Below are 72,089 nucleotides of genomic sequence, written 5' to 3'. Positions count from 1 at the left end.
GTGAAGCAGGCAGCAGGAAATGGGATTAATGGGTCATGTTATCAAGAACAAAGGAATTGAGCGTCCTGCAAGATTGCGCTCCAATGAATATGTCATTCACCCGCCATTGTTGTCTCAACCTGAATGTAATTTAAAATGTAGTGGGACTGCCATTCACGATGAAAGCTAGCATTTAACTCACTCAGCCCTGCCCTGAGTGCTCTGTCTGAGCCCTCATTTATTCCTCATCCCTCTCCTATTAGACTTTATTCTTCTTTGCAGGGAAAAAACTCGAGAACACACTGTTAACACGTGGTGGGGCTAAAATTTGCACCCAATCATTCTGATTCCGGATTATAGGGCTCTTAATGACTGAATTATACTGGCTCTATCAAAATAAAGTAGGATAATTAAAAATAAATGAAGAGATAGGGGAATAAAAAAGAAAGAAATACATGAGGCAATGTTATCCACATTCTTTTAAAAAGGAAAATTTCATTCCCATGTGGAATGTGCTGATGATGTTTCCCGTCACACACACAAGATGCTGCCGTAAATGACCGCAATGAAACATTTTCTACACTACATGCATACACACCCCAGCAGCTGGGTGAATGTGGTGTCCAACTGGGACCACTGCCGCAGATGCTTGGGAGGACATGAAGACTCTTTTGTGCTCTCCTCTGACTTGATTCCCACTGGAAAACAAATATCTGCTTTCTCACTGTGAATTGCAATGTTTTCATCTTCCTGATTTAGTAGCAAGAGTCAAAATATGTAACACATTCCCAAGCTGAAAAGTGCTGCTTTTTGAAGAACATTTATGGGGCATGCAAATCTTCCTTGACCAGGATAGTTTGATTTGATGGTAGAGATGGTCAGAAGACTTTATTGTCTGCCAAAGCAAAGATTGCTTTGTTTCTATTCTTTAGTTTAACCACGACTGTTGGGTAAGTAGGTACTTCTAAACTGATAGCTAAAGCTCGTTTGATCAACTGGAAAAGTGTTGGAAATAAAACCACAGATGGCTAAATTTGTTTGGATAATTCTAAATCATGAAATGCTAATGGCTTTAAGAGTTGAGCTTCTTGAACGTACCTGATGCCAAAATAGTAGAGGTAGCCTTAATAAGCATTTTAGGTGGTTAAGAGAGATACAAAGTTATTTGCTGTGTCGTTTTGTTTTGTTTTTGGTGAGGAAGATTGGCCCTGAGCTAACATCTGTGCCACTCTTCCTCTGTTTTGTATGTGGGATGCTACTACAGCATGGCTTGACGAGTGGTGAGTAGGTCCATACCCAGGATCCGAACCTGCAAACCCTGGGCCACCGAAGCAGAGCATGTGAACCCAACCACTATACCACTGGGTCAGCCCATGTTGTGTTGTTTTTTAAATTTAATGTTTGTTGACTATTTTCGGACAATACTCAAGCCTATTTCAAAATGCTTTACTTCGTTACATTTACTGGAAGAGCCTTTTTTTTTTTTTTAGGAAGATCAGCCCTGAGCTAACCTCTGCTGCCAATCCTCCTCTTTTTGCTGAGGAAGACCGGCCCTGAGCTAACATCGGTGCCCGTCTTCCTCTACTTTATATGTGGGACTCCCGCCACAGCATGTTTGATGAGTGGTGCCATGTCCGCACCCAGGATCCGAACCAGCGGAGCCCAGGCCGCCAAAGCAGAACGTGTGAAGTTAACCACTGTGCCACTGGGCTGGTCCCTGGAACAGCCTTTTAAAAGATAAATTATAGATCTATATGTTTAAGTACAACCCATGAAAACACTGAAAAAGTAATAAAGGCATCAATATGAAAACACTTTGTAAGCTGGATCTTGGGCTGATATGAAACTTCAACATTCCCCAGGGTAACGAGTTGCCAGGGGAGGTTAAAAAAAAAAACCTCCGGGGCCAGCCAGTGGCCCAGCAGTTAACTTGGCACATTCCACTTCGGCAGCCATGGGTTCGCCAGTTCAGATCCCAGGTGCAGACATGGCACTGCTTGGCAAGCACTGCTGTGGTGGCCTCCCACATATAAAGTAGAGGAAGATGGGCATGGATGTTAGCTCAGGGCTGATCTTCCTCAAAAAAAAAAAAACTTCCCTTCTGCATAAAGGTCTTGAATACGCCTCCTCTCTGTCCCCTAAGATAATAGAAATAATATTGGCTCTTTTTCTTCTTGCATCTCTAGAGATCTATATTATTCTTAAAAAATGATAAGCACTCTATAATTTTAAAATTCTCTAAGTTACAAATTAACTTTTCACATGTAAATTCCAAAGAGGGAAATGGTTGGGAAGAGTGATGGTCAAAGAAGGAGTCCTGCCATTCAGTTAAGTCTGAATTTGTCCCTCCCGTACTCATCCACACACACACACACACATCCACACACACACATCCACACACACTCATCCACACACACACACTGCCTAAGTGCTCTTGACTTATCCATCATCGCCACATAGTCAACATATTCTGATAAGATAAAGGTAAAAGTTTTTCTTTTAATTAGGATGAAACTAACACCAACTATACTGAAAGGCACTTACATTTATTTAGAGTATGCTAGGACAAAGGAAAACAGAAACAGCTTTGCAATTGAGCAATGTCTATGGAGTTAAATAAAACCAGTCTGGTAGACTTCTGTTCTGTGATTTAAGGTTTGATTCACAACTTTATTTTTTATCCACAACTGAAAACTAGTGAGAAGTTGAAAGCTGGTCTTCTATGAGTCTGAGCATGAATTTTAATTAGCTGGAAGTTATTGACAGTCTTTTCCTAATTCCTTCACTGTATATTTTACTCAAAACCTGGATTCCTTCCCAAAGAACTCCATCAATTGGGGGGGAATCTTTCCTAAGTTTGTGTTTCTCTCTCTAGAAATGAATATCACATATTCCCCTAATTTGGAATAATGCAGTTTATAGCTGAATATTTATTTTCTCTACAAATTCTTTTTTATTTATTTATAAATTATTCTGAGCTATCATTTTTAAAAAAGGAAAACATCTAAAAACTAGATGCAATATTTTTTAAGGCTATTCATTACAGGACAAAATTTAGCCAGGCTAGCACTTTCGTGCTGAAGGACAAAATGATAGAACAAGTCCATCATCGAATGTGTACAGTGACATTTTCATTAGAGTTTAGGGCAACATGAGAATGAGAGAATAAGGGGGAAATATTTTTAAAGAAAGGAAGGAATACTCCAAAATATTAATAGCAACTGCCTCTAAGTGGCAGGATTATGAGTCATTTTCTCTTCTTCCTCACACTTTTTTTTACACCCTACAAGCCTCGTTAAATTTGGAGTGACTGCAGAAAGATTTATGGTTCAAAATTCCAAAATCGAAAAGAAGGCTCAGATGTCATTGGTAGGGAGTCGTAGTGCCAAACTAGTAAGGTAAGTCCTGTCGTACATCCCATATTCGACTCTTCTGTTGGTGCAGGCAACTTTCATGCAGAAGAAGACAGTTTTGCCAACACGATTTAAAAAAAATTGAATTAAAATACTTCTTCGTGCTTAAACCTTAAGATTTCAGAGGACGTAAAAGTAATATGTAAGCGTCTTTTGAATACCCCTTATGTAGTTTATTATCTGAAAATCTGGACACAATTTTTAAGCCAATGTAATTGATTTCTTCAGTCCAAAGTGTTTCAGTTTCTCAGTGTTTACAAAATCCCTGAAATGGGTACTATTAATCTAATTTGTAAAGCATAGAGATTAAAGCTTTATACTTTTGCATAAATTAAACCTACCAGTTATTATTCCAGAGGTGACCTTTGTCAGTTGACAGTTGTTTTCCAATTCTCAGGACATAAAGGCAGTAGACCAGTATATTTGAATGGCTCCCTCTGTGTGGCATTTTGTGACTCATCAGACAGGTCTTGAACATACATGAGTCAGCCCTGGGTTGTGTGGACAGTGACAGAGTACTCTTGTGGGGTTTAACCCTTACCTTTGTCTGGAGGCCGTGCAAATCAGATGCTTTCACAAAGTAAGAAAAATAACTTCCCAACTACCTTACAATATAAACATTTTCCCCTGAACTTAATGTGGTTGAGTCATAAATGTGGTTTGTAGCATGGGTGGTCAGAATACAGAAGCATACACAAGGAAGATGGAATTCATTCTGGAAAATATCATTGCCCGGTATGGTAAAAGCCCTCAAAAGTTAGCTGTTTATTGCAGAAATGTTAAGTTATATTCTGTTTATTCTTTGCCCTTTAATCTTTTTTTTTTTTTGCCTTTGATACTTGAAATAAATTAGTTCCCTCATTTGTCTATATAACTTTTTTATATTTTGTTACTTGGAGGTAGGCTTTTGGGACTAACAAGGGTTAGTATTTATGAACACAAGTTAAGGTATTATTATAGCAAAAGTTGAGGGGTTTCCTGCAGTGACAACACAGTCTTCAAATCCCTCTTCCCCATACCCAGGATGCCCTCTGGAGTTCTTGAGGCAAAGCTTGGGTGTTCAAGGCTGAGTGAAAGTGTGACTAAAGAGCAGCAGATGGCAGAGCTCATGCAGAGACTGTCTTTGCATTCATTCATCAAGGATTTACTGAGCGCCTGCTATGTATCAGGCACTGTTCTAGGGTCCCTGGGTAGAATGAGGAGCACAAGAGATGAGACTCCCACTTTCAAAGAGTTTATATCCTGGTGGGGAGAGACTCACTAAACAAATATATTTAAAAAATTGGGGGCTAGCCCCGTGGCAGAGTGGTTAAGTTCGAGCGCTCTACTTCGGCGGCCCAGGGATCGCTGGTTCAGATCCTGGGCGCAGACATGGCACCTCTCATCAGGCCATGCTGAGGTGGCATCCCACATGCCACAACTAGAGGGACCCACAACTAAAACTATACAACTATGTACCAGTGGGCTTTGGGAAGAAAAAGGAAAAAATAAAATCTTTAAAAAAAAAAAATTTAAGATTGCATTAAATGACACAAAGATAAGAAAACAGGACAATGTGGGAGAATATAACTGGATGGAGTGGCTGAGACCAGGAGGAAAAGGTATTGTAGGAAAGGAAAAATTTTTCCTCAACTCTATTAGGACCCCTGGCTGGGTATGAAAATTATACTGACAGAGTAACTGGAGAAAAGCACAGAAATTTATTTAATATAAGTTGAACATGACATGGAGCCTTCTGAAAGAAATGCAGACACATGGAGCTGGCCCGGTGGCGCAGCAGTTAAGTTCGCATGTTCTGCTTCTTGGAGGCCCCAGGTTCACAAGTTCGGATCCCGGGTCCAGACATGGCACTGCTTAGCAATAAGCCATGCTGTGGCAGGCGTCCCACGTATAAAGTAGAGGAAGATGGGCATAGATGTTAGCTCAGGGCCAGTCTTCCTCAGCAAAAAGAGGATGATTGGCAGTAGTTAGCTCAGGGCTAATCTTCCTCCAAAAAAAAAAAAAGAAAGAAAGAAAGAAAGAAAGACACAAACAGGCCTGAGCACTTTTATGCTAGGTTTGATGAAGAGTTGGCAGTCGTGTAGGAATATGAGAGGTTAGAGAGTGTGAGCTAAGTGTAGTAAACTGGGAGAAACTTAGCAAGGGTTGTTTGTTAGACATCTTCTTGGTGTCCCTTTGTCTTTGGAGATAAGGATGCTCTTGTCCCCCTGGTATAGGGAGGTCACCTCTCACATGAAGACACTATGACCTGTTTCATGGGAGAAGGAAGGAAGGAAGATCGGAGTGAACTTCCTGCTTCCACCATTTTCTCAAACTCCTTTAGCTTAAAATGTTCAATAACCAAGGTGCTCTATTTTGGGGTAGCATGTCCTGAACCTCATGGCTATCCATGTGAAGTTTTCAGGAAAAGAATTCCATGGAGGGGTAACAGAAGGTGCAAAGACCCTGTGGCAGGAAACTGTGAGGGTTTTATAAGCAATGGAACACAGTAAAGGAAGAGGAGTAAGGAAGTGAGGTGAGGTAAGTATAAGGACAGTGAGGAAGAGGTAAGGACAGACAGGCCACTCTACAAAGGACTTGGAAGTAATTGGTTCCATATTTTCCATATTTTATTTTCTTGGGAAATCTACCCAAAATTCCTCTTAACCATTTATGACTTTTCTTCTGAGACTAATGTAATCTTTGCTCAAGAAGAACATCTTTTTTAAAGCATATTACAGGCTATTCCTTTGGTCACACTTATTCTCAACAAGCCCCAGCAGCCATTTGGAGTTTTAGTCTGTGTTTCAAGTTATTTTTATTTTCTAAAATTATTTCTAAACTCTCTATTACAGAAATTTTAGACATAAACAAAAGAAAGAGTAGTATAACAAACCCCAAGTTTCAACAATGATTAACTAATTATTTTTAATTGTACGAGCAATACATGCCTTCAGTAAATAATACAAAAAAACTCAAAGAAGAAAAGGCACTTACAATCCCACTGTGTATAGATAACCAGTGGCAAGTATAATAAAGTGCTACATCTCCTTCCATTTTATTTTTTTTTTATGTAACCATACATAGAGTGGGGGGTTTTTGGTATTTTGTTTCTTGTTTTTGTTGTCAAGATGAGCTCATGCTGTAAATGCTACTTTGGAAGCTTAGGCAACATTTAAGCCATTTCTTCTACTCTCTCCTCACCTTTTCCACGGAATTCTTCATTTTACTAGAGCTCATGACACATTTATTTTGACATTCCTAATGTTAATTCATCCTTTGTACACGTCCAGCATCGCAGGAGCATGTCACATTGAGAATAATTTCCGTACGGGTGAACAATCTGCATGGTTGGACACTGCAGGTTAGCGCAGTGGTTAGGAATACAGGCTCCGGATTCTAATCCTAACTCTGCCTCTCAGCCATCCGGAGACAGGCAAGTTATTAACCTCTGTGCTCAATTTCACTGCTAGCAAAATGGAGAAATAATTGTTTCTACTGCTTAGTGTTGTTACAGATAATGTAGAATAGCATATGCATTCGCGGTGCTTGTCACATGACATGAGCTCAGTAAATGGTTGCTATTTTTATTACTGAAACATTTGTTACTGGCAAACTAAACATCTCACCAAATGATAAAATATCAAAGATATTGATTTAACTTCCCAAACAGCTGTATGTAGTACCTGTGGTAAGTCACTGTCTTATAACTATGCATCTCAGAAAACACACTTGCTTGTTAAGTCGTTAGTTGAAGTTAAATCGTGATATGTTGTCATTCTTTTCTTTCTTTTTTTTGGTGAGGAAGATTGGCCCTGAGCTAACATCTGTTGCTAATCTTCCTCTTTTTGCCTGAGGAAGATGGTCCCTGAGCCAACATCCATGCCAATCTTCCTCTACTTTTTATAAGGGATGCCACCACAGCATGGCTTGATGAGCAATGTGTAGGTCTGCACTCAGGATCTGAACCTACGAACCCCAGGCCGCCAAAGCAGAGCACACGAACTTAACTGATACACCACCAGGCCAGCCCCAACATTCTTATTTATCCATCAGTATTTCCTATGTAAAATGTATGCTACTTGAATAGCGGTGTTTAATAATGCTATATTTATGTTGAAAATATTAGGTCTTACTCTCTGTTCAAGAGGGGCTGGCTCGTATTTGGTCAACTCTCACTCCCAGGTGGGAGAAGGAAAAACCATTGTTGAGGGAATAAAAAACATACTACCATTCATTAATCAACAGTAGTGGGCATATGAAAGCAAGGTGAATCTTGCTAACACTGACCTTTGTGACAATTTGAGGGATAGTTGATCTGGGCTACACCTCACAATTATCTGTGCTTCATTCCTAACCTGTAGGTAGAATTGAAAAATCATTATAAGTAAAGCAATATGGTCTCCAAAAGGCTAGAGGAGAAAGCCATCACCTCAGTAATTCTGCCTTGAGACTTTCCTTCCACCCCAAATAGCAAAATAGCTGGTTAAATCCTCCTGCATTAGATGTGAAAAAAAAGAAAGAGACTGAAAAGGAATCAGAACAACAGAGCAGAGATTCAGAAGAAAACTTAAAGTGAAGAGGTCGATCGCCTTTGTCAATTTTATTTTTAAGGTGAGATTTTAAGGAAAATAGCATTCCGTTGTCCTCTGCTACAATCACGAGGAAACATTGATATGTTAACTACTCTCTTTGCCTCTCAGGCTGAGGTGTGATTAGACAACTAGCAAAGTAGTTTCAAAATTTAAAGTTGCTTCCGTGAGATTGTAATTCCAGCTCTGGAACTTCTTTAAATTCACTTAACTTGCCATGGCTTTAATGTTACATTTTACCAGGAGCAATCATGTTGTGTGGTAATTAAATTTGCAAGACAGATTTTCCTAAAAGTAAACAAAGAAAGATTCCATTGAAATTCCTTAACACCCAAGCTCTCTTTTTTTAGCTTTCCCTTTGTCTTGCTCCCTCCACTTCTTTCTCTCATCTGCCTATTTTCTCCTTTTACTTTGCACTTTATTCTTTTCCTTCTCAAATGATTAGATTACCATAAACATGTTTTCCTTCAAATACAGTCCGTGCATCACTCACCCAACTGCATCTGCTACTGATTCGCTTCTTCCAAAAAGGACAAAGGGTCAGACAGACAAGCCACCCTTCAGTTTGCATGCAGATATCTGGCAGACTGGCTGAAATTGGTAGAAGTTAACTGTCATTGCAACTCTGCAGACAATTAAGTAATTGGATCCATATGTGCTGTAGGATTTTAAAAAGAAGTTAACTTCAATGTGGAATTCTGATTTTCGTGAGAAAGCGTGCAGAAAGGACACACCCATAATTATTCATCTAGCTTACTTCTTGACAAGTTAGTATACCAATCTTTTATGGAGACTTTTGGGCTTGTGTTATAGAGTAATTGGGTGTTTTAAAGCTATTCACAAGAAAGTAGCAGCCTAACCTAAATAAGCAAGTTTCTTTAAGTACATATGCATACACCTACATATTCTATAACTCTATAACCATTGTATTTCTGAAAAATAACATTCGACCAGGAGTCCAGCAGAGTCAGAAATCCAACACAATTTGTTCATTTGAAGACAAGAGCATGAATAAAACTTAAAATTCAAATAAAGCTTCATTAAAAATACAAATCATTTTCCTTGTAAGTATTAAAGGGAGACTTCGGAGAGCTTGCCATACGGTAAGCACTGTTTTATTCCTGCAGCTGTGGAGACGTGGCTAGCAACTCAGAATAGGAACTCTGGGGTCTCACTGGGTTCACGTGCCAGATCTGTTGTTTCCTAGCTATGTAACCTGGGAAACTATTTCTCTATACTACCTAAATTGCCTAATTTGTAAAGCAGGCATAAGAGGGTTGTTATGAGGATTAAATTAGTCAATTCAGGGGCCAGCCTCGTGGCGCAGCAGTTAAGTGCGCACATTCCACTTTGGTGGCCTGGGCTTCGCCGGTTCCTCTTTTTGCTTGAGGAAGACTGTCACTGAGCTAACATCTGTGCCGATCCTCCTCCACTGTATGTGGGATGCCGCCACAGCGAGGCTTGATGAGTGGTGCTAGATCCACGCCCCGGATCCCAGCCTGCGATCAGGCGGCTGAAGCAGAGTGCATGAACTTAACCACTAAGCCACCAGACTGGCCCCTGGATTTTATTTCTAACATTCCTCCTAGATATGTGTATTTCTAGGACCTTTACTGGAATTCAAAAGCACACAAACTACTTTAAATATTGTTCTGTGTGATATGGGCTCAGTAAATTTTAAAAGGTCATAGTAATTGAATAATTGATCACAAACATTTCTAGTTCAGGTGCCAATTTGGGGGAATGCACAGGTAGCAATATAATAATAAATAATAATAAAATACCCCTTCCAGCCAGGTCAAAAGATGTGACAGAGAACTGTATCCAACATTCTTATCAAATAGCCCGTGTGGGCACTCCCTGTAGAAGGGAGAAAGTTGGAAATTGTTCTTGACTAGTCATCAGGAAGAAAATCAGGCAAAGTGTGGCAGTGGTAGGCAACTGGGCAGAGCATCCTGGGATAACATTAATTGGACTGGATTCTCTGGGAAAGAGAAATGATATTTTGCAGGATATTACTAGGGAGTGAGATAAGGGTCAGGGTTGAAAGGATAAAACGCTTCGAAATTGAAAGTTTTCTGTGCTTTGTCAACTGCACTCATCAATTAGTATGTTACCACCCTAATGTTCTACTTGAGACCTGGATGCTTTGGGCTTATACTTTTTTTTCTCATAAAATGCAACAAAGTCCTCGCATATACTAAGTGCTCATTTTGTGTTTATTAAATGAGTTAATGAACCCTCTTAAATTTTCAGCCAAAGAAAATTAAAGTAGAGCCAAAATTTTGGCTTTCAGAGAACTTAAGAATCTATACATTTAAAGACTAAATACCTCACATTTTAAATGAAAGATCTGATACAATAACTTGACTAAAGCTATATGACTTAGTGGCAAGAGTCAGGACTAAAAATTCAAGTTGCCTGACTCCTAATGTCATGCCATTTCCATTCCACCAAACTGCCTTCACTTTTGGTAATGAACAAAATAATCACAAACCAAAATTCTGTTCTAATAAGTTTAACGTTAAACTCTAAATGATTCAACCTCTGTGGTTCAAAAAAGATGCAACATTTCATGAATCTCGAAGTCTTAAATATGCCCTTAAAGAATTCCAACACGAGGTTTATTAGCAGTTTTATATCATATATAATCCATCCAATAAACAATAATTGTTGCTTAGAAGTCACTTGGATTTATTATGAAAATTCCTGAGACTGTTTTTGAAAAAAAATAAGCATATAAACAAGGTTAAAAGTAGAGGAAGAGAAGATAAACTCAAAATGTCTCGCTTCTTTTTTTTTTAAAGAGAGAAATATTAAGTGAGATCTCTTCTATGTCAATTGAATGATTTTTACCCAATGAGTTCTTCGATAGAAGAATATATAAAGATTACCAATATCCCTTTTAATATATTACAATAACAAAAGTCTTCCTGATGCTGTTTAGTCAATCACTTTAACGCAGTAGCTTGAATAAGAATTGCCATAACACAGGGGGCGTCTGAATGTTCCACGTATGTTGCCACCCCTATTATTTTTGCGCGTGATATAATTGAGTTTACTACCCCCATGACCAAGTTACTTTTTTTCAGGTTTGCCAGGCATATGAGGGCTTAGAAGATATCCATACTCTCAAAAGTGTGTGCCTTTTTTAGAGTTATGGTTTCTTGTGAAAATATATATTTTGGCTCAGGTATTAGCTTGATGCAGCATTTATGATCAGTAATGTTTTTTCAACCAGCACATGTGCCCAAGAAGATCCTGGGAAAATTTTGAAGTGAGCATTATACTGAATAAATATTTACCACACTCGGTATTCTAATTTTATACATTTGATATCTCCAACATGTCTAATTCACCATTTCCTCAAAGCAAGGAAAATGCCAATTTTGGTCACACATGTTTTCAAAACCAATGATTTTTTTATTTACTGTGATCCTATTTTCTATAACTTTGGTTTTTAGTCTCCTCTTGAGTGTTAACTTGGGACCCAAGAATGACAGTAGATAATTAAGGGAGGCCTACGAGAGCTAATGTGGGTAATAAAAACTAAAATACACGGGATTGCTCTCGAGCCAGAAGTGGTCTAAATGGAACAAAGGATCAAAAGAAAATGTATACCATAACCAGAGGTCAATTAACATATTGGCATAAGATCCAGAGAGAGTCAAGAAGCAAAGAAATGGAAGAAAGGAAAGTCAGAGGAAATAAGTCCTCAGGCAGACAACTGAAGCCAAAGCAAGGTATTGGGAAGAGGTACTCCACACCACCCAAGGATCAGGTATCAAATAGGAAACACTCTTGGGAAGATAGACTCTAAGTAAAGGCACGGTCTGTCTCCACCAGGATTAGTTTTAAATGTTTCCATCTGTGGGCAGGAGCTAATCCCACTACAAAGAGAGACAGGTGGTTAACCAAGGCTCAAGAGCAGATCCTGATAACATTAAGATCTACTTTACCATACTAGGATACTTCGAGTGGGATTTTACTAATTTATTTATTCAACAGTGAGACAATGAGTCTAATAGCAATGACGAAAACAGATCATATTCCTACCCTCATGGAGTTTACATGCTATAGAGGCAGTTATATCACAGATTACAGAACATAGCTTTTCAGCCTTTAAAGGCAACAGTTTCTATCCTTATCTAGATCCAGCTCCACAAACTGCCCACCTAGTATTTGCTCTAATTAATTCCTAAACTTGTGTCATTTTTTTTCTTTTTCAACTTTTCTAGGTAAATATTTTTCACATATTGCCTTTCTTTAAGATTTAAGCTCTCAATACTCACTTTTTAATATTTTATGATTTCCATATTCAATTCAGTTGAACATGAATTCAATATTTCTAGGCTCTGGAGAATACATCAAAAGGTGAAAGAACAAGCCTCTCCATTCAAGGCGTTTTTCTTTCTCCAGGAGTCCGTATGTCCTCAAGAATCTGTCAGACCAGAATGAATGAACTATGGCCCCCAAGGGAGGCATGAAGTGCTGCAGTGGGGGAAAGGCTATGATAACAGGAAATTTTCCAGATCCCCAGAACAGAATTAAAATCACTTTCAGTTGGCAGGAATCAGGAAATGCCTATGGAGGATACCTAATGAATTTATTCTACAAACTAATTAAATTACATAAAATTTATTTAAATTAGATAAAATTTAATGAGTCAACATTAATTCAAGAATAGGGACTATGTCTGATTCCTCATTTCATCCCTAGCACCTAGAATCAGAGCCTGGAACATAGTAGTAATTTAAGCACTCAACAAATATTTGCTGACCTGACCTTAAATAATTGAATTAGACCCTAAGAACTAGAAAGACTTCAATGAAGTAAAATTGGGATAAACAGAGGAGATCGTTCCGAAGAAAAGAAACAGACGGTATGAGCAAAGACAAGAAAAGAGGAAAATGTGAGCAAAGAGTAGCCTAACTGGATGGATTGAAGATTTCACAGAAAAGGCCCTATTTGGAAGTTTACTGATTGTATGTGAGACGCACCATTATCAGTAACATGGTAAAAGCTGCAGTCCAAAATCAAGGAGATGTACCCTAAGAAGGCGGTGAGCGAGTAGAACAATCAAGGTGGACCCTATTTCAGACTTCTGGCTGAACGGAGGCTGAATGAAAATGGGCAAAGGGTGAGAATTTTTACATCAGAGAAAGTACATTCACAGGGAGAGAGAGAGAGAAGGAAAGATAAATATATGAGTGGCACTTGGGGCCAGCCGGGTGAAACAGAGGTTAAGGTCACACGTTCTACTTCTGGGCGGCCCAGTGTTCAACAGTTTGGATCCCGGGTGCGGACATGGCACCACTTGGCAAAAGCCATGCTGTGGTAGGCATCCTACGTATAAAGTAGAGGAAGATGGGCATGGATGTTAGCTCAGGGCCTGTCTTCCTCAGCATAAACAGGAGGATTGGCAGCAGTTAGCTCAGGGCTAATCTTCCTCAAAAAAAAAAAAAAAAGATATGAGTAGGACAGAAGCCAAGGATGGGACAGGATCTCTTGGGACAAATGATGGCATAGGATCAAAATCAAAGGCGTAAGAGGTCCAAAATAGACACAGGCCACAACTTGGCTTTACTATTAACGATTTAGTTTAATTTTGGGCAAATGCCTTAATTCTCTGAGTTTGTTCTCTCCTCTGTAAAATTGAGATGAAATTTACATCATAAGATTATGATGTCTAAATGAAATAACTTTTATTATTAAATACCTGGCATATACAGTGTACCACTTTAAAAATAAGTATATCTTTATAAAATTATATAGAGACTATATCTCCATATGGAATATATGAATACATAGAAGTGTATTGGTTTCCTACAGCTGCTGTAACGAAGGACCACAAACCAGACTGCTTAAAACAACAGGAATTGATTCTTTCCCCGTTCAGGAGGCTGGAAGTCTGAAACCAAAGTGTTAGCACGTTTGATTCCTGCATGCGGGCTCAGAGGAAGAATATGTTCTATGCCTCTCTCCTAACTTCTGGTGGTTGCTGGCAATCTTTGCCATTTCTTGACTTGTAGGAGCATAAATCCAATCTCTGCCTCTGTTGCAACACAGCACTTTCCCTATGTGTCCTGTATGTCTCTGTGTCTCTTCTCTTTTTTCTTATGAGGACATCCATCAAATTGGAGTTCGAGCTCACCCTACTTCAGTATGACCTCGATCTTTAATTACATCTGCAAAGACCCTGTTTCTAAACAAGGTCACATTCTGAGTTTCCGGGTTGACGTGAGTTTTCGGGGGACACTACACAAGCCAGTACAAGAAGTCTATTCCTAACTTATCCTTATTTTTATAAAAGCTTCGATAGGCTATTATTATAAGAACTAAGATTTGGAGCTTCGAGGGGAGGACAGCAAAATGGTTGGGAGCTTAGTTCATGGAATTTGAATTCCATCTACTCCCCTTCCCAGTTGTGTAGCCTTTGAGGCTACACTCTCTTTAGCTGTGTTTCTCTCAGCTGATAAACAAGGAGGGTTTTGCGGAAGATTGAGCGAAGTAATGTACTTAGCATGGTACCTAGCCCAAAGGGACAGTGCTTGACTCACTCAAAGGAGGCTGGCCCGTGCCGTAGGTAGGGCAGAAGTGGGGTTTCTGTTCATATAAACAAAGACAATTCATCATTTTCATCTAGTTGCAGGCTAAAAGCACTGTTTGCAGAGTCACTTGCAGAGCCATCATTTTGACTCACTATTTTCCTACCAAGATTTCTCCATGCCTGACTGTTCAATACTAACATGAATGATTTACCACCATTGCTGGCCCACATTCCTTAGAAACGCTGGATTATTTGTCACTGTCCTTCAACGTCTAGCATTTCAGTTTGCCTATCAACTTTTTTTTTTTTAGTTTAAATGCATTTTATTTTTAGACAACCTACATGACATGTTTTTTCCTTAAAAATAACGCTTCGACTCCAAATAAATCAAGGTCAAAATAGGTGAAGAGCTCAAGATGATAGCAGTCCCATTTGTCTAAGTCCTGGTGTTGTGTGGATGAAAAGCAGCAGCCAGTTATGACAGGTGTAGATCCAAATTAAAAGCCAAATTTGTTAACATTTTTCCACTTCTAAACCATCCTTAAAGAAAATCATCTATGGGGTCACCTATCCTCACAGTAGTCCAGCAGAACAACCATGCCATCTGGATTCATGTTTTCACCAATAAAGAATTGGTTGTTTTTGAAATTAGAAAGGATGTGCTTAATTTGTTCTGCAGCCCCTGTCATAAAAGGTTTTACTCTTTCTGGTCTCTGTTCTTCAAGTTTGGCTTTGATTGATTTCATGTAATCTTTGACGTACTTTTTTTTTTTTTTTTTTGAGGAAGATTAGCCCTGAGCTAACATCTGCTGCCAATCCTCCTCTTTTTGCTGAGGAAGACTGGCCCTGAGCTAACATCTGTGCCCATCTTCCTTTGCTTTATATGTGGGACCCCTAGCACAGCATGGCTTGCCAAGCTGTGCCACGTCTGTACCCGGGATCAGAGCCGGCGAAACCCAGGCCGCGGAAGCAGAACGTGCACGCTTAACCGCTGCGCCAGCAGGCTGGGCCCCTGATAGATTTCTTGTAGGCTTCTTTTGTGAAGCTGGTTTCCTGCAATTGATGGCTCAGACAATATCAACACCAGTGATTACTGTGCTTTCCAGACCTTCGCCCTCGGGGCCTTCAGTGGCGGCATTTCCACCAAGGAGCGAGTCATCAATGTTACCCTGTGTCCTACTGATCATCTTCCCCTCCACCTCCAGGCACAGCCCGTCCTGGATCTCCTGGATCTTGTAGATGTCAGAGAACATCTCATCATGGCTGATGAGGTCCGGGTAGATGATCTCAGTGATGGCTGGAGCGAGACGACGATGATGCCTGTGTCACTTAACAGGAGCCTGGAGCTCTGAGCGAGCAAGGTGCTGCCGGAGCCTCCCTAGGGAAGGGCGGGGGCAGGGGGGAGCCGGCGGAAAAGGCCCACCTATCAACTTTGTGACACTCTATTACTGTACTCCAAAAAGCATCTGCTTAAATATAATCATCTTTCTTAAGTTGTTTTTGAAAAGAATAATTTAAAAACATATAAATAAGTAATGTCTTGTTTCATAAGTGTAATATATTATCTTGATAAACCTTTATAACTCAGATGGAAAGCCAGGTATTTTATCTCAGTTTTTAAAAATGAGAAAATTGGGGGCTGGCCCCGTGGCGGAGTGGTTAAGTTCGCGCGCTCCGCTGCAGGCGGCCCAGTGTTTCGTTGGTTCGAATCCTGGGCGCGGACATGGCACTACTCATCAGACCACGCTGAGGCGGCATCCCACATGCCACAACTAGAAGGACCCACAACGAAGAATATACAACTATGTACCAGGGGGCTTTAGGGAGAAAAAAAAGGAAAAAAATAAAATCTTTAAAAAAAAAAAAAAGAGAAAATTGATATTGAGTGGTTACGTGACAAATACAGCACTTTGTTGTCTCCTGATCCGTGGAGATGTCATTTGACTACAGTAGTCCCCCCTTATCTGAGGTTTCACTTTCACAGTTTCAGTTACCTGCAGTTAACTGGGGTCTGAAAATATTTAATGGAAAATTCCAGAAACAAACAATTCATAAGTTTTAAATTGCAAGCTGTTCTGAGTAGCATGATGAAATCTCTTGCTGTCCCACTCCATCTGCCCAGGAAGTGAATCACCCCTTTGTCCAGTGTAACCCCACTGTATCCCCTACCTGCCTTAGTCACTTAGCAGCCATCTCCGTTATCAGATTGACTGTCCTGGTATTAGAGTACTTGTGTCCACTAACTCTTGTTTTGCTTGCTAATGGCCTCAAAGTGATGCTGGCAGTTTGGATATGCCAAAGAGAAGCCACGAAGTGCTTCCTTTAAGTGAAAAGGTGAAAGTTCCAGACTTAATAAGGAAAGAAAAAGATCATTTGCTGAGAACTATGGTAACTTTATTACACTATGTTGTTATAATAGTTCTATTTTATTATTAGTTATTGTTGTTAAAATCTCTTACTGTGCCTAATTTATAAGTTGAACTTTATCATAGGTACGTATGTATAGGAAAAAACATAGTGTATGTAGGGTTTGGTTCTCTCCGAGGTTTCAGGCATCCTCTGGGGATCTTGGAACACATGCCCGGAGGACAAGGGGGAGCCACTGTATACCTTCCACAGTACTTGCTTATATTGGCCGTATTCTAGGAGTTCATTATTGATCATCTGGTAATAAAATATAAAAATTGTAATCAATACATGCAGTCCATGGTAGTTATCTTTTTATCCATAAAGAAAACTCACTAATATACTTTTGAATAAACTTAAAACTTGGGCTGAGGTTATAGTGTCAAAGTCTATATTGGTTTCCTCTTGGTTTGCTCGATTTAACACTCAACTTTGTCAGCTTGCTGTTTTGCAGTGTGCTACACTCAGAAGCATGCAGGGGAAGTAACAATCTGAACAAACCCTTTGCCATTCATGAAGCACTTTTATATCGTGAGTCCGAACTCTTGCATTCAGTTGATTTTATGGAGCGATATACAAAGAGCGCAGTAAGGTATTACTCTTTAACACTATGCTTTCAGTCTCTAAATGAGCAAATCGTCTTTGGATCTTAAGAAAGTGATCTTAGGAATTTCAGTATGCTATTGTCTGCTATAAAGTGCATGCGTAACTAGGCAAGCAGGGAATTTTACAGACTGACTTGTAAACTATGCATTAATTTCAGACCTCAGGAAGCCCAATGTCGTGCACTTACTACCTGAATTTAGAGAAGCCAAATGCAACAAAATTCCCGGCAGTTCAGAGTAAGTTGTGCATGTTTTAGATTTGGTATTTTGGCTGTGCTTGTATTTCAGAGTGTATCTACGCTATCCTTTTGGTTAACTTTATGGTAAGTATAGTAGTTTCCATTTAGAGCAGCTACATACGACAAACAAACAAGGAAGCACTTAAAAAGAGATCTTAGTGTATGTGTGCAAAAGACAACGCTAGATGGTTTTTGCATCTTCTGCGTTCACTGGGTGATGAACTGGGAAGTTCTTTCTCCATCTCTAATTTGTGTGTCTGCAATATGTTAGCCTGATATTCCACCACACATACATTTTTTTTTAACAGAACACAGATTTCATGAGTTTGTGGCTTGCCTGAACTTCCCTTTTTAAACTCCTGGAAGTATTGCAAATGAAATTGATCTCCATTACTTTTTAAATTGCAATTTTCAAAATAAAAATATAAACATTTTTCAGATTTATTTCAGAACGTTCTAAACCCCAGGAACGTTTATTGACATAAACCCACATAGATTAAGCAATTTAGAGATTTAGGGTAAATACACACTATTTGGTAGTAGGTTTGGTAAAGAAAAAGCATTTCAGCACATGTTCTGCCACAAAGCATTTGGGAGTCTTAAGTTAGAGTTTCAGAATTCCTTCTGAAAAGGACAAAAGAGAGACTTCCTGTCATTTCCATTGGTTTCTGCATGTGGGACCAATATGGGCAATGCAAAGTTTAAACAGATGCAAATTGCGAGGGGAGGAGGCAATGCCTTGCCTTGTTTTACATATTTCTCCAAATCCAGATTGAATTTAAGTGAGCCTCTCATCGGAGCTTCCAGAGTAGACTTCCACTGAAGTTACGGCATGCTTGAATGGTTTATTTCACCAATATTTGCTTATGGAAATAAAGGGGAGTAACGGGGGGGGGGGGAGGAGAGGAGTGGAGGAGGGGTTTGAGGCCGGGGGAGGCTCTGACCACAGCACAGCGCACCAGTAACCTTGTCTGATGTGATCATTAACCTTTCTGGAAAACGCAGCTGGCAGTTCTCTGAGGTTTGTCATTAGAATGTGAGGAGAGCCACACAGATACCGCATAGACCATTCAAAGATTGTTTGGTTTCCTTTCAGAGCTACTGCTCCACCTTAGTGCGGCAGAAAAATGAGATTTCAACAATTCTTTTACGTATTTTTAATTTTTGTGATGAGCCTTCTTATCAACGGTCAGAGACCAGGTAGGACTTTGATTCATTTGTACCAAGTAACTTGTTTTTACGCCTCTTTGTGTCCATAGGCCTCTGAGTGTGATTGTGTTTTTGTGTTGAAAATCACTTAGGTGTGCTTAGGGGTATTCGGAGTAAGTGTGTAGGATTTTGGAAGTATGCTATCTATCTTGTTAGGTCTATTTTTTGGATATTTTAAAAAATAGCTGGATTTTTAAATGATGATAAATATCTTACCACTATTTTTCTAAGTTCAAAGAAAATTGATCCCTAGGCTATTGTAGATATGTTGTCCCCATAAGTAAAAAGAAATGGAAATGTTTGGTCTGTTCATTACAGAGCTAAACAAACTTACAGATTTTTAGATAAAATGCAAAATCTAAAGCAGTTTATTAAAAGAACATGTTGCTTACTGAAGTAGGGCAATGTTAACTGAATTAACAACATAAAAATCATAATGTGACAAATGCAGATGAAAACTTAAAACAGGTCAATAGCTGTTACTTCTAGTTATATAATTAGATGTGTCACTTAAAACAAAGAAAGTGCCAATTTTAGTATTATTGTGCTTACAGAGCGAAAATAATGTCAAAAATACATATGGTCAAGATAATTAATATTAATTCACTTGACACATTTTTCAAGGATGATATCAGTTGTGTTGTTCTTAACTAACAAAAATTTAGTAAGCAGACTTATTCTAACGTGCTTTTACTTCAAAACCTAATATTTAAGATTTCAAAGCACTGGCAAGTAAAAATTTAGAAAGTTTTCTGACTCAGGAAAAAGCACACCCAAATTGAAGTAGAAAGGTGATAATATTATATCTAAATATGTTTAATTATTCACTTGGTAATATACTTCTTCATTTAGAACAGAAAGTGGTGCATAACTGGTTAAAAATTCACTCTCTGCTTATTAGTTAATCAGAAGTTTGATCACCAAGGTTATCGCAAATGATGTCCCCTGGTCTGCCCTGTCGCATAAATAAGGAAAAAGTTTTGAATCAGTGACACAGAAAGCAGCTGATCCCTTCTTATCGCTTATAGCAATTGCTGTTTGAATCATTTCTACTTTTCTGAAATACAGAACACTTTGGACAATGTTCTTGTAAAATATTTGTGATTAATTCACTACATAAAATTAAAGGTCTAGGAGCATTTAAAAAGGAATCATGTAGAAGGAGGAGGATTTTACTATTAGATCCTGCTAATAACGTGAACTGTTAGGAATACATCTCGTGGATTTGCATCACGTTAATTTTTTATGTCACCATCACATCTGAACAAGTAGCAAATAATCACCGTATAATTTGTATCCAAAATATTCCCTTACATTCTCCAGATTAAACAATTAATTTTCTGAAAAATGCTCCTAATATTTCCCTTTTTTCCTCAGCTAATTTGGCAATGAGAAGAAAATTGCACAGACACAACTGCCTTCAGAGGAGATGTATGCCTCTCCACTCACGAGTGCCCTTCCCCTGAGGTATTTTTGATAGAAAGTAGTTTTCCTACATTTAGCCAGCATTCCAGATTAGATCTACCAAAGAATGTTTGTTCATATTTTGTAATACGTGATAAGGGCTGTACTGTGATGTCAGTTTCGGGATGCTATTTGCAAAACAGAACCATGAAATGACATGATGTTTGGGAATTGCTTTAATAGTTTAATGGGATAGATGAGTAAAATGTAGGAGAATCTTGATAAATGATGAATCTGAGTGATAGTTATATGGGGATTAATACTATTGTGTGTTTGACAATTATCATAATTAAAAAAATCAGCAGGAGAGTATCATTATGAAAGTATCTTTAAACATGTATCTTGAAAAACACTGAGTAGCTCCCCACGTTATTCAGAACAAGCACATTTCCCATTAAGACCACTGTGTCCTTGAAAGCATTTGGACATATTTGCCCAACAAGGCCAAATGAATGATGTCCTAGCCTCAATACTTCATAGTTTATTTTCCCTAAAAATATTTCTCAATATATAAAATTATCTTAATATTAATGGCACAACAGCTTTGCAGCCTCACTCTTAGAACTGGTCTTGATGGTTGAATCTTTTAAGGATAAATTCTGAATAGAATTTTGCTCTTTCCTTTTTTTTTTTACTATCACTGAAAGGCCAATGATTTACACCACTGCTGTCACCAGTAATACTGCGTGTATCAGTTAACTTCAAACACTGCCCAAGTTTAAGTTCCTTCATACTGAAAAATAGCTTGGCATTCTATTGTAATTATTTTAAGCTCTTTAATTCAGATAAAATACATCTCCCTAAAAAAAATGCCATAGAAATATCCCTCAGCTGGTTAACATATACAGGCAATTGCTAAATTAGCTTATTCAGTCGGCCTATAGATTGTAGCATTTATGGCACTATTCATTCAGAAGAAAGAATGGTTGCTATGCCTATTGTTTAGTGCATGCTTTTCAAAGTCGGTGAAAGCCCTGTTTGTAGTAAGACACTAAATGAAGGAAGAGCAATTCAGTATAATAAGCATTTATCAAGAGGGGTAAGACAAAAAAAAACAAGTTCTCCACTCCTGTATCTGTAACAAATTACTCTTTGCTATCAAAATATGAAAAATAAATTTGGTGGAGGAATCCAGAAAGATACAATAAGAAGTTCTTGAGAAGCCAATTAATAGGTACTAACTCATGCTTTAAAAGGATTTTATGTGTTAAAAAGTCCTTTGGTGTGTGTTGATCATTCATTTCAGCCTCACATACAAATAATGATAAAATCTGAGCTTAGGAGGAGTGAAGAAGTTCCAGATTTTCCCAGCACTCCTCCACAAATAACAAAGGAGAGGAGGCATTTCACGCTAGCAGGGGAATGCCTACATATACAGAGAAAGATACCTTGCATAACATGAATAAAAGCCCTTAGTTAGCCACAAATTATATCGACTTTTTCCACAAACCACCTGCCATAAAAACCAGGTTCCAAGTAAACAAGATAGAGTAGTGAAATCCGAATTGTCTAAGTTAAGGGAAATTTTGACCCATAAACCAAATTGTAAACCAAAGGAAAATTTAAATAAAAGCCAAATAGGGGCTGGCCAGGTTGTATAGTGGTTAGGTCCAGGCTCCACTTTGGCAGCCCAGGGTTCATGGGTTCAGATTCCAGGCACAGACCTCTGGCCACTCATCAAGCCATGCTGTGATGGTGTCCCACATAGAAAATAGAGGAAGATTGGCACACATGTTAGCTCAGGGGCAATCTTGCTCACCAAAAAAAAAAACGCCATATAAACGATTGAATGATAGCAGTCCTTTACAAAATTTGGCTGATCAACTTTAAAAAACTGCTCAGGTTACAGTATCCACTTTCTCAGTGTTTAGACTAGTCCTACATTCCAGCCTCAGTTCTTTGAAGAACGTGTAAAAGTTACATTCTGGAATCTAGCAATATTATAAAAGCCAATGCAAGATAAACGTTAAGATAATTTCCTCGGGCCGGCCCTGTGGCCAAGTGGTTAAGTTTGCCCACTCCGTTTCCGTGGCCCAGGGTTTCACCGGTTTGGATCCTGGGTGCGGACATGGCACCACTCATCAAGCCACACTGAGGCGGCATCCCACATGCCACAACTAGAAGGACCCACAACTAAAAAATATGCAACTATGTACCAGGGGGCTTTGGGGAGAAAAAGGAAAAATAAAATCTTTAAAAAAAAAAAGATAATTTCCTAAGATCTTGCTCAACCAGTGTTATAACAAGTGCTACCTTCAAATTTGATAGCATAATTCTCATTGTCCTAAATACTTGGACATTTTTTATATGTCTTGCACCAGGGGTACTTTGACAACTGGTTAAAGGCACTACAGACCTAGGGAGTGGAGCTTTAAAGCAGAAGCTCCCTTTCATTTATCCCTCACTTTTCTACATGCTTTAGATAAAATCACAAGTCTCTATTTGATTCAGTTAGGGTCAAATAAGACTGTAAGCAGATAGGTAAGGTAAACAGTTGACTTTGGAAGTTTTCCAGGTTAAGCCCTTGGAGTGTTTAGACTTGGCTCACTTACTAGGAATGCCCTCTTATCTTTCCTCTGTCCATTTTTCTCACTCCTCGAGTCCTCATCAGTCATGCTCAGTGAGATTTCCTAACCTGTCAATTGAGTTAAACAGAAAATCTACGCTGTATAAAATTCATTTTCTTGACTTTTTTTTTTTCTCACAAATATTTTGGCATCACCTTCAGCATTAGGTGAGTTAGAGTGGAGGAAAGCAAGAGAAAGGCATGTCAGGAAATCCAAGCCTACAGGTTAATGTGAGAGCGGTCAAGTGGAAAATGAGGTAGGACTTTAGATTCTAATGATCTCCCCTTCCAATAGTAAAATCTCACTACGTTAATGATTTTATTTATAAATAGGTTCTCCAGATAACTACATACCCTATTAATACATACTCATCTAGCTTTTTAATAATAATTAAGACGTGATACATGTTCGTGGCATAAAATTTTTTTTCTAACGGTATGGAACAATGTAAAGTGAAAAGTGAGAGTCTTCCACCCTGCCCAGTTGCCCATTTTCACTTCCCAGAGGTAATGGCTATGGAAAGATTTTTGGCGAAGGTACCTTTTAATACTTTATTTTAAGCTGAGACCAGCTAATTTCCTCGTCACCCTTGATTACCATTCAAAATGCAAGTGCTTCTAGTTCTGTATTTTCTGCCTTATTCTTACCCCTTCAAAGTCAAGTCTTCTGACCCCCCTGACCAAACCTCTGCCATGCCTCCCAGGTTTTTGCACATCTCCTGTTTTCTTGGCCCTTCTCACTCCATTCTGCCTCTTTGGCTAAATGAAAGCCAACTGTCTTCAGCACGGAATCTGCACTTTAGTGGAGCGCTCCATCTCCAACTTCAGCACGGTTTTCTAGGAACAACTCTTCTTACTTTTAGGCACCTCTGACTCCCATTCAGCTACATTTCAAACGTTTAATGACCTCTAGTTTCTTTAAACTTCTTAACCTCCTTTTCCAACTCATAGCAAGGGTTCACTCCTCAGAGAACAACAAACCACAACTGCCCTCAAACTACAAACATCTGTAGCTGCAGCACTTCTGTTTCCTCTTCCTAGTCTTTCACGAAGAGAGAGTCCTGTCTTGGATATGGCTAATCTCTCTACGTCTCAGGAACCTTGATCCAGCAATTTCTCCCTTTCTTCCCCAGAATGTCAAATACGTCAAAACTGATCTATTTCATCCTTATCAAAGAAAAAATTGTGCACCATTGACTCCACAGTGCTCTCTAGTGACCAGCCCATCTTCTCTACACAGCCAAATTTCCTGAAAAGGTGGCAGTTTCCTTTTCTCCCATCTGTTTTCAACACACTGCACCCCAATGCATTCTGGGAAAGGTCTCTAATGCCTTTCTTTTTCTTCATCCAGTGATTACATTTTGGTCCTGATCTCAGTTATCCTACTGTAGGTCAAATGGTAGAATGGATTTTCCTTGGTTTCAGTGACACCGTGCTCCCTTCTGACTATTTACCTCTGGAACAATTCACTCTTCCTTTCAGGACCTGTACGGGGTGTCTAATTGTCTACTTGGAATCACCTTAGCTACAGACTTCCAGCTCATGTCTATGTTGCATATACAGATCTCCACCATGGCTTCTACATAGCTTAGACTTGTAACTCAGTTCTTTGTTCTAATATCATAGATGTCATTAGGAAGAACTTCCCTGATGATCCTCTATATCAAAAAGCAATACCAAAATAAAGTCTTTAAAAAAGAAAGCAGTACCTCTGTCTACCCTAGATCCTCCTATTTCCCTTTTCCTGGTTTGTTTTTCTCCATAACACCTAATGCCATCTGACATGACATATATGTACTTTGTTATTCGTTTAGCATTCGCCTCTTTTCCTTAGAATGTAAGTTCCATGAGAACAGGGACTTTGCTTTGATCACAGCTGTGTGCCCAGTGACTATACTATGCTCCCCAGAAATATTTGATGAATGAATACCTAAAAGTAAACTCTTCAAGTCCTCCCACTCAGATCTTTCTCCTGTGTTTTCAAAATGTAGAGAATAATTATAAAGCTACCATATATTAGACGTTTACTATGCATCATGCACTCTCCTATGAAGTATGCATGTTACTGTTTCAATATCAATTTCTGAGCACAGTGCCCTAATATTCAGTTCTAGTTCATTTCCCCACCTGTCATTTCTACCTTGAAATATTTTTTTAAATCAGCTCCCTCCTTTTCATCTCTACTACCACCATCTCAGTGCCTCTTATATCTCTCCACCATGGCTTAACACCTTAACTGATCACTCCTGTCTTCAGTTCTGGATGTGGAAAGTTCATTTTTTGTTTTATCATCTAATCTTTCTAAACTGTAAATCCAATCATGCCACACCTTGATTAAAGCTCTCAGCTGTCCCTGTAGCCTTCAGGACAGTGAAAGCACCCATAATTTAACAAACAACACCTTATAAAATGTCCCTCTCCAGCATCGCCTGCCACCTCTTCTCCCCTTACCTCTCCCAGAGGCGATAAGAAAGAATTAAGACTGTCTGGACTGCATGGATGGAGCTCTGGCCACATAACTCACTCACTGGTGATCATTGGTAAGTCACTTACCCTCTTGAACCCTCCCTCTACTTCCGACCTATAAAATGGAGCTAGTAATGGTATGTACCTTATCATAATCATACCAAGCACATACTAAGTGCTAAATAGATAGTAGCTAGAGTTATTATTACTCTTACTTTTTTTTTTTCCTTTTTCTCCCCAAAGCCCCCCAGTACATAGTTGTATATTCTTAGTTGTGGGTCCTTCTAGTTGTGGCATGTGGGGTGCTGCCTCAGCGTGGCTTGATGAGCGGTGCCATGCCCGCACCCAGGATTCGAACCGATGAAACACTGGGCTGCCTGCAGCGGATCGCGCACGAACTTAACCACTGGGCCCCAGGCCCCTATTACTCTTACTTTAAAGTCAGTCCATTCTTCACCTCTTGCTGTTCCACAGCTACATTTCTGCCTGCATTGTCCTTTCTTGACCAAAGCCTGTATCATGTGTCAGCCACATGGGAGCCAGTCCTGTGGCACGCCTGCATCACGTGTGAGCCATGGCTGAGCTATGCCTGAACCACGTGTGAAAGTGTCCTCAACCATATGTGACCCAGACGAGTCGTGTGAGATCCACGCTTGAATTACACCCGAACCATGTGTGAGCCATGCAGGAACCACATGTGAGACACCCTTGAACCACATCTGAACCACCTGTGAAACACACATGTTTGATGCTTGAACCACACATGAACCACAGGGGAGCCACACATGAAACATACAGGCTTTGGTCAAGCATGGCTCACACATGGTTCAGGTGTGGCTCATGCATGTCTGTGGTGTTACTCAGGCGTGGTTCACATTTGTTTGTGGCATGGGTGGCACATACTCTTTCCCTGTCAGTTCATCCTTTGAGAAACCATTCCTCATTTTGATACCCCTACCAGTTGTATTAGATGCCCACTTTTTGCTCTCAGAGCGTTTGCATACTTCTGCAAAAGTACTTCACTCACCACATTGTAATAATGTGTTAAGCAACACAACCAGAAGGACCCACAACTAGAATATACCATTATGTACTGGGGGCTCTGGAGAGAAGAAGAAAAAAAAAAGACTAGCAACAGATGTTAGCTCAGGTGCCAATCTTTTTAAAAAAATAAATAATAACAATAATGTGTTAACTGACTATACTCCTCCCCTCCTCCCTCAGCATGCTGTAAATTCCCCATAGGCAGAGCGAGGGTGTTCTGACTCTGTTAAATTAACATTTGTTAAGTGGAGCTCAGAGTACGGAATGGTGAGCCAAGGTGAGCCTTAGTTCCACAGCTGACTACAAGGTAAATTGAAATAGAGAAGTTTATCACTCATGAGTCCTGGAAGAAGTACACTGCATGCCTGGAGGGGCCACATGGGGAGTTCAAGGCAGAATGAAGGCAGAGGCACTGGGGCACATGCCTTTATTAGGGCCTGTAGGTGGAATGCTTTGGGGTCCAGCGCTAGGGTCAGATCAATCAATTCAAACCAAGAGAGTGGGGTTTTGATAAGCCCCACGAGGAGTCGTTTCTAAGGGGCCCATAAGGATACAGGCCCAGGGAGACTACTGGTCATAGGGCTGTTGGGGAAGTCACATCAGGATCTTAATTGTTTGTGACTCTACAGCTGGTATCCAGGACAGGAACTTGCATGAGGAGCTAGTGTCAGTTTAAAGTCCTTGCAGGACAGTTGGCCAAGCAAAATGGATGCGGAGGCAACAATCCCATGGAATAGCTTAGCTAAACTCTCAACAGTGGGTTGTACTTATCTTTGTATCTTCAGCGAAAAAGAGTGCCCAGAATACAGAAGGCACTCCATTCATGTTTCTAAAAGAAATGAACCAAACTTTTATGTATTATCTTAGAATTTAGGACTTACTATCATTAGACTCTAACACACATTTTCAGCTTTATTTCCTAATATTAACTGCCAAATTGAACTCTGATTGCTCTCTCTTTGCTAGAAGTGTTTTCTCTTCCAGGAATTGCTTCCCTTATCTCAAGTTCAAACCTTTCCCATCCCCCCAGGATTCTCTTTAAATTCCATTTTTTTATGAGGCCCACCCTGATCCAATTAACTTAAAATAATATTCCACTCTGTCAACAATCACGGTATTTTTATCAGGAGGTTTTTAAAGCCATTTAGCACATTCTACTTTATTTCATCAGTTTTTTATCAGTATTGGAATGTGAATTCCTTGAAGGCAAGATTTGGCTTGGAAAGCTTAGAGTGTAAACGTTTATAGTGTGTGAATGGCCTGGGTATAGGAGATTCCTGCGTGGACTGTAATATCTATAAAACGCGAAAATGTAGAAAATTATTGTTTTCTCAATTAATCATAGTCCAACGTCCAGAGAGCATGCTCAGAAAATTCCTAATGCTCCTAATTTACTGATGAAATAAAACTTATATAAAGATCACAATGCCTTAATATTATATATATTACATATTAAATATATAAATATATATAGTTATGTTATATATTATGTGTTATTATAATGAAATCTACATTCCTCTATGCAAAATATGTATATGATGCACTAAAGCCTAATTTCAGAGTTTTCCTCACTTTGGAAACTGATTCCTCATATGAAGTATATAATTTCTCTGTAGATATTTACTTAAAGTGGCTACTCTTTATCAGGTTCAGGAATCTAAAATTTCTTTGTAGCATAAATCTTTTATCTTTAGTTCTCGGTTTTGTGTTCAATTAATGACCTAGTGATATTAATTAAGGTTATTATTACATAGCTGTAAGGTATTTGAAAAATATATTATTCTGGGGGCTGGTCCAGTGGCGCAGCTGTTAAGTTCGCATGTTCTGCTTCTCGGTGGCCCGGGGTTCGCCAGTTTGGATCCCGGGTGCGGACATGGCACTGCTTGGCAAAAGCCATGCTGTGGTAGGCGTCCCACGTATAAAGTAGAGGAAGATGGGCATGGATGTTAACTCAGTGCCAGTCTTCCTCAGCAAAAAGAGGAAGATTGGCAGTAGTTAGCTCAGGGCTAATCTTCCTCAAAAAAAAAAAGAAAAGAAAAATATATTATTCTTAGATAATCGAAAGAAAATATTTATTGGTTTTTAGGGTGACTTGAGAAAAATGAAATGACTTATTAACTATTTCAATACATTTCACTCTTGGATGTCCTTTTAAAAAATGGTGGTGTATGTAAGGGGCTGACCCCATGGCCGAGTGGTAAAGTTTGCGCGCTCCGCTGCAGGCGGCCCAGTGTTTCGTCGGTTCGAATCCTGGGCACGGACATGGCACTGCTCATCAAACCACGCTGAGGCAGCGGCCCACATGCCACAACTAGAAGGACCCACAACAAAGAATATACAACTATGTACTGGGGGGCTTTGGGGAGCAAAAGGAAAAAAATAAAATCTTAAAAAAAAAAATGGTGGTGTATGGTACTGAACGCCACAATTCTTTCAACACTGTCAGTAATATCAAATGTATAGATGAATTCTAAACTTCCTGATCTTAATAAAATGATAAGCAGTTATCACCAGAGACCTTCAAATTCTTGTCAGATTATCTATAATCGCTCAGAATATTGCAAATTTATAATTAAATCCTTGATAGTTTATCTGTTACCACTGAGAATATTTATAAATGTTTATAAATAAAATAATTAATAATGCGATGGTCTAGAGGTTAAGATCTGATGCTCTCACCACCAAGGCCCGTGTCCTTTCTTGGCAAGGGCACCATACCACCAGTCTGTTGGTTGTCGTACTAGAGCAGTTGCATGTTGCTGTGATGCTGAGAGCTATGCCACTGGTATCTAAATACCAGCAAGGTCACCCGTAGTGAACAGGTTTCAGCGGAGCTTCCAGACTGAGACACTAGGAAGAAGGAGCTGGCCACCCACTTCTGAAAAAACTGGCCTTGAAAACCCTGTGAATAGCAGCAGGGCATTGTCTGATACAGTGCCAGATGGTGAGAGGATGGCACAAAAAGACCAGGCAGAGTTCCACTCCACTGTACACAGGGTTATTAGGACTTGGAATCAACTTGACGGAACTAACAAATTAACAATGCAAACCACATGTCTTCTGCTTTGTTAAAATTTTATTAGAGAGGAAAAATAGGCATAATACACAGGCTTTCCCAAGACCTCATTCACTAGGTCTCAGCCATGCACACCCATTTGTGCCAGGAGCTTGGTCAACCCTGCCACTATTCCAACCACATCAGGCCTTCCAGAGTATTGGCCATCCTTCTCCAGGCCCATTGGCCCCCTCTAGTCTTCCTTTTCTCTAGCTAAGATTCTCTAATTCTTTTCTTTCTTTTTTTTTTGTTTTAGGATGATTAGCCCTAAACTAACTGCTGCCAATCTTCCTCTTTTTGCTGAGGAAGACTGGCCCTGAGCTAACATCCGTGCCCATCTTCCTCTACTTTATATGTCGGACACCTACCACAGCATGGCGTGCCAAGCGGTGCTACGTCCCAACCCGGGATCCAAACCGGCGAACCCCAGGCCACTGATGCGGAACATGCGCACATAACCGCTGCACCACCCGGCTGGCCCCAGATTCTCTAATTCTTTATTTCCATAATTGCTGTCAACATTACAGATTTCCTTGCTTCTCTGTCTTCATCTCATTGTTCTGGAAGAATCCTGAAGTCTTCATCCAGGCACATTATTGTTCCTGGCCAACACGCAAGAAGTCAGATTGGAACCACTTTTAAATTTATTACCTCCAATCTCAGTTAGCCCTTCACTGTCCAGCAAACCTGCTACATTTCCGTGGTCAGCTTGCTGCACTGCATTCCACAATAACTGTTTCTAACATTTTCTACTCACCTTAAATTTCAGACCCTTATCTTCATTTTTGGCAGATGGCTTGTCTCTTGCATCACAGAGAAAAGAGAAGTCATCAGATGGTCCATCACTCACCTCCAGGACCAAATTAGAATCCCTTCTAATCTTCCTCCCACCTTGCCTACCTCCATCCTCCTCGTCCTTCTTGGTGCCATGGAAGGCATGACCCTTTCTCCATCTGTGTTGTGGATCCCTTCCCTACCCACTTTCTCAGGAATCTGAAACCACCACTTAACACATTTTCTTCATTCTCTTTGCCCTCTGAATCATCTTGTCAACATCTCAATCCACTCTATTCTGTCTTACACCTATTTTAAAATTGACATCAATCATCTTCATGTTTCTAAACTGACATTTTTTAGTCTTCTTCCTGATTTCTCAGCAGAATTTCTCAGTTAGTAGCAACTGACTAGTTGGTCTGCCAAAATCTCTTCCCTTAAATTCTGGAACCATGCTTATACTTTTCTGTTAAATTCTCAGCTGATCCTCTGGCTCCTAGGCAGGCTTAATCTTACCTACCAAGACTTGCAAGGTGAAGTTCTCTCTACTCTCTCCTGCTCTGCTTCAGCCATTCCTTTGGCTTCAATTACCTCTTTACAATGCCTGATAATACTCTGGGGGTGATGGCAGGAGCAGGGGGATGCGGGGAAGAAGACTATCCAAATGAGCAGAAGCAAAGCCTATTTATTCAGAGCTTGCTATAGCAAGGGAGTCAGCCACCATCACTTGTGTTTGGCAGAGGACCAAATATAGGCAGGGGAGTGAGAAAGCTTTATAGTGAAAAAAGGGGAAGGCTTCAGGTATGCTCTCGGCGGTTGTTGCTATGGGAAAGTTGGAGGCAGGCTGCCTAGAAGTGGGGCTTCCTATGTGATTGGTTTGGGGAGCGTTTATGGCTTTCTCTGGTTAGTCCTGAATTGGAATTGGAGGAAGGAGGGGCACATATTAGGGAAACTAGCAATTATGACAAAATCACCACTTGGGGCCAATTGCTGCAGAGGTTGTGGTTTGGTTTCCTGGACTGGTTGTTGCACAGTTTGTTGGTCAGAGTTCTGGTTTTTTTGTTTTTTGGGTTGTTTTTTTTTTCTCATAAAAGGACAAAAGTGTTTTATTTAAAGCAACTGCACCACATAATATCTTCATTTCTCCCTTTTGTTGCCATTTAAAATTGTAATAGCTCCACAGATATTACAGTGAAACATATAATATGGTATGCAATGTAGAGGAACTTATGCCTGAATTATCCCAAACAACTCAAGCTCCTTACATAACAAAGATTAAGGTGACTTTTTTTGTGTGTGTGAGATGTAGGTTTTTGTGTGTGTGTGTGTGAAATTACAGTTGTACATCATTATTAGTCATGTTGTAGGTACACCACTTCACCCCTAGTGCCCTCCCCCCACCCCCCTGTGTTTTGGGTTTTTTTTGAGGAAGATTAGCCCTGAGCTAACATCTGCTGCCAATCCTCCTCTTTTGTTTTTTTTTTGCTGAGGAAGACTAGCCCTGAGCTAACATCTTCCTCTGTGCCCATCTTCCTCTACTTTATATATGGGACGCCTACCACAGCATGGCTTTCCAAGCGGTGCCATGTCCGCACCCGGGATCCGAACAGGTGAACCCCTGGCTGCCAGAGTGGAACGTGGGCACTTAACTGCTGGGCCACCGGGCTGGCCCCATCCAACTCTCTAATCTTAAGACTGCTACTAACCTGCTTTCTGTTTCTATAGACTTACCTATTCTAGACATTTCATATAAATAGATTCTCCTAATTTTTTTTTTTTTTGTGATTGGCTTCTTTAACTCAGCTTAATGTTTTCATGGCTCAGCTATGTAGTAGCATGAATCAGTACTTCATTCTTTTTTAATGGCTGAATAAAAGTCCATTGTATAGAAAAATCACATTTTGTTTATCCAGTCATCTGTTGTTTTCACTATTGGGCCATTGGGAATGATTCTGCCCTAAACAAGTTTTTGCTTGAACATATTTTTTCAGTTCTCTTGGGTATATACCTAAGAGTGAAATTGCTGGGTTATATGGTTAGTGTATGTTTAATTCATTGAGGAACTGCCAAACTGCTTTCCATGGTGGTTGCAGCATTTTACGTTCCTACCAGCAGTATATAAGGATTCCAGTTTCTCCACATTCTCATCAATGCTTGCTATTATAGCCCTCCCAGTAGGTGTGAAGCGGTATCTCATGATTTTGATTTGCATTTACTTAGTGACTAAGGATGTTGAGCATCCTTTTATGTACCTATTGGCCATTTGTCTATCTTATTTGGAGAAATATCTATTAAATCCTTTGACTATTTTTCAGTGGGCTTATTTGTCTTTTTGTTGTTGAGTTGTAGGAGTTCTTTACATATTTTGAATACAGGACCCTTATCAGATGTGTGATTTGTAAATACTTTCTTCCATTCTAGGGGTTGTCTTTTCACTTTCTTGGTGGTGTCCTTTGAGCACAAAAGGTTTTGTTTTGTTTGTTTTTCTGAGGAAGACTCACCCTGAGCTAATATCTGTGCCAATGTTCCTCTATTTTGTATGTGGGTTACTGCCACAGCATGGCTTGACAAGGTCTACACCTGGGATCCAAACCCATGAACCTGGGCTGCCAGCTGCCCAAGAGGAGTGAGAGGAACTTTAATCACTCAGCCACGGGGCCAGCCCTGAGCACAAAAGATTTTAGTTGTGTTAAAGTCCAATTTGTCTATGTTTTCTTTGGTTGCTTGTGTTTTAGGTGTCATATTAGGAAACCATTGACTAATTCAGGGTCAAAAATATTTACACCTATGTTTTCTTCTAAGAGTTTTGTAGTTTTATCACTTAGGTTTATTCTATGATCCATTTTGAGGTAAATTTCATATATGTTGTGAGGAAGGGCCCCAACTCCTTTTGCATTTGAATATCCAGTTGTTCTAGCACCATTTGTTGAAGATACTGTTCTTTTTCCCATTGAACTATGTTGGCACTGTTGTTGAAAATCAATTGACCATAAATGTAAGGGTTTATTTCTGGACTCTCAGTTCTATTTCATTGATCTATATGTCAACCCTTGTGCTAATACTATATGGTCTTGATTATTGTAATATTGTAGCAAGTTTCTAAATTGGGACATGTGAGTCCTCCAACTTTGTAGTTCTTCAAGATTGTTTTGGTAATTCTGGTTTCCTTGAATTTCCATATGAATTTTAAGATCAGCTTGTCAATTTCTGTCAAGATCCAGCTGGAATTTGCCTAGAGATTGTGTTGAATCTGTAGATCAACGTATGAAGTACTGCCTTTTTTACAATTAAATTTTCCAATCCATTTGATGTATTTCCATTTACTCAGATTTATTTTAACTTCTTTCAACAATGTTTTAGTTTTTAGAATAAAAGTTTTATACTTCTTTTGTTTAACTTATTCCTAAGTATTTTATTCTTTTGATGCTATTAAAAATGGAATTTTCTTAATTTCATTTTTTGAATTGTTCATTGCTAATGTTTACAAATAGAACTGCTTTTTGTTTATTGATCTTGTATCCTGTAACTTTAGTGAAATTGTTGATTTGTTCTCATAGTTTTAGTAGGTTCCTTAGGATTTGCTATGTAAAAGCTCATGACATCTTAAAATAGAGATAGTTTTACTTCTTTATTTCTAGTCTGGGTGTTTTTTATTTCCTTTTCTTGTCTAATTGTCCTAACTAGAACCTCCAGTACAGTGTTGAATAGAAGTGGTGAGAAGAGACATCCTTGTCTTATTCCTAATCTTAGATGGAAAGCATTCTGTCTTTCACCAAGAAGTATGATGTTAGCTGTGGGTCTTTGTGGATGTTCTTTATCAGGTTGAAGAAGATTCCCTCTATTCCTAGTTTGCTGAAAGCTTTTATCATGAAAGAAGTGTTGGGTTTTGACAAAACCAAACAAAAACAAAACTGTTTTTTCTGTTTCTATTGAAATCATTGTGCATTTTTGTCCTTTATTCTATTGAAATCATGTATTACACTAAGTGATTTCTGGATGTTAAACAAATCTTGCGTTCCTGGGATAAATCCCATTAGGTATGAAGTAGTATCATTTTTATATATGGGTGGATTCAGTGTGCTGGTATGTTGTTAAAGATTTTTCTATCTACATTTACAAGAGATTTTAGTCTGTAGTTTTCTTTTCTTGTGATAGCTTTTTCTGGTTTTGGTATCAGGGTAACACTGATCTTATAGAATGAGTTGGGAAGTGTTTCTTCCTCTTCTATATGTGGGAAGTGTTTGTGAAGGACTGAGACTGATTATTTAAATTTTTGGTGGAATTCACCAGTGAATTTATCTGGCTTAGGGCGTTTCTTTGTGGGAAGTTTTTAAAATTGGTAGCTCAATTTTTTTTTATTTGTTATACACCCATTCAGATTTTCTATTTCTTCTCAAGTCAGTTTTGGTAGTTTGTGTCTTTCCAGGAATTTGTTCATTACATCTAAGTTATCTAATTTTTTCGCATACAGTTGTTTAGAATATTTCCATATAATCCTTTTTTTTTTTACTTTTCTAAGATCAGTAGTGATATTTTCTCTTTCATTCCTCCGTTTAGTTATTTTAGTTTTTTCTTTTTATTCTTGATCAGCCTAGGTAAGCTTCACCAATTTTGTTAATCTTTTCAAAGGACCAACTTTCAGTTTGGTTGATTTTCTCTATAGTTTTTCCATTCTCTATTTCATTCACTTCTGCTCTAATCCTTATTGTTTTCTTCCTTCGGCTTGCGTTAGGTTTTGTTTGCTCTTCTGTTTCTAGTATCTAAAGGTGGAATGTTAGTTTATTGAATGAGATCTTTCTTCTCTCTTAATATATATGTTTAGAGTTATAAATTTCTCTCTAAGCACTACTTTGCATCCTATAACTTTTCATGTTCACCTCAGAATATTTTCTTCTTTCTCTTTTAAGATTTTATTTTTCCTTTTTCTCCCCAAAGCCCCCCAGTACATAGTTGTGTATTTTTAGTTGTGGGTCCTTCTAGTTGTGCTATGTGGGACGCTACCTCAGCATGTCTCAATGAGCAGTGCCATGTCCGTGCCCAGGATCTGAACTGGTGAAACCCTGGGCGGCTGAAGCGGAGCGTGTGAACTTAACCACTTGGCCATGAGGCAGGCCCCTCAGAGTATTTTCTTATTTCCCTTGTGATTTCTTCTTTGACCTATTAGTTGTTTAGGAGTGTGGTGCTAATTTCCGCACATTTGTAAATTTCCCAAATTTATTTGCTATTGATTTCTAACTTCATCTTATTGTTGAATCATCTATTTCTCCTTTTGATTCTGTCAGTTTTTGCTTCACATATTTTGGGGCTCTATTTTTAGGTTCGTGTATCTTCAGAATTCTTATATATTCTTCAACCAACCCTTTTATCATTATAAAATGTCTTTCTTTGTCCCTAATAACAATTTTTGTCTTAGAATTTATTTTTCCTGTTATTAATATATCTACTTCAGCTCTCTTATGCTTGCTGTTTGCATGATATCTTTTTCTATTCTTTTACTTTCAACCTATTTTTGACTTTGAATCTAAAGCGTAACTCTTATAGAGAACATATAGTTGGATCATGGTTTTTTTACACTCAGCCTGACAACATCTACATTTTGAATGGATTGTTTAGTAGATTCACATTTAATGTCATTATTGATCTGTATCTTATTATTGATACCTATATGTCTCATGTCTTTTTTGTTTCTTTGTTCCTCTATTTCACCTTTATTGCTTTCTTTTGCATTAAATGAATATTTTCTAGTGCAATATTTTAATGATTTTTTTCACTATTTTTTTCACACTGTTATTTTCTTAGTGGTTGCTCTAGGACTTAAACAATATATGTCTGAACTAATCAGAATCTACTTCTATTGGAAGTCCAGTGAGTATAGGAATACCTATATAGCTCTATTCTCTCTTCCTCTTTTAATTCTATTATAGTTATGCATATTACTTCTATACATAAATCCAACTATGTTATTATTACTTTATATAACTTTAGATCCTTTAAAGCTGAGAGAAGGAGAGGAAATATATATATATATATATATTTATAGAGAGTTGATAATTAGCCTTCTTGTTTACCATTTCTGGTTCTTGTTATTAGTACATTTTTCTGATGTCTTAGTCTGTTCAGGTTGTTAACAAAGTGCCATAGATTAGGTGACTTATAAACAACAGAAATTTATTTCTCACAGTTCTGGAGGCTGGAAAGTCCAAGAACAAGGTGCCAGTGGATTTGATTTCTGGTGTGAGTCCATTTCTTGGTTCACAGATGGCTGTCTTCTTGTGTCCTCACATGGTGGAAGGGGCAAGGGAGCTCTCTGGGTTTTACTTTATCAGGGCACTAATGTTAATCATGAGGTCTCCACCCTCATTACTTAATCATCTCCCAAAGGCCCGACTTCCAAATACCATCACAATGGGGATTAGGTTTAAACACAGGAATTTTAGGGGGACACAAACATTCAATCTATAGCACTTGAATAAATGTTTCTCCATTTGCTCTATTCCCTTAGGATAATTTCTAGAGACTTTAAATACTCTTTCCTTTTTTCAAATAATTTTCACCAGCTATGGTTGTTTCACTGGGAAGAGGGTCCACAGAGCTCCTTATACCATCATTCTTTAAGTACCCCAGGTTATACATATTTTAAATATTGATACCTAGTGGTAAATTGTTCTCTAGAAAAGCTACACCACTTTACATTTCCAATAGCAAGTCATGAGAATGCTTATTTCCCACACTCTTGCCAACTGTGGATGTTATCAATACTTTTAATCTTTGCCAATCTGAGAAAGAAAAATAACTATCTCATTTTTATATTCAAATTTTAGGCAGTCTGAGTTGAGAGATACTTCCTAGAAAAGACATACCTCTCTCCGTTTACTGCTAAATTAGTTATAGTTACCCCACTATGACTGTCAAGAAAATGAAATGTGAAGGAGGTGGAAGCTTCCAAAAATGAAGCAAGGGGCTGCCTTCATGTTTTCCAGAGGGGGCCAAAACAAATGCCTAGGAAAACCTTGGCACCAGGAATTCTCCTGTTACAAGAGACTCATTTTTGTCTTTAAAAAATTAGTTATATTTTCACCTACCTTATATTTAAAACTTATTGCGGAGTACTAATTATTAGTTTCATAGCATTAAAAGATTCCTAGGGACCATTTTATCTCTTAAATAAAATACTCCAAATTAAGATTTTGATTCTGATATCTTTCTGTTGATCTGCTCTAAGTAACTGTCTTAGCCGGTATAAATATCAGGAATCAAAATCCAAAATACTAAGAAAAATTGTTGAGACTGCTAATGCAGACCACTGAGCAAATAAAGATTATTAGGTGATAAATAATTTAATGAAAAAAATCTCTTCAATAGCATAAATTCAGACTTTTGAAGAAATATAGGTGTTGTATTTATTTTGAAAGGTAAGGAAGTATGAAGTTGCTTTCAGCACTGAAAAACTCTGACAAATTTTCATAACTCATTGTCTATTTAAAAAACTGAAGCATGGGTAAATTGGTCTGCTGGATAGCATTTCTTATTAAGATATATTTCTTTCTCCTTTGCCTTCCAAATATAGATCTTCTCTAGTGAAATTCACCTGGTCTACCAGAAGAAGAAAAGAAGTGAATCCATCCACATAATAGTGTGATTGCTTAGAAGTTCCTGTAAGAAAGGAATTGTTTGAAAGCACCTGGGATGGTTTATTAGTTTCACAAGATTCTCTTCCTCTTGGTTTCTCTTTAGAGGGAAAATATCATAAATTCAAAAGCAATTCTAGTCTGAAGCACAATTACTTGCAACAAAAATCTCTCATCTTTTTCTGCACATTATTATTCTTACATGGTTTAAAAAGAAAAATACTTTTTAATATCTTAGAACTCTCTAATTGTAAAAAGTACAAGAACTGAAAATTTTTTTCATATTCTTATAATTCTCCAAAACTATTAAATAACTTTTTATATGTTTGAGTGATTTTTTTGAAAAAATGCTAAACCTGAAATCAAATGCATTGACCATCTGGCTTTGTAAAATAAGGAGAAAATAATTGGTTCATGGATTATTTATGTAGAGAGACTAAGAAAGAAGTTATTGTTACCAATTTTATATGATAGACTTTAATGTTTATAAAAGTATTTTTTTATTTTGAATAATACCCACTTAAAGTTGTAAAAGAACATTTGAAATACTAATTGTAGTTCCTTTTATTTTACAGCTGAAATGTTCATTTCTGAATCTATTTCTCATGATGTAGTTATAAGAAGCCAAGGTTTGATTTCCTTTGAAGTTCTATGTCCTTGATTCATTTGTACAGATAGTTTCTTAGAAAGGCCCACTTAAAGTTGACATTTAAAATCCACTTATGCCAATGAGCTCCCAAGCAGGGCAATATCTCTTTTCTAACGTATGAGTGCTCACCATTCTGCTGGGCTTTGTTTTGGTGCTGATTTGGTGCTGTGGTGGTGAGACGTGTAAATGAAAAAATCATAGGAGACTCAGGGATGTGATTACCAAAAGGAAACTATCCCATCTAAATCGGAACTGTATTGATAATTAGGTGTTCCCAAGTTGTTAAATATGATCTTAATTTGTATTTATTGAAAGACTGTTATCTCAGTGCCATAATGTTTTTATTATTTTACTATAACTTAATTCCAGATATAAAATTTACAAATTCATATCAGCACTGGAAACTTTATTTTGTAAACATTATAGAATGGGAGAAGCCATAACCATTTAACCCTTACTTTGCTAAAATGAAAGGTTGGGATCACCATATAAAGAATTTGAAATAGAAATTCTGACATCATGGTATTTGTCTCCCTTTTATAGCTTATTAATGGTGTCTTTTATAATGGAAGGTGCTTATATAAAGAAATATAATTAAATTTACACACAAACAAAAAGTGTTTTATGAAATGTGTTACCTCATTATTTAAATTGGATATTTTGGGGAAATTCTGAATGATTTTCTGGATAAATTATAATTCCTTTACACAAGTACATTTCAGTAGAAATATAAGCTATTGTCAATTATATTTATGTTTAAAACATGTACTCACTTATATATTTTGGACAAAAAGAGAAAATTAATATTTTATACAGTTCAGATGAATCTCCTTTAATACAAGCCTACACTTTTTCAAATACAGATTCTCACAGTCACAGAAGTTAAAAACCAGTCATACCATTGGAAGGTAATTAAATGGTTACAGATTTCTGCTCATCGACTTCAATAATTGTTCAATAAAATATTCAGTGATTTGAGTGTCTACTTGTCGTTACTTGATTAAGAAATGTTCAGAGTGTTGAGTACAGCGTGGTGGAAATGTTCCTGATACATGTCCCTATTTCCATTGTTTGTTCCATTTAATTCCAGCATTTAAGACTGAACAGCTTTAATATATGTCCTGCCACTGCGGATCTTTTACTTAATTCAAGATTATCAAAATCTATAAGAACTCAGCAACCAGTGGCATAGATGCCACAAGTAGCATACTAGGACAAGTCCATGACAATGGAGACATATTTTATTTGCTGGGGAGGTGGCAGGGGAGACCAGAGGATTGTCAAAATATGTGTACTTTAAATTTAACTTTCTCTATGATTTGGTGTTTTCTTATTTTTCTATTAAATGTTCTTTGTAATTTCTAATATTTTCAGAACACAAAGGAAAATAGATTTTATATAGTCTAATCAAGATGGTTAAAGGGATCAGAAGTAATGGGACCATCCCAATTTGGGGCAATGCGGTGAGTCAGTCAAGTGGAGCGGATGGAGAGCAGTGGATCAAAGAACAGCTGTAAATGTTGATTCTTTCTTTCTTGGCCCAGTTCCTTCCAAACTCTGAAATCAGTGAGGTCTTTGGTCCCATTCCTGCAGCATTTTACCCTCCTTCACAGGGCCAGGACTAGATTAATTGGGAACAAAGTTTAAGGCTGAGCCAAAAACCTCAGCAATCAAGGTGAGTAATGTTTTAACATCATTTTTGAAAAAAAAAAAATCCCTCAAAACATGCATGGTGAACAAAATAATCAAATTTTCAGATAAAGACAGGATTGGCTGGGCCATATTGGAGCCTAGGGAAAAGGAAAAACTTAGCAATTCAAATCCCTTGTTTTGGTATCTTAAAGCCTGAGGTCCAGCCCTTTGTTTCTTCCCTTTGTTCTCACTTCTCATAGTGACCTTACTCCCTAAACTCTAGATCAACATCCCATTTTCCATTCTTGGCTTCCATATGGCCAGAGTATTGATGGAAAAAACATTGGATCGTAGCCCTGACTTCTTTTTACATCTAAGTTCATCCCACTATAAAATCATCTAATTGGATTCCAATGCATCTTGGTAAGAGGTAGTGAAGTTGATGATTTCAAGCTCTAGCCCCTGTCAATTGCTATGCAGAAAAGTCCTATCAGCCTCATTTGGAAGTTTGTCATCTGACTCTACACTATGAATCCGCAGGAACTACCTACAGCATCTCCTGACTCTACACTTCTAGGATTATTACAATACTCTCTTTTTGCAAGTTCTCGTAATACCTGATATCAACTGTTTTGTGGCACTCTATTTAAATGGCCAAACAATATTCCTCAAAGATTTTAACTTGGTAATGGGCAAGAGCAAAGAATATTTTGATATGTAGCCAATTCTCAGTTTTTCTACTTTCTTTTTTTTTTTAAGATTTTATTTTTCCTTTTTCTCCCCAAAGCCCCCCAATATATAGTTGTATATTTTTAGTTGTGGCTCCTTCTAGTTGTGGCATGTGGGATGCCGCCTCAGCATGGCCTGATGAGTGGTGCCACGTCCGTGCCCAGGATCCGAACCGGCAAAACCCCGGGCTGCTGAAGTGGAGCTCGCAAACTTAACCACTCGGCCACGGGGCCAGCCCCTCAGTTCTTCTATTTTTAATGTAACATTTCCTGGGAGGATGTGTTAGTATGTCATTCTCCATACTGTTTACTTCTCTTCTGGTGAGTTGTAGGCAAAGCTTTTGTGTTTCATAACTCAAAATAGTTATGCTTAACTAAATATGACTTGTATACACTGAGGCACAAGTATCATGAAAAGTTCACATACTACAAGTAAACCAAAAGAAAAACATTTCCAATTCTTCAGCATTTGGTAAAATCTTACTAATACTAGTTTTGAAAAATGAAAAAGTTTTAAACTTGGAATTTGACCAAAAAAAACAAGGTATTTTCTGTGAAGATACTCTTCCCTCTGATGAGATTGTAGATGATTGTTATTGTCCATATTGTGATTTTTAGAGTTCTGTTTACAGTGTCTAAGCCGCTTTTATTATTATTATTTAGGTTTCTGGGTTGTTTAATTAAAGTGCACTTGTTGGAAAGGATGGGAGAGAGGGAGAGAGGAAGGAAAGGAGCTGAGCTTCGGCAAAGTTGTTTCCCAATAACGCTATGGGATTATTATTTTGCCCATTTTTATCTATTTTTAAATTTATTTTAATTAATTAATTATTTTGCTGAGGAAAGATTCACCCTGAGCTAACACCCATTGCTAATCTTCATCATTTTGCTTGAGGATTTGCCCTCAGCTAACACCTGTGCCAGTCTTCCTCTATGTTGTATGTGGGTCCCTGCCACAGCATGACTGCTGATGAGTGGTGTAGGTCTGCACCCAGGAACTGAACCTGGGCCACTGAAGCTGAGCACGCTGAATTTAACCACAAGGCCATGGGGCCGGCCCCTATTTTGCCCATTTTTAGATGAGGAAACAGTAACTTAGAAAATGAGAGTAACCTAAAATCACACAGCTAGTAAACTGCTACAGTTGGAATACAAATCCAAGTGCCTTCCAAAATGTGCTCTCAAGCACTAGGATCTAAGAGGAGTTTTAAGCTATTTATGAAAGCCACAGATTTTGTAACAGAATAACAAGTAGTTTCCTGACCTGCAACTGAAAAATGAGGAACATTCTCTGGTCCTCTGGTTTATGCTTCCTCATGGAGGCAGATCAGCAGCCATCACCACATCAGCCGACTTAAGCCAGAGACCTGTGTATCTTTCTGTATATATAACTCATATTTAATTCAACAAAATCTGGATTCATTCCCTCCCAACTTTCCTTCTTTCTCCTTTCAAGGGAACTTGAAAATTAATTCTGTTTGTTTTAACTATTTTTTAAAAAGAAAAAAGTACCTGCATAAATAAAATTCTTCCTTTTATCATATTTAAGCAGAATATTTCAAACTATTCTAAAAATAAAAGTAGCAAAGAGACTGGCTTTTTCTCCTTTAAAAATTATTTTCAAATGGCAAAGAAAATACATAGGTTTTAGCGTTATTTTTTCTTTTTTAAAAAAATGCTTTACAAATGATATAAAACAAAATGGGACACTTATACCTGCTTCCTCTAAATGTCACTTCTGCTCTCAGAGGGAAACAGAAATAGGAAGTTTTAGATAAATTTATAGATAATGTATATGTGCTATAAATGTATTTTTTTTTACGCTTACCTTTACCATGCTAGACACTGTTCTGCGTGATTTAACTCATGAAAGCTCATTTAGTAGTCACAGCTCTATGAAGTAAGTTGTACTATTGTCCTCCCTCTTTTTTTTGAACCAGAGGAGAAAATATGCAAATAAATAAATAAATAAATAACCCGCCAAAGGGCACACAAAGTAGAAGGCAGAGCTTGGATTTGAATGAAGCCAGATACCTGAGGGGTACTGTAGATGTTAAACCAATTTGCTGTTTTCCTCTTTAACTTGAGGATTGACTCAGGGGTCTAGAGGATTTATGAGCTTGTTCTGCAGAAGAAAGAGAATGCCTCCAGGGAGGTCCCGATCACTGGGTGGCCGACCCTCAGCAGCAGTTAAAGCCCAGAAGTCAGATTGCCCAGGGGCTTCTCGGGAGTGACCCCTTTGTTTTCCAAAGCTCCTCTTGTGAAGCCCCTTAGCTCCATAAAACCCCTCTGCTTTCTGTTCTTGGGGAGGTGGATTTGAGCAAACCCGGGCTCCCACCCATCTGTTTTGGCCAATTTGAATAAATCTTACTCCATCTCCAAACACTGATGTCTCAGAGTTTGGCTTGCTGTGCGTCTGGCACAGGAACTTGAGATTAAGAGGTTCCATATCACTACTACTCTTGAGCTTCTTCTATACACGCAGAAGCACATAGAAATATGTGTCTGGCCATATATATACATATACATATATACATACTACATATGTGTTTCAAACATACATATATATGTTTCAATACACTAAAAGTTTGTCATGTGACCTTTCATGACTTTACATATGCGGATGAAGGGCAGGGCAAGGGAGAACAATTTGCTAAAACAAGATTGAGCAGCCAGAGACCAAGATTACAAAGCATCTCAGAGAGTAGCAGGCATGAAAAATATTCCTTGGCTGAGAAACTAGATCACTGATAAACTTAGAACAGTTTCAGTTCTTACACAGGAGAAGGGTGAAAGCCAGATTGCTTCTGAACTAGTCTTGTTGAGGAGAAAATGCTGAGGAGTAATTCTTGAAAGCGATGGGTCCAGAGGAAGAATCCAATATCTAACAATCAACTCTTTAGGTTACTTAGCATCTAGCAGGTGGGCTGGCCCCACAATGTTGAACTACGCTTTATCCTACAAAGCATGACCAGCCTTTCCTGATGCTGTGTCATATGATGGGGTTCCTGTCTTAAGTAAGTTTTCATGTCATGAACTGTGATAGGGAACGACTTATATTTTGTATGTTATAGTATTTAACTTAAAACCATATACTCACCCCACAGTAAAAGAACAAGCAAAAAGAGAGGAAGCTGCTGCCACCAGCAATTCAAAAGCTTTAGGAACCACAACTTTTTTTTTTTTAAATGGTAGCAATCATGTTTTAAAGATTTTTTCCCCCTTTTTCTCCCCAAAGCCCCCCGGTACATAGTTGTATATTCTTCGTTGTGGGTCCTTCTAGTTGAGGAACCACAACTTTAGCAACATCTGTTGAGGATTCTCTAATTCACCTCTGTATTTAACTGCCTACCATGCACCAGTTCTTGGATCTCTTAAAGGCACTAAAAGATCTGCTTCCCGAATTGTAGCTAGTTATCCTGTCAAAATTCAAATTTTTTAAATATCATGGTAACGGTTTAAAATGCTTCGCCGGCTTTCCTTTGCACTTGATAAAGACCAAAATACTCAACTTTGCTTGAAGGTTTTGCAGCAGCGGTTCTTACCCATCTCGTCAGCCTCATAAAAGCCACTTTTCACCTTTTCTACTTCCTCCTCCCTAGTTCCCCTTGAGATGCCAGCCAAACCAACCTCTTTCTGTCCTTTCTGTACCAAGTTCTTTAGAGCGAAAAGCCTTCTCATTGGCTCTTCCTTAAGCCTTGAAGACTTTTACCCTCGAATTTGTTCAATAACTCAAATTCATTCCTCGAATTTCACCTTAAATGTCACTTCCTCAGGAGAGACCTCAGGGAGCCTGAGCTGAGGTGGGGCACAATTTTACCGGGTGGGACAGACCCACCCACTCACCCATAGAGATGCAAATTGATCCACAGAGGCGACTGTTCCTCTTTCAAGGTTTTTCTACATCCTCACCCACAACCCCAGACTAAGGGAACCAGGTCCGCCGCAAAGCTCTCCCTTCCTAGTGTTTGAGAGGAGGAAGGTGTGGTGGTGACGCTTTTAAAACCAGCCTGCCCCCTCACTTTGATCCTCCAGTTGCTCACAGGAATAAAAATGGTAAGAATCTGAAAAGGAGCCACTGAGAATTAAATGCTTAGTCGAAGCCAACAATGGCCTGATCACTGACGGAAGCGCCCCAGGCTATGCTAGGGATCTCTTTCGGTTTTCCTCCTCCATCGGGATCATCGGGCACGTGCAGACCATTACCTGCTCACTTCCGGGGGAACAGCCAATCACCGTGCGGGCTGAGTGTGCGCCTCTAACGAGGAACCCGCCCACCCCAGGCTTGTTGGAGTCTCGGTCCCACGCTGCACCGGCTCTGAGGGTTCTGCAGTCTCAGGTCTGAGAGGGGCTGAGCGGTCTGTTCCAGGTAAGCTGGGAGGGTTGCAGAAGCGGGCCAGGCGCGGCTGTCGTGCGGGTTAGCTGAGCAGGGGCTTCCTGAGCTGAACGCTGTGCGCCAGACCTCGGGTCGCAGCTTGAACTCGAGTGGATCGCCTCACCCTCAGTCTCTCTCTGGCGAAGATCCTGTGAAAACCACAGCTTCCGGGTCCCAGACCTGGGGGTTCAGTATGGGGATGGGGAGCCTGCGTTAATTGAATTATTAAGATTTTTATCTGAAGGAGAATTTGGGAATTGCTACATTCGTTGTCCCCGGAGAATTACTGTGTTTGGTGAGGGAAAGGAGCGGGGGAGGGAGGTGGGAAATGAAGGGAGTGGAGCGGTAGCCACCATTTGAGAACCCACCATCCTACAGAGCCTACACCTGCTGGTCGGTTTAAGCATCCTTTGATCTTCACAAAGATCTTAGAGTGAGGAATTATCACTTCAACTTTACAGGTGAGCCAGGTTAGTCTCACGTGTGTTAAGAATCATCCATTATGACAATGGTTGAAACTGAGAGCTAGGAATCTACCATAGGTTCTGTTTATTCATGAAGTACTGTTTGAGCACCCACTATCTGCCCAGGACAAGAATAAACTAGAGGCGCATAACCACCAAGAAGTTTACCGTCTAGCGGGAAAGTGGGACACATTAGCTAAGGAATTGCAAAGATCATTGTAAAATCAAATCACAACTGTGATATATGATTTGATGAGGAACTGGGCGAAGATGCTAGTTGGATCTTGACGGTCTTTTAAGCTTAGTTTTCCTTAAAGCAGTGGTTCGCAAAGTATGGTCCCCCAGCTAGCAGTCACCTGGGAACTTAGAAATACAACACACCAGCTGAATCAGAAAGGAGGGATGTGACCCAGCCATCTTTTGTCAAGACCTACAGGTAATTATGATGCAAGCTAAGGTTTGAAAACTACTTTGTTTAATAAAGAACCAATGGAATGTTTTAAGTTGGAAGATAAAAGGACTATTTGTATTTGAAAAGATCAGTTTAGCTACAGAGTTAGGGAAATGATGGGAGGCCCCATTGTGCTTTGGAGTAGAAAGAGGGCTCATACACTATTGCAGAGGAGAGATTTGAGTAGCTGGAACTAGGGTGGTAGGCAGTGCCCACAAAGCTGGTTCTGTTCACTTCATGATCTGTTTACTTAATGGCTTGATTCTGGAATGCAAGGAAAACTGATTTGTGTTGTATGCTTGGGAGGAGGGAGGCACAGTGATACCTGGTGAGTATCTGTTAGGTTCTTTGAACCATACTAGAGTCCTTTTTTTGTACAGACGTTCTTGAAGGTATATTTTTTTCTTCTGATTTTAGTTTCTTCTGATTTAGTTAAATTCCTCTGCAATTTTCTAGCTGTGTGACATTGAGCAAGATTCTTAAAACTTCATTCAGCCTCAGTTTTCTAATCCCTGGCCACTTGATGCAGTGTTACCTCCAGTCCCATGCACTCCCCTCTTTCTTTCTTTCTTTTTTTTTTTTTGAGAAAGATTATCCCTGACCTAACATCTGCCACCAATCTTCTTCTTTTCACTGAGGAAGACTGGCCCTGAGCTAACATCCGTGCCCTTCTTCCTCTGCTTTATATATGGGACGCCTACCACAGCATGGCTTGCCAAGTGGTGCCAAGTCCGCACCCAGGATCCAAACCAGCGAATCCTGGGCCGCTGAAGCGGAACGTGCGCACTTAACTACTGCACCACTGGGCCGGCCCCTGTTGCTTCAGTTTACTACAAGTTGAATGTATTTTAACATAAAATTAAAGGTGTATTTGAAAATTCTGAAGCTTCACTCCTGCACCTCTAAAATTAGTGTAGGAAAATTTCCTGCAGGATACTGTTACAGTGAGCTTCATGGAAATTAATGCCTTTACTAGTCATCAGAGATTTAGTGACTGTACAAGACATAGCAGTTTTGGGGTTAAAAATCAGTGCTTTTTACATGTAAGTAAGTATGCACGTATATGGAATGTATAATGTAATAAAGTGTAATGTGGTATAAAATAAACGTGGATTCAGCTAGATTTCTAAGAGCTTTTATGAGATAGTCCTACAGAACTTTCCATTGTACATGTGTGAAACACCAGTCACTGTGACATGTGCCTTACATTCTTTTCTTATTTACTGATTACAATGTCACATAGTATTATTTCTCACTTAGTGCAAAGAAAACTGAAGCTCAGAGAAGTTAATTTGGTCAAGGTCATATAGCTAGTTAAGTGGCAGAGTTGGATGAAAACCCAGTTTTCTCAGGTATTGCTACCTCTCAATTTGCGTTATATCTGTTTTCACTGTTATAGTACTGGAATCAGTAAATCTGTTTTTTTCCTCAAAAATTTTTGGAATATGTCATCAAACATGAATAAATGCAAACATATCAAATAGGAAAAATAGAAGGTGCTTTGAGTTAGATACAGAGGGATGCATAGGATGCTGTGGTAGTATGAAGAAGGGCTGGTACAGCTTAGTGACGTGTCATGCCTGTGGTTATCCCATGTAATGTAGTGTTGTATAAGTGTATTCAAATTATTGCAGACTCATCTTTTTACAGCTCCAATTGAAGATAATAGCTTCTAACTTACAGGGTTGTTGTGAGCTTAATTGAATCAGTGACTGTATGAAAGACCCTTAGCTTAGTGCCTGACACATAATAAACCATCCTAGAAAACATTTCTCTTTGGCTGAATCTCTCAAAGGAGCAAACCTTAGTCCTAGGAAAGAAGTGAGGAAAGGGTAATCTAAGCAGGGAGTGGTTTGTGCAGAGGAAGGAGAGCATGACACCTCCGGTGGAAAAAAAAAATAAAGGCCAAGTGCTTTGGGGGACCATGGCCAGATGAAGATAATGAGATATGAAGGGCTCTGAATGGTACAGGTGGAGTATTTTGTCCTGACTTATGGTGGGATATTGACAGGTTTAAATGAGAGGAAAGATTTAATCAGCTTAAAAAGTGAAGGCTTGGGGCCGGCCCTGTGGCTGAGTGGTTAAGTCTGAGTGCTCCTCTTCTGCGGCCCAGGGTTTCACTGGTTTGGATCCTGGGTGCAGACACAGCACTGCTCATTAGGCCATGTTGAGGTGGCGTCCCACATGCCACAACTAAAAAAATATATACAACTATATACTGGGGGGATTTCAGGGGAAAAAGCAGGGGAAAAGAAAGAAGACTGGCAACAGTTGTTAGCTTAGGTGCCAATCTTTAAAAAAAAAGAGACGAAGAAAAGCCAAGATAGGCTGAAAGCTAGGCGTCTTGTGCCAAACAGCCAAGTTGTGAATGCAAAGGAAAAGTTCTTGAAGGAAATTAAAAGTGCTACTCCCTTGAACATACAAATGATAAGAAAGCCAAACAGCCTTATTGCTGATATGGAGAAAGTTTTAGTGGTCTAGATAGAAGATCAGACCAGCCACAACATTCCCTTAAGCCAAAACTTAATCCAGAGCAAGGCCCTAACTCCCTTCAGTTCTGTGAAGGCTGAGAGAAGTGAGGAAGCTGCAGAAGAAAAGTTTGAAGGTAGCAGAGGTTGGTTCATGAGGTTTAAGGAAAGAAGCCATCTCTATAACATAAAAGTACAAGTTAAAGCGGCAGGTGTTGGTGTAGAAGCTGCAGCAAGTTATCTAGAAGATCTAGCTAAGATCATTAATGAAGGTGACTACACTAAACAACAGATTTTCAGTGTAGGTGAAACAGCCTTCTATTGGAAGAAGATGCCATCTAGGACTTTCATAGCTAAAGAGGAGAAGTCAATGCTTGGCTTCAAAGTACAGGCTGACTCTCTTGTTAGGGGCTAATGCAGCTAGTGACTTTAAGTTGAAGCCAGTGTTCACTTACTATTCCAAAGATCCTAGAGCTCTTAAGAATTATGCTAAATTTACTCTGCCTGTGCTCTAGAAATGAAACAACAGAGCCTGGGTGACAGCACATCTGTTTACAAATGGTTTACTGAATGTTTTAAGCCCACTGTTGAGATCTACTGCTCAGAATAAAAGATTCTTTTCAAGATATTACTGCTTATTGACAATGCACTTGGTAATAGCCCTGATGGAGATGTGCAATGAGATTAATGTTGTTTTTATGCCTGCTAACACAACATCCATTCTGTAGCCCTTGGATCAAGGACTAATTTCAACTTTCAAGTTTTATTATTTAAGAAATGCAGGGCTGGCCTGGTGGCTCAGCGGTTAAGTGCGCGCATTCCACTTCAGTGGCCCGGGGTTCGCCAGTTTGGATCCCAGGTGTGGACCTGGCACTGCTTGGCAAGCCATACTGTGGTAGGTGTCCCACATATAAAGTAGAAGAAGATGGGCATGGATGTTAGCTCAGGGCTAGCCTTCCTCAGCAAAAAGAGAAGGATTGGCAGTGGATGTTAGCTCAGGGATAATCTTCCTCAAAAAACAAAAACAAAAAAGAAATACATATCGTAAGGCTATAGCTGCCATAGATAGTGATTTCTCTGATGAATCTGAGCAAAATAAACTGAAAACCTGGAAGGGTTTCACCATTGTACATGCCATTAAGAACATTTGTGATTCATGGAAAGAGGTCAAAATAACATTAACAAGAGTTTGGAAGAAGTTGATTCCAACCCTTATGGATGACTTTGAGAGGTTCAAGACTTCAGTGGAGGAAGTAACTGCAGATGTGATGAAAATAGCAAGAGAACTGGAATTAGAAGTGATGCCTGAAGATGTCACTGAATTGCTTAATTGCATAAAACTTGAATGGATGAGGAATTGTTTCTTGTGGATGAGCCAACAAAGTGGTTTCTTGAGATGGAGTCTACTCCTGGTGAAGATGCTGTGAAGACTGTTGAAATGACAACAAAGTATTTAGAATATTGCATAAACTTAGTTGGTAAAGCAGCAGCAAGGTTTGAGAGGATTGACTCCAGTTATTAAAGTAGTTCTGTGAATAAAAGGCAGTCAAACAGCGCTGCATGCTATGGAGAAATTGTTTGTGAAAGGAAGAGTCAATCGATGTAGCAAACCTCACTGTTGTCTTATGTTAAGAAATTGCCACAGCCATCCCAGCCTTTGGCAATCCCCACCCTGATTGGTCAGCAGCCATCATCATTGAGGCACGACCCTCCACCAGCAAAAAGACTGATTCACTGAAGGCTCAGATGATGGTTAGCATTTTTTAGCAATAAAATATTTTTTAATTAAGGCATGCACTTTTTTTTAGACATAATACTATTGCATACTTAATAGATGATAGTATAGTGTAAACCTAACTTTTATATGCACTTGGAAAGCCAAAAATTTCTGTGACTCACTTTATTGCAATATTTGCTTTATTGCAGTGTTCTGGAACAGAACCTGCAATATCTCCAAGGTATGCCTGCAGGCATACCTCGTTTTATTACACTTCGCAGATACTGCATTTTTTACAAGACCCTCTACCAGTAAACAGATTATGACTTGCTGAAGGTTCAGGTGATGGTTAGCATTTTTTAGCAATAAAGTATTTTTTTTAATTAAAGTATGTACGTTGTTTTTTTAGACATAATGCTATTGCACACTTAATAGACTACAGTATAATGTAAACATAACTTTTATACACACTGGGAAACCAAAAAATTGGTGTGAATCGCTTTATTGTGATAACTTGCGTTATAGTGGTGGTCTGGAACTGAACATACCTCTGAGATACGCCTGTACTGCATCTTTCCTATTCTGCTAGGAGGAAGAGAAATTCTGGGTGGTAAAAGAACTTGCTAGGTCACCACAGCAAAGCCACTTTCAAATGTCAAAACCATGCTCATATTATTTTCCCTGTCTTTGGTTATGAGGAAGGGGAGTGGAAGAGAGAGAATACTGTTGATGGTTAGGTGGCTCACAAGCTTGGAGGAATTTGATTTGCTTAAAATTGGATGTAGGTGGGCATCTTGAACACAAGCCAGGAAATTTTCCCCCTAACTTTTTATTTTGAAAATTCCAAATGTACAAAAAAATTGAAAGGATATGCAGTAAACAGAGATATACCTTATGCCTGGATTCACCAATTGTTAACCTTTTGCTATATTGTTGCTTTTTCTCTGTTTATATATACATTTTTAAATTATTGAACCTTCTGAAAGTAAGTTGCAGCCATCAAGATGGTTCCCTCCCATGCTTCAGTATCTCTCCTAAGAACAAGGACATTTTAATTTTTTTTTTTTTCTCGCTTGAGGAAGGTTAGCCGTGAGTTAGCATGTGTGCGTCTTCCTTCTATTTTGTATGTGGGATACCTCCACAGCATGGCTGGTGAGTGGAGTAGGTCTGTGCCTGGGATCCAAACCTGCAAACCCAGGACACTGAAGCAGAGCATACAGAACTTGAACCACTTAGCCACAGGGCTGGCCCCATACTTTTTTTTTTTTTTTTGAGGAAGATTAGCTCTGAGCTAACATCTGCTGCCAATCCTCCTCTTTTTGCTGAGCAAGACTGGCCCTGAGTTAACATCTGTGCCCATCTTCCTCTACTTTATATGTGGGACACCTACCACAGCATGGCTTGCCAAGCGGTGCCATGTCCACACCTGGGATCCGAACCGGTGAACCCCAGGCCACTGAAGCGGAACATGCGAACTTAATCACTGTGCCACCAGGCCAACCGCCATACTTTTACTTACAAATTAAACACAAATAAATTAAATAATACTGATACAACGTTATATGATACACAATCCTATTAAAATTCTCACATTTTCCCCCAAAATGTTCTTTTAGTTTTTCTTTGAAGATCCCAGATTCAGTTTGAGATCACATGTTGCATTTGTTTGTCATATTTCTTTAGTCTTAATCTAGACATTTTTTTTTGGCTTTTCGTGACATTTACATTTTGAAGAATTCATACCAGTTTTCTTGTAGAATTCCCCACAGTCTAAGTTAGATTCATCATTTTCTCCTGATTAGATTGAGATGGAATATTTTTGGTGAAAATACTTTATAGGCAATGTGTGCTTACTATGTGCATCATATCAGGAAGTACATAAAGTCAGTTTGTCCCATATTTTTGTTGTTTTGATTAATAAGAAATGTGTGAGGTGAATCTCTACAAGTGCGAATTCTTATTTTTTCCAAGAATTTCCACCTAATGATTTTAGCATTCATTGATAATTCTTGTGAAAATGTTTTAATATATTGATGATTGTGCAATTATATTTTTAACTTAATATCTTTTCTCACCCATAGGAAGGATTCCTTGTCTTGGACCTAAGGCCACTTTTTTGAACCATAAACCCATTAAGCTTGACTTCACGTCATTGAGTGGGAAGAGCAGCAGGCCAGCTCGTGTGTTCTCATATGCAATAGACTGCAGCCTGTGGCGTGTTTTTGTCACTAGACCCTGAAGCTAAGGGGCAGAGGGATAAACAAGTTTGTAGAGGCTGCCATCAATATACCAAGCCAGTGAAACAGAGCTGTTCAGTTTGCAAGGTCTGGAGGAGGATATCCACTGCTGACTCTTGAGCACTAGAGAGCCAGGTCTCAGTAAAGGACGTGTTACCTTACCCATCGCCTTTGTTCACGGCTCAATGGAGTTTGTGACAGCCCTGGCAGACCTCCAAGCAGGGGCTAGCTGTCCCATCTGTTTGGACTACTTGAAAGACCCAGTGACCATCAGCTGTGGGCATAACTTCTGTCTCTCCTGCATCAATATGTTCTGGAAGGATCTAAATGATACCTTCCCCTGCCCTTTTTGCCGATTTTGTTGTCCAGAAAGGAAATTCACAAGCAATCTCCAACTAGGCAATTTGACTGAAATTGCTAAGTTACTCCAGATAAGAAGAAGCAAGAGGAAGAGGCAGGAAGAGAATCTTGTATGTGAAAAGCACAATCAGCTTTTGGCCTTTTTCTGTCAGAAGGATCTAGAGGTTTTATGTGCACAATGCAGTTTCTCCACTGACCACCGGAATCACTATGTTTGGCCCATAGAGAAGGCTGCCGCCTATCATAGGAAAAGGTTGGAGCATTACATTGAGCCATGGAAGGAGAGAGTGGAACGGGTTGAAAAAGTGATAACTATGCAAACCAGAAAATCATTGGAACTGAAGAAGAAGGTAGAATATAGGAGAGAGGAAATAAAGTCTGAATTTGAGCAACTTACATTGTTTCTTCAAAATGAGCAAGAGACTGTTCTTCTGCAATTAGAAGATGAAGAAATGGATATTTTATCAAAACTAAATGAAAACCTAACAAAATTTTCAGATCATGTTTCCACATTAAAATGTCTGTTAAAGGAGATACAGAGCAAATATGTGAAGTCAGAACTGGAACTTCTGACAGATGTTAAAAGTATGTACCATAGATATAAAACCTTAAAGGCCCCTGAACCTTTTTCATTCCAATTAAAAGAATACGGTTACTGTCTTCCTCCACAATATTCTGGCCTAAACAAAATTAAGCGATTTCAAGTGGATGTCATTCTAGATCCTGAAACAGCACATCGTAAACTTATTGTCTCAGAAGATAGAAAAACTGTGGAATATAGAAATACACTGCAAAACTTACCTCATAACCCAAGGAGATTTTATCTGTGCACAGCTGTTCTGGGTTCTGAGGGGTATGATTCTGGCAGGCAGTATTGGGAGGTGGAAGTGAAAGACAAGCCTGAATGGATCCTGGGTGTCTGTAAAGACTCTCTTCCCAGGAGGAGGAGGAATCAGAATCAACTGATGTTAGCACGGGACGGATTATGGGGTATTGGGCGATGTAGTGAGAGTAATTATATTGCATTGGGTCCTAAAAAAATTAATCTTTTGCCAGCAGTAATACCTAGTAAGATTGGCATTTTTTTGGATTGTGATTTGGGTGAAGTTTCCTTTTACAATTTGAATGATAGATCTCTTCTCTATATGTTTAATGATTCTTTTACAGAAGCATGTTGGCCTTATTTCTATGCTGGAACTGATTCAAAACCTCTTAAAATCTGTACAATAACAGATTCTGAATGATGAACTATTGTCAGACTCTTGTTTCTTTTTCTTTTCAGTTAGTGGACAAAACTAAGCCAGTGAATCTAGTCTGAACAATATCCGTTTTTAGTTTTCCCTTTAAACAATCAGAATGGTTTTTATCTCAGTTTCAGCAGCTCCTAAAAAATGCGGTTATAATGCCTACTTTACAGATAAATTGTGAGATCCAATTGGAAAGAGCTTTACAGATTCTAAGATTAGAAAGATATGCTTAAAAAAGAATAAACCTTTATGAAAGGCATAGATGAACCCCTCCAGGACCACCTGCTCTGTAAAGGTAGCCGCTTTCAACTTTCATCTGTTTATCTCAATATTTCTCAGTAACATGTTTTGTTCTTTTACTCTGTGTGTGCATCTTTGTCAATCTTGACTTAGTACTATGGAAAATGAGATAGTGCACCCACCATATGCACACATCGTGTACTTATGTATATACACACAATCAACAGGTAATCTTCCCTCTGTTCCCATGTGGACAACAGTCCCTCTAGCTCTCTTTAGCTGCCATCCTTCACCTCATTTTGGGAACTGACCTCAGAATCCCTGTTGATTCAGTTGTGTTTTCCTCCTTAGAATTACTCTATTTGGGCAATCACATCTTTCAGGAGATCACAGAAATGTAACATTTAGAAGAATTTAGATCAATGAAAAAGACTGCTGAGCTTTTCCTTGGGATTGTGGTGAATCTTTAGATCAGTTTGGTGAGAACTGACATCTTGACAATATTCAGGCATCTAATCCATGAACTCATTTGTTTGGGTCTTTAACTTCTCTCCAATATTTTGATGTTTTTAGTATACATGTCTTCAGCATCTGTTGTCAGATTTATCCCTAAGTACAGTCCATTGGCTTTTCTGCAGAGATGATCATGTAATAGGCAAATAAAAATGTTTTTACTTCTTTTACAATCTAGGTCCTTTTTCTTACTTGATTGCATTTACTAGGACCTCCAGCACAATACTAATTCTTAACATATTATATAATTGGTTTTACCCCTCATTTGACTGCTCACATTTCCTCTCTGAATTTCTCTACTTTTATTACCTAACTTTGATATCCCTCAGTCTTCACACGAAATAATTTCTATTTAATACTGTCAATTTAATATTATCTAATCATTTCCCCACTGATGTTTATTTAGGTCAGATCTAACTTTTGCAAATAATGTACAATGAATGCATATTTATACTTTTAATGAAATATTCAGTAAAAACGTAGAGCATAATGGAGAAGAAAACACCCATGTGTTTTCAATTACGCTCAATTTAATAGAGCATTAATATAACCTTTGAAGATTCTTTGTGTTCCTCACTCCAGCCTCTTCACTTCCTGGTCCTATCTAGTTCCGTCCACTATTCATAGTTTGATATTCCATTGTTTTCCTAGCCTTTTGCCATGGATGGTTGTATCCCTAAACAATATGTTGTTTAGTTCCACGTGTTTTTAAATTTTACATAAAGTCATTACCGAATTATTCTGTCTTAGATTTTTTCATTCAACAATATGAGTTTCATCATGATTTGCTTAAGGTCTACTTTGTTTTTATTCTACTTCTGATGGATACTCAGTTTGAGACTTTTACAAACAGCTGCTATGAAAACTATACGTCTGGTTTCTTTAGAGAGTAGGTTGCTGGACCTTCACGTTTATTGGATAATGTCAGAGTATTTTCCAAAGTGCTGTGCCAAATTACATGCCCACCCAAAGAGTATAAATGTTCTTACTGCTCTGCATCAACAGGACTTGATTTTTTTAAATGTTTAGTAGTTCACAAGATATTAAATGTTACCTCTGGTTTTAATTATTTCTGTGATTTCTAATAGAGTATATTTTCAAAGGTTTAATAATCATTTCTGTTTCTCTTCTGTAAAATACCTGTTCTTATTTGTTTCCCCCTGTTTTTCGCTTAGTCTGTCTCATTGGTTTATAAGAGCTCTTTATATTTTCTGGATTTTAGTCCTATAGCAGTTATATTCACTGCAGGTATCTTCTCCGAGTTTATCTTACTGTTACTATGGTGTCTTGAGCAGAAGTTCTTAAATTTGATATAGTTGGTTTCAGTCTTTTGAGGTTTTTAAGAAATCCTACACTACACCAAGGCTGTTAAAATGTTCTAGATGTGCTTCTAAACGTTTTAATCATTTACTTGGAGTTGATTCTGTGTTTGGGAATAGAATGGGGCCTGCCTATGTATTTGATTATGTACAATGTATAAATAACCAATGGTTACACCACCATTTATTCAGAGGTCTGTCATTTCTCCAACTGATTTTCAGTGCCACCAGGATCTGACATCTCATCTGTTCTGCTGCTCTACTGGTCTATCCTTGAGCCAATACCATACTCAAATATTAATGCTTTCTCATTCTTGATATCTGGTGACAATTTCATCATATATTCTTCAGATGAGAAGACAACCTTGGCCTATTCCATATAACTTTTAGAATCAGCTTGCAAATTAAACATAACTATAGAGACTTTATTTGAAATTATATTCAAGCAATAAATCAAATTGGAGAAAATTGATACATTTATTGAGTTGCCCAATCTATGAACATAGTATGCCCTTTACATCTATTTAAGTCTCCTTTAATAACATATAACAGCCACCAGTGGGCCACCTTATGTACAACTAGACATTCTAACTCACGTGACTTTCATAGGTAACACTTGACATCAAGATTACTCAGAAGGGGCTGGCCCCGTGGCCGAGTGGTTAAGTTCGCACGCTCCGCTGCAGGCTGCCCAGTGTTTCGTTGGTTCGAATCCTGGGCGCGGACATGGCACTGCTCATCAAACCACGCTGAGGCGGCGTCCCACATGCCACAACTAAAAGGACCCACAACGAAGAATATACAACTATGTACCGGGGGGCTTTGGGGAGAAAAAGGAAAAAATAAAATCTTTAAAAAAAAAAAAAAAAAAAAAAAAAGATTACTCAGAAGGATATTGGACAGTAAGCAGGCTGCCAGCAGGTAGCTTCAGGCATTTCTGTGGGAATTCTTACTGTTGTCTACATAGCTGTCCGGGAGTCCTTCTATTGGGCTTCCTATGAGATAGCTCAGGTAGGACATTGAGCAGGTGAAGAAGATGTGCTGACTTTAAACTTCATATCCCAGGAGGCCACTAGATCTTATAACTTCCCTGACAGGTGAGTGGACTCCATGAACTGGAAGGGACCTTCCAGAATTACACAGAAGAGTTGATATGTGGTCTCTGGAGGAAGCACAAATACTAGATAACAGCAAAAGTTTTGCAGTATTTTGAACTTTATAGGTTTTGGAACCAGTTTCCTTATCTTTAAAATGGAAAAATAATCTACCTCATAGAGTTGAATAAAGACTAGATGCTCCAACTGCCACCCTCAATATTCTATGAAGTATTCAGGCCTGCTCTCCCCTTCCTCGTTTCAGTTAAACTGAATGCAGCTAAACATTTTATACTTTTAAGAATAACTCATGATTTCCTCTAGGGAGGGGAATTTGACTCAAATTTATTTTTAATCTAGTTTTAATGTTTGAATTATTCATGTTCGTTGTTGACAAGATTTATTAGAATCACCAACCGTTGCTTTACAACCACTATTGCCAGCTTCTCAGAGGCAACCACTTTCAAGTCCTTCACTCTGGGTGTTTACTTTTATAGTCACAAAATAACAAGCTAATAGTGACACTTCTGGATTTTTCAGTTTCTGGTATTATCACTTGATGTCCTACTTTGGAAGATGAGAATTTAGAGCAGCTTTCACTCTATGGGCCTCTCCTAATAGAATTATGCATTTTTGTATGGAATGTTTTCTGATGTTTGCATTATTTTGGCTGTATCAATGCCATTCACTTCTGAGCCGCATATTATGCAATGATCGCTTTTTTATTTTTCCACAACTTTGTTTTCTTGTAGCTAATAGTTGTCTTATATTTCTTATTTGCTTTGTTTTCCTGTCCTTATCCTTAATTCAGCCCCAAACTGTCCCTGTAGTTGTCTGAATCTCAATTGAAACACATTTATCTTTCTACCCCATTGATTTTGCAGATTACTCAAGGAGCCCTCTGACGTGCTCCAGTGCGGGCAGGTTGTTCACTAAGCCAGCTGCCCAGATTTCATCTTGGGAATGCCCTTAGCATCTCTTGACTTGTTTTTCCTGTTTCCTTATGTTTTTCCATTTGGAAGTTGGTCTCTTGTTTTGTTGGAGAATGTCCTTCAGTAGCTTCCTAAATAGGGTGCATGGGAAGTTCATTTTTTTCCCACACTTTTTTTCAGTTGTACATTAGTAGTCATTATATGAGTGCACTCCTTCACCCCTGTGCCCCTTCCAACCCCCTACCCCTGGTAACCATGAAACTGTTCTCTTTGTGTGTTTCTCTTCCATATATGAGTGAAATCATATGGTGTTTGTCTTTCTCTGGCTTATTTCACTTAACATAATACTCTCAAGATCCATCCATGTTGTTGCGAATGGGATGATTTTGTCTTTTTTTTATGGCTGAGTAGTATTCCATTGTGTATATATATCACGTCTTTATCCAATCATTAGTTGATGGGCACTTGGGTTGCTTCCACATCTTGGCTATGGTGAATAATGCTGCAGTGAGCATAGGGGTGCATAAGTCTCTTTGAATTGTTGATGTCAAGTCCTTTGAGTAAATACCAAGTACTGGGATAACTGGGTCATGTGGTATTTCCATTTTTAAATTTTGAGAAATTTCCATACTGTTTTCCATAGTGGTTTCACCAGTTTGCATTCCCACCAGCAGAGTATGAGGGTTCCCTTTTCTCCACATCCTCTCCAACATTTGTTATTCTTTGTCTTGGTAGTTGTAGCCATTCTAATGGGTGTAAGGTGATAGTGTAATTTTGATTTGCATTTCCCTAATAATTAGTGATATTGAACATCTCTTCATGTGCCTATTGGCCATCTGTATATATTTGGAAAAATGTTCATATCCTCTGCCCACTTTTTGATAGAGTTGTTTGTTTTTTTCCTTCAGTTGTGTGAGTTCTTTATATATTATGGAGATTAACCCCTTGTTGGATATATGATTTGCAAATATTTTCTCCCAGTGGGTGGGTTGTCTTTTTGTTTCATTCCTTGTTTCCTTTGCCTTGCAGAAACTCCTTAGTCTGATGAATTCCCACTTATTTATTTTTTCTTTTGTTTCCCTTGTCCAAGTAGACTTGGTATTTGAAAAGATCCTTTTAAGACTGATGTCAAAGAGTGTATTGCCTGTATTTTCTTCTAGGAGTTTTATGGTTTCACGTCTTACCTTCAAGTCTTTGATCCATTTTGAGTTTATTTTTGTGTATGGCAAAAGATAATGGTCTACTTTCACTCTTTTGCATGTGGCTCTCCAGTTTTCCCAACACCATTTATTGAAGAAACTTTCCTTTCTCCACTGTATGTTCTTAGTTCCTTTGTTGAAGATCAGCTGTCTGTAGATGTGTGGTTTTATTTCTCAGCTTTCAGTTAAGTTCCATTGATCTGTGTCTCTGTTTTTGTAACAGTACCATACTGTTTTTATTACTGTAGTTTTGTAGTATATTTTGAAGTCAGGGATTGTGATGTCTCCAGCTTTGTTCTTTTTTTCACAGGATTGCTTTAGCTATTCAGGGTCTTTGGTTGCCCCATATGAAGTTTAGGAGTCTTTGTTCTATTTCTATGAAGAATGTCATTGGGATTCTGATTGGGATTGCATTGAATCTGTGAATTGCTTTAAGTGGTATGGATATTTTAAGTATATTTATTCTTCCAATCCATGGAATATCTTTCTGTTTCTTTATGTCATCATCAGTTTCTTTCAATGATGTCTTATAGTTTTCATCATATCGATCTTTCACCTCCTTGGTTAAATTTATTCCTAGATATTTTATTCTTTTTGTTGTGATTGTAAATGGGATTGTATTCGTCAGTTCTCTTTTTCTTAGTTCATTATTAGAGTATAGAAATGCAACTGAATTTTTGTAAGTTGATTTTGTACCTTGCAACTTTGCTGTAGTTGTTTCTAATAGTTTTCCAATAGATTCTTTAGGGTTCTTTATATATAAAATTGTGTTGTCTGCAAACAGTGAGTTTCACTTCTTTGTTGCCTACTTGGACCTCTTTTATTTCTTTTTCTTCCCTAATTGCTCTGGCCAAAACCTCCAGTACTATGTTGAATAAGAGTGGTGAAAGTGGGTGCCCTTGTCTTGTTCCTGTTCTCAGAGGGATGGCTTTCAGGTTTTTTCCTGTTGAGTATGATGTTGGCTGTGGATTAGTCATATATGGCCTTTATTGTTAAAGGTACTTTGCTTCTATGCCTGTTTTATTGAGGCTTTTTATCATAAATGGATGTTGGATCCTGTCAGATGCTTTCTCTGCATCTATTGAAATGATCCTGTAGTTTTTATTTTTTCTTTTGTTAATATGATGTATCACATTGATTGATTTGCAGATATTGAAACATCCCTGCATCCTTGGTATAAGTCCTACTTGATCATGGTGTATGATCTTTTTAATGTATTGCTGTGTTCAGTTTGCCAATATTTTGTTGGGAATTTCTGCATCTATGTTCATCAGCAATATTGGCCTGTAACTTTCCCTCTTTGTGTTGTCCTTATCTGGCTTTGGTATCAGGGTGATGTTGGCTTCATAGAATATGTTAGGAAGTGTTCTGTCTCCCTCAATTTGTTGGAATACTTTGAGAAGGACAGGTATTAAATCTTTGAATGTTTGGTAGAATTCTCCAGAGAAGCCATCTGGTCCTTGACTTTTGTTTTTTGGAGGTTTTTGAATACTGTTTCAATCTCTCGTGATTGGTCTATTCAGATTCTATATGTCTTCTTGGTTCAGTTTTAGAAGGTTGTAAGAGTCTTAAGAATTTATCCATTTCCTCTAGATTGTCCAAATTGTTGGCATATAGTTTTTGATAGTATTCTCTTATAATCCTTTGTATTTCTGTGGTATCTGTTGTAATTTCTCCTCTTTAAAGAAATTAGGCAATTTCAATTGCAGTAGAAAAATTTGTGTATCAGAGGAAATATAATCATAGTACCTAGGTGGCTCAGCTATGAACAATTATGTAGTCATATGAATGTATGAATCCAATTATTATATAAATGTATTTAGGCACTTCCAAGGAAAGAAAGAGTATGTGCCTGAGTGGTATGAGAGACCTAAATTCTCAGTTTACTTAATAGAATGTTAATTAAAAAAAAAAAAAACGGTCTAACATTAAACATTACAACATAGTTATAGAGAAATAGTAAGGTAAAACACTATTACTTAGAAAAATATATCATGCCTCTATGAAACAGGAATTTGGGATATGATGGCATGGGCCAGCACACTTTTCTTTTTATTGTAAACCTCGTAGTATTGTTGGACTTAAAAAGATATATATCAGAGTGCAAACTGGTGCAGCCACTGTGGAAAATAGTATGGAGAATCTTCAAAATATTAAAAATAGATCTACCATATGATCCAGCTATTCCACTGCTGGGTATTTATACAAAGAATTTGAAAACATGAATGCATAAAGATACATACACCACTATGTTCATTGCAGCATATTGGCAATAGCCAAGACTTGGAAGCAAGCTAGGGTGCCCATCAAAATATGAATCGATAAAGAAGATGTGGCATATATACACAATGGAATACTACTTAGCTATAAGAAATGACTAAATCCAGCCATTTGTGACAACATGGATGGAGCTTGAGGGTATTATGCTAAGTGAAATAAGTCAGAGGGAGAAAGTCAAATATTGTATGATCTCACTCATAGTAGAAGATAAAAATGACAAGAAACACATAGCAACAGAGATTGGATTGGTGGTTACCAGAGGGGAAGAGGGAAGAGGGAAGGGAAGAGGGCAAAAGGGGTAATTCGACATGTGTGGTGATGGACTATAATTAGTCTTTGGATGGTAAACATCATGTAATCTACACAGAAAATGCAGTATATAACAATGTACACCTGAAAGTTATATAATGTTATAAAACAAGGTTCCTGCAATAAGAAAAAAAGAAAAAGAGATATATATACATCATTTCAGTAAAGTTTTAATGTGTAAAGCATTCAATTATTTGCCGTGTAAGCTGGGACCTGGTAAGAACATAATTCTTTCATCTTTGCGTATCAAAAGCACTTTACAATTCTCATTACATCCTTAGGGAGTAGGTATTTTTAATACTATTTTATTGATAGTTTATAAAATAGAGGAAGAAAAAACAAATTTCTTCTGCTTACAAGTGATGAAGACAGAAGTCAGAATTGTAGAGACTATATCCAGAGGCACCCCGAAGCCTTGGCCAGTCACCCCAGCCACCCCATCCTCTGGTCGGTTCTGGATTCCACAGATCTGACACCAGTTGGAGTAGCAGCCACAGCAGAGTAGCTGGCGCGGGTTTGAGGCACAGAGTCCTCCTGTGGGCCATTAGTCTGCATTCTCAAGGAACCCAGGATGGTTGGTTGGTTCATTTTCTGCCACCCACTCCCATCCCCCTAGGCTGAGTGCCCTCTTTCAGCCTTCCAGCCCAGCACAGATTTCTGGCCCCACCCTTAAGTCTCATTCCACCACCACAGTGGACCCTGCCTCCACTCAGCAGACCCCTCCAGTCCCCTGTCTTCTCGCACTTCCCAAGTTACCCAAACTGAGGTTGAGGAAAGAGGTTTTGAGTGAGACGCTGCAAGTATGAGATTTCAGGCTCCACCATGTAGAATCAGTCTAACCCAGCACAGGTTCCTCACCTTCCCAGACTGCCAGTGATACCAGTGAATAATGGTAATACTGCCTTTGGGTTCCTTCTTCTGTCTTGTGAACATGCAACATGAACCTAATTACAGTATTTGGCACGTTTTATCCTTGGATAACTAGAATATCTTAAGCCAGTAAATGTAAGATGTTTCAAAATTGATGCGTAATTTCCATAATTGCTCTTTTGATTTTAAGCTACTGACTGTATTAAACACTGTTAGGAACTAATCTGTGTAGGAGATAACTTGGAGGTTAATTCTGACTTCTGGTATCTCGTAATTCTCATATACAATATTAAATTCTACCTTAAAAGTTTAAGCATAAAAATAGACTAATGGTATTTCAGGAGATCTTAAATATATATTTAATCTTTGAGGAAGGTGGTTTTTATATATGCTCTTAAACCCCAAAGTCATAAAATACTGCCAAAAATTTGAATGTAAATGAAAGTGCCAAGAATATTTGCATTGTAGAATGAATGTTTCCATTACAGATTATGATTCATAATCTATAAAGAGTTTCAGCAACATGGGAAAGAGATAAGAAAACCAATAATACGTGACTCAAGATGGTTAAAGGACACAAAAGCAAGATAAATTGGCCAACAGTATTGTAAATAATGTTGAAACATGCTAATAAAATATCAGATTGGAGGGCCCGGCCCCGTGGCCGAGTCGTTAAGTTCGTGTGCTCTGCTGCGGCAGCCCAGGGTTTCGCTAGTTCGGATCCTGGGCGCGGACATGACTCGGCTCATCAGGCCATGCTGAGGCAGCGTCCCAAACGCCACAACTAGAAGGATCCACAACTAAAAATATACAACTATGTACCAGGGGGCTTTGGGGAAAAAAAAGAAAAATAAAATCTTAAAAAAAAAATCAGATTGGAAATTCATAAACAGATTTGTAGAACTTGAAAATACTCCTTGCTTAGGAATGGGAAGCATGGCAGATGGCATTCTTGTCGGTAAGCAGGTGATCTGGTATAACACTTTGGAAGCAAACAAGCTATATTTTTCCAAATTTAAATTGGATTCTGTCGTTGTACCAGTAACAACACTTACAAGAAATTATATCTACGAATACTACTAGAAATCAAAACGATGTGTATCGAATTTCTGTTTTCCTTTCTAAACACCAGAAAACACCAGAAAAGGCTAAAAGACTATCATCAGGGGCATATTTGAATAAATTACAGTACATACATACAATGGGCTATCATGCAGCTGTTTAAGGGAAATGTAGCAACAAATATATTGATTGGAAAAATCAAAATAATTCTGTGGAGAAAATAAAATAGTATAATATGAGATTACTGCTCAAAATTCATGAGACCTTTCATGATCAGCCTGTGTAAATGTATCACGTTCTGTCACTATGTCCTACCCTGACTATTCTTTTATAGATCATTCATCATTATCTGACATATTACACATTTACTTTTCATCTGTATTTATGTGTGTCTGCTTAGGTTTGTTCATCATAATTTCCCCAACATTGAGAACAATGCCTGACAATTAGGAGGCACCCATTAAACATTTGTCTTCTAAATAGCTATGTTAAAAATGTGAGCGTACAATAGGAAAGTATGAAAATAGTATTGTGTTATTTCTGGGTCATTGGTACATTTTCACTTTGTCCTTTATTTCACAGCCAATATACATTTTTTCAATAAACATATTTCCAGTTTAGGTAAGGATTTTTATGATATTAAAGAATACCATGGTAGCAGTGTCCCCACAAAATTCATGTTACCCAGTACCTCAGAAGGTGACTATTTGGAAATAAGATGTTTGCCAATGTAATTAGTTAAGAAGAGATCATACTGTATTGGGATAGGCCCTAAATCCAATGACTGGTGTCCTTTTAAGAAAAGGAGAGGACACAGACAGACACATGGAGGAGAACAGCATGTGAAGACAAGAGTAGAGATTGCAGGGATGCAGCCACGAGCCAAGGAGCGCCAAGGATTGCAGGAGCCTCTAGAAGCTGGAAGAGGCAAGGAAGGATTCTTAGAGCCTTCAGAGGGTGCATGGTCCCATTGACACCTTGATTTGGGGCTTCTAGCCTCCAAAACTGAAAGAATAAATTTCTGTTGAGTTAAGCCACACAGTTTGTGGTAATTTCCTACAGCAGCCCTTGAAAACTAATGCAACCACGTTATATATTAAGTGGGGGCATAGAGCAGGCTAACAGTAAGAAAAAGGAGACCATTTTTGCTAAATGACACCTCAGGCACTCAAAAATACATCAATAGACACAATTGTCTGAAAGTAGGCAATTGAATTTTGTATCCTGCTTGTATCTAGGTGGTGGGATTAAGGGTGATTTTCTGCTCTCTTTGGTATTTTTCTGTGTTTTCAAATATTTTTCAAATGGTTAAATAATCAGAACATTGGGGAGAATATATGGTGACCACAGCAAGGTTTTGGTGGTGACTGTCAACTCCCCAGTTTGTTGCTCCTCAGTAGAGCCACCGAAACAGCAAACACCATTAGAGCAGGCAAGGTGAGTTCAGTTTTAAATGTATTAGGTGCTTGGTACATTTGAGATTCAAAATTAATTTACTGATTTGAAGTCTAGGAGTGGCCTAAGCTAAAAATGCAGACTTGGAACTCTTTAGAAGAAGTAAGGTAATTAGAGTTATTCAAATGGATGACACTGCCCATGGTGTCTATATCAGAGTTCAGCCAGAGAAGCCAAACCAGTAAGGTGCATGTGCATGTGCATGCACGCGTGTGTATAGAGATTTATTACAAGGAAACTGCTCATGCGGTTGTGGGAGCTGGGATCCCAAGGGCAAGGGTAGAAGCTGCTATCTACGGGCAGTCAGGAAGAGAAGATCCAGGAGAGGGAGCCATTGTAGAACCATCTGCAGTGTGGGGTCCTTTTGCCAGAAAAAGCCCAGTCCCCTTTAAGGGCTCACCTTATTAGGTTAAACAAGGGTAATCTCCCTAGTTTAAAGTCAGCTGATCAGGAACTTTAATTACATCTGCCAAATTCCTTCAGAGCAGCACCTAGGTTAGGGTTTGAATGACAGGAGAAGATGTATATATGCTACAAAATTGCTGATGCCCTTCTTTCCATCTCTACAGTTTAGCCAAGTTGACACATCAAAAAACCATCACATTGTCAAATGAGAAGGTCCTTTGAATTTTCTGATTAGTCTTTACTTTCTTGTTCATCATCCTGAAAAATAAATCAGTTTTAAAATATTCAGTATGCAGAGTTGTTGGGGGTTTTTTTGCCCCTCTATCAGTGTTCATCTCATTGGGAAAACAAAACAAATGGGTTTTCTCCTAACCCAAGAACCCTCTTCTATTTTGCATTTAATCCCTGTAAGTATATTCATCTCCTTTGTTTTAGGGGGCATAATCCAGATAGAATCATCTAGGAGAACTGGGGACAGAATTGTTCTTTTGGTTGCATCTTCTCCACACCGATTCCATGGAAGAAGAATAATTTCATTTTCTTCACACTTTTCTCTCTCATTCAGCTGAAACTATCCTTAGTCATTTCATCATGATTCGGTTTCAAGTCCTCTGAAGGGTTCTTGTCCCTCTTTTGCTAGTCCTCAGTCTGTTTTTCAGATTCTTCTTTCTCTGTCTGCCTCTTGGATGTGGGTGTTTTCCAGGGTTCTGTTCTGGCTGTCTCGATTTCCACCAATGGTACTCAGCTTATTTTCTCACTCCTCAAGTTCCCCCTGCAGCTGAGCACAGTCCTGGAAATAAGCTCTCCTTTCTCTGTTGTGATTCTGAACTGCGCTTTGGGATAGGGTGATGGATAGGAGGGTGTGGAGGCAGGCTTCTTTGGAGGGGCGAGGGGTGTAAAAGAATTCGAAGCTTATGGAACCTGGACCTGTGGTTTTTAACAGCCATTCAGATTTGAATATGTCGAGAATCCCTCTGTAACGTCATCATGGCCCATGTCTTCACCTAACACCTACATGCTGATGGTCGATCCCAGATCTCCCTCCTTATCAAAGAAAAGTAAGCAATGATATTTGCATTGAAAAATCATGGAGGGGCTGGCCCCGTGGCCGAGTGGTTAAGTTTGCGCGCTCCGCTGCAGGCGGCCCAGTGTTTCGTTGGTTCGAATCCTGGGCGCGGACATGACACTGCTCATCAGACCATGCTGAGGCAGCGTCCCACATGCCACAACTAGAAGAACCCACAGCGAAGAATACACAACTATGTACCAGGGGGCTTTGGGGAGAAAAAGGAAAAAATAAAATCTTTAAAAAAAAAAAGAAAGAAATGGAGCAGGGCAAGTAAGGAGCTTGTCCTAAAAAAAAAAAAAAAAAAGAAAAAAAAAGAAAAATCATGGATATGGTGAAAGATGACAAAAACAAGTTGTCAAGAGAAATTTTTGTTACAACTTGATGAAAGAATACTGAAAGAAAGTGAAGCTTCATGCTGACATATGTAAAGTTTGTAAAGAATGAAGAACCAAATTAGTTTTTAGAATTATTAGCCATGAATATAAAGTCATCATCAATATTTAAAACAATGATTTAATAGAAAATGCATTCTCTGGGGCTGGCCCCGTGGCCGAGCGGTTACATTCGTGCTCTCCGCTGCAGGCGGCCCAGTGTTTCGTTGGTTCGAATCCTGGGTGCGGACATGGCACTGCTCATCAAACCACGCTGAGGCAGCGTCCCACATGCCACAACTAGAAGAACCCACAACTAAGAATATACAACTATGTACGAGGGGCTTTTGGGAGAAAAAGGAAAAAATTAAAATCTTTAAAAAAAATAAAAGAAAGAAAATGCATTCTCTTTTCCAGTGCCATTTGCTTTGCATCTGATAGAGCACCACTTATGGTTGTTAGACAAAGTGATTTTTAGCCAACTTTTAAAAAGTAGGAGCAGTGCTTCAGCAATTCATTGCGTTATTTATCAAGAACACAGTGGACAAGAATCTTCTGTCAAAGAGACACAAATAAACTATTGTTGCCCTCAGAGCTATTAATGTAATTAAAAGGAACTTCTGAAATGAAAGATCTCAAAATTAAATTATGTTAAAAGAGTTTGTGTGGTATTTGCTACCATTGTTAAATTTCTCTGAAATCAATGAAAAATTCAAACTCAAAATTTAAATATTGTAAAATTATGTGACTCTTATTTTAAATATATTTCAAGAGTTAAATAACTTCTCCCTTGAGCGGCAAGGAAATTAGATAACTCTTACCAAAATGAAAGAAATTGTCTTGGAAAGTATCACAAAATTACATTATTTAAAAATAAGCTTGCTAGCTTAAAACTTTCACAGTTTTATTCTTTGAAGCAATTAAATGAGGATAAGTTCAAAGACAAGGATTTAGAAATATACTAATCTTTTATGGATGCTAATTTAAAAATAGATGATGATTGAACTTAAGTACCTGTAGATTGAAAAATATCAGCTGGCTGGTTAATCCATTTGAAGTGGATGTGTAACATGAGAGCTAATATTTATAGAAAAATAAATTAAGCTAAAAATCTATGCTGAACCCAAGGCCTGGTTAAATAAAATTATGAGAATTTTCAGATCCAGGTAACATTTGGAAAGTGTTTCAGAAGCACTTTTTAGAATGAGTCCCTCTCTTTAGAAAGAGAGACTTGCTTTTTTTTCATTGCACTTGCTTAAAGTACAGTATCTGGGCTATTGATTAAAAGGTAATTTTTATACTCTCTCCTGGATGAACGGCCATTTATATAAAGGCAGGCCAAAATTACAGATATCCTCATTCTTTCCCCTCTACACTGTCAGCTACCTCGTGGCAGAGAATGTCACGTTAGCTTTGTATTCCTGGCTTGTAGTACAATAGCTCATAGTCAGTACTCAATAAAAGCTTATTGAATTAATGATTGAATGAACCCATTTATGTGTTCATTTTCGTTTAAAAAACTATACATAATATAATTTATGCTGAGACCTAATAAAAAAGGCTTTGGATAATGAAATTGTGAGTGATTTAATTTTCTTTGTGTGTAATTTGTATATTTTAAAGTGTTTCTCTATTGATCATGGAACAAAATGTTTGTTATACTCTTATCAAATATTTGAGTATTTAAGAAACACTTCAGGGGCCGATCCCATGGCTGAGTGGTTAAGTTCGTGCGCTCTGCACCAGCAGCCGGGGGTTTTGCTTGTTCGGATCCTGGACGAGGACATGGCGCCACTCGTCAGGCTACACTGAGGCGGCATCCCACATAGCAGAAGCAGAGGCACTCACAACTAAGATGTGCAACTATGTACTGGGGGGCTTTGGGGAGAAGGGAAAAAAAGAAAAAGAAAGAAAAAGAAGATTGGCAACAGATGTTAGCTCAGGTGCCAACCTTTAAAAAAAAAAAAGAAATACTTTAATTGCATTCTTAGTTAAATGTTGTTATTGCCCATGTTACAGATCAAGCTAATATTTAAAGACATCGGTTTTCCAGTGTTGCTGAGCTAATAAATGAAATTTTTGGGGGCTTCACTCATTAAACAAAAGTTACATCCACAAATTTCTTCAAAATAAGCTCTTCTCTATGTTAGGGTTCTGTTGCAACAATTGAGGCTTCTTTTATGTCCTATTGTCTGACTAGCAGTTCTCTGAGGCACATTCTTAGATCTTTCTGACAATTTAACAAAGGATTTTTGAGCCAGACCCTCAGAAGCATTTTTAGAACATACTCTCGTGACAGTGCCCTGGTTTTGACCCTTGCCCAAAAGTCATTTCTTAATCTTAGAATCACTTGCCTAGGAATTTTCAAAACCAGCAAGTCCCAGCTTTGTTAGCTTATCTATCTCCTCTCCCATTTTGCTACAGGCAGCAAGAAGAAATTAGGCAGTGCCTTCTTTGAATAGGGCTGACTTGTGTAAACAATAAGACCTTTTGGGGAGTAATGACGGTGAGAGATTTCCGAAACTGTCATTGCAGCTTCCATCTTGCTTTCTATTGAATGCTTTAAAGTTATCCCATTGCTACTTTTCTAATACCTTTATCATTCCTGGGTCAGGCTGCTTGTTTAAAAAATGTAGCATTCCATTTGTCCTTATTTTTCTCCCTTGCCAAAAAGATTTTCCAGTACTGCTTGTACCAGCCAGGGAAATGCTCCAAAACACTGTTCAGATCTCTTGCACTGTGGAACTTATTTGTTTCCCCTGTGATTGACTCCTGGCTTCCATCAGCCAAGCTTGCCTTGGTGTGGTTTGGATTTGATCGCTAATTAGTTCTGTGCTGGTTGCAAAGAATTCATATTGAGATGATTTTTTAAATTCAGATTGTCTTCCTTTATATCTGTTTTATGTTGTATAAGCCTCTTTGTCCAATATATGATAGTTCTGCTGATGCCTTATTGTTTATTGGTGAACATATCTTCATTAAGAGTTTTTGGAAAACTGATCAAACTCAACGAATAAATTTTCTTCATAATCCATTTGAAATTATTTCTAATAAAATGATAGGGGGCCGGCCCCATGGCCAAGTGGTTAAGTTTGCCCGCTCCACTTTGGTGGCCCAGGGTTTCACCAGTTCGAATCCTGGGCGCGGACATGGCACTGCTCATCAGGCCACCCTGAGGCGGCGTCCCACATGCCACAACTAGAAGGACCCACAATTAAAAGATACACAACTATGTACTGGGGGACTTTGGGAGAAAAAGGAAAAAAATAAGATGTTAAAAAAAGTTTAAAAAGTTTTTTTTAAATTATAAAACATGTTAAAAAAAAAAAGCCAGCCACCATGTCGTGAGTCAGGAATTAGAGAGTGACTTAGCTGGTTGGTTCTGGCTCTGCGTCTCTCGTGATGTTGCAGTCAAGATGTTGGCTGGGGCTGCTGGCATCTGAAGGCTGACTGGTACTGAAGGATTCATTTCCAGGGTGGCTCACTCACACGCCTGGCAAGCTGGTGCTAGTTGTTGTCGAGAGGCCTCAGGTCCCCCAAACATGGGACTCTCCACAGGCTGCCTTCTTCTTTCCTGTCTTCTTTCTTTCTCCTTCTTTCACAAGATGTGCCTCCAGAACCCAAAAAGGCCTAAAAGATGTTGGGCTTGTTTTCACATTGTGGATTTTGTTTTTTATTGTGGTCATAATAGCTTATAACATAGTGAGATTTCAGTTGTACATTATTATTTGTTATACACCATGTAAGTATGCCCCTTCACCCCTTGTGCCCTCCACTCCTTGTCCCCAGGTAACCACTAATTTGTTCTCTTTGTCCATAAGTTTGTTTATCTTCCACATATCAGTGAAATCATATGGTGTTTGTCTTTCTCTGTCTGGCTTATTTCGCTTAACATGATGCCCCAAGGTTCATCCATGTGGTGGTGAGTGGGATGATTTTGTCTTTTTTATGGCTGAGTAGTATTCCATTGTATATATATAGCACATCTTCTTTATCCAAGTGTCAGTCAATGGGCACTTGGGTTGCTTCCACTCCTTGGCTATGGTGAATAATGCTGCAATGAACATAGGGGTGCATAAGTCTCTTTGACTTGTTCATGTCAAGTCATTTGGATAAATACCCAGTAGTGGGATAGTTGAGTCATGTGGTATTTCCATTTTTAACTTTTTGAGAAATCTCCATACTGTTTTTCACAGTGGCTGCACCAGTTTGCATTCCCACCAGCAGTGGATGAAGGTTCCCTTTTCTCTGAAACCTCTCCAACATTTGCTGTTTTTTGTCTTGGTGATTACAGCCTTTCTAATGGGTGTAAGATGATATCTAAGTGTAGTTTTGATTTGCCTTTCCCTGATGATTAGTGATGTTGGGCATCTTTTCATGTGCCTATTGGCCACCTATACATCTTCTTTGGAAAAATGTCTGTTCATATCTTCTACCCACTTTTTGATTGGGTTGTTTATTTTTTTGTAGTTAATTTGTGTGAGTTCTTTATATATTATGGAGATTAACCTCATTGGATATATGATTTGCAAATAGTTTCTCCCAGTTGGTGGGTTGTTTTTTCATGTTGATCTTGGTTTCCTTTGCCTTCCAGAAGCTCTTTACTCTGAGGAAGTCCCACTTGTTTATTTTTTCTTTCGTTTCCCTTGTCTGAGTAGACACGGTATTTGAGAAGAT

At 38.6% G+C, this 72,089-nt stretch overlaps 2 protein-coding genes across 2 annotated transcripts; both read left to right on the top strand.

Moving 5' to 3' along the window:
• Positions 1-18,516: 18,516 nt before the first annotated feature.
• On the top strand, positions 18,517-39,597 carry APELA (apelin receptor early endogenous ligand). The gene is made up of 3 exons (XM_014737751.3): positions 18,517-18,963; positions 20,350-20,439; positions 37,909-39,597. Exons 1-2 carry the CDS (start codon positions 18,891-18,893, stop codon positions 20,436-20,438), a joined length of 162 nt encoding a protein of 53 aa, XP_014593237.2. The 5' UTR covers positions 18,517-18,890; the 3' UTR covers position 20,439; positions 37,909-39,597.
• A 5,390-nt stretch (positions 39,598-44,987) lies between these two features.
• TRIM61 (tripartite motif containing 61) lies at positions 44,988-56,436 on the top strand. The gene is made up of 2 exons (XM_023636353.2): positions 44,988-45,344; positions 52,532-56,436. The coding sequence occupies exon 2, from the start codon at positions 52,873-52,875 to the stop codon at positions 54,289-54,291; it is 1,419 nt and encodes a 472-aa protein (XP_023492121.1). The 5' UTR covers positions 44,988-45,344; positions 52,532-52,872; the 3' UTR covers positions 54,292-56,436.
• The last annotated feature ends 15,653 nt before the right edge of the window (positions 56,437-72,089 follow it).

This window comes from Equus caballus, chromosome 2 (genome assembly GCF_041296265.1).
Source record: "Equus caballus isolate H_3958 breed thoroughbred chromosome 2, TB-T2T, whole genome shotgun sequence".
Taxonomy (NCBI): domain Eukaryota; kingdom Metazoa; phylum Chordata; class Mammalia; order Perissodactyla; family Equidae; genus Equus; species Equus caballus.
Note: the sequence above shows the minus strand (reverse complement) of the source record. Positions and strands in the feature narration are given on the sequence as shown.

Bases quoted from the DNA above. Each gene is read 5' to 3' on its own strand.
- APELA (XM_014737751.3), top strand. From the start codon at position 18,891: ATGAGATTTCAACAATTCTTTTACGTATTTTTAATTTTTGTGATGAGC. The intron at 18,964-20,349 runs GTAGGACTTTGA...TTTTTTCCTCAG, and splicing joins TATCAACGGTCAGAGACCAG to CTAATTTGGCAATGAGAAGA.
- TRIM61 (XM_023636353.2), top strand. From the start codon at position 52,873: ATGGAGTTTGTGACAGCCCTGGCAGACCTCCAAGCAGGGGCTAGCTGT.